This window comes from Callospermophilus lateralis, chromosome 6 (assembly GCF_048772815.1).
Source record: "Callospermophilus lateralis isolate mCalLat2 chromosome 6, mCalLat2.hap1, whole genome shotgun sequence".
Lineage (NCBI taxonomy): Eukaryota > Metazoa > Chordata > Mammalia > Rodentia > Sciuridae > Callospermophilus > Callospermophilus lateralis.
Window position 1 is genome coordinate 81,819,683 of NC_135310.1, and position 72,089 is coordinate 81,891,771.

General features: G+C 36.0%; 1 protein-coding gene across 4 annotated transcripts; it reads left to right on the forward strand.

Moving 5' to 3' along the window:
- Nucleotides 1–2,944: 2,944 nt before the first annotated feature.
- Hmgn3 (high mobility group nucleosomal binding domain 3) lies at nucleotides 2,945–34,309 on the forward strand. 4 transcript variants are annotated; one of them, XM_076858476.2, is made up of 7 exons: nucleotides 2,945–3,129; nucleotides 22,750–22,800; nucleotides 29,472–29,501; nucleotides 32,000–32,050; nucleotides 33,192–33,305; nucleotides 33,423–33,522; nucleotides 33,833–34,309. In XM_076858476.2, exons 1-7 carry the CDS (start codon nucleotides 3,115–3,117, stop codon nucleotides 33,844–33,846), a joined length of 375 nt encoding a protein of 124 aa, XP_076714591.1. In that variant the 5' UTR covers nucleotides 2,945–3,114; the 3' UTR covers nucleotides 33,847–34,309. The 4 variants fall into 4 exon arrangements, with proteins under 4 accessions (XP_076714591.1, XP_076714590.1, XP_076714592.1 ...); XM_076858475.2 differs by having other exon boundaries at nucleotides 33,423–33,509; XM_076858477.2 differs by lacking the exon at nucleotides 33,423–33,522.
- Nucleotides 34,310–72,089: the final 37,780 nt, after the last annotated feature.

The following is a 72,089-nucleotide window of genomic DNA, read 5'->3' on the forward strand; positions in this document are numbered from 1 at the left end:
TCTCTCTCTCCATTTCCTTGGTAATAATCATGACACTGTAAATAGTTTTGCTGTCTTGTTTGAAAAATGCTGAGATAGGTGTAGAATTCCAACAGTTCTAAGGAGGAAAGACGGAAAAAGGAAGTTGTATAACAAAGTTCATTCACTTACTTTGCCTCTTTCATTCTTACGCAGTAACTCCCTTAATTTACCTGTTGCCTATCTTAGCTAATGTAGCGTCTGTATCCTATAAAGATGCTTTTACTATTTTAGAGTTTTATACTTTGAAAACAACAGAAATGCTCAGTGAAATTTAATAAAAAACAAACGAGTCTTTACTTCTTACCAGGGTGTCCTCTGCACTATCTTGCACATGGTGTGCTCATTTCTGCCCAGGTGTCTTTATCTCTTAAACTGGAATTCTAGCTACCTACTGATCATTCTTTTTGCCTATTCTTCTAACTTCCAGTGTTGCCAGTGGAGATCAGGGTTGATTTTCCCAGATATTGAAGGCTACTAAAGGAACAAGAGAGAACACTCCCTCCTCCAGTCCCACTCAATCAGGTGCAATCCACATCAAAGGACAGATAACCATTTGTATTTTTCAACCAAAGTTGTTAGTTTCAGTATTTGTAAATGAGCTAAAAGGCTCAAATGACTTAAGGTTCTTCCGTAATCAACTTTCTTTTTCCAGCTAGCAAGCTTCAATTTCATTACAATCATTTTATTAGGTGCATTTAAAATAATCACAATTTTGTTTGCTGTTGTTAACTGAGCATTTGGCCTTGCAAGATATCAACTAAAGAAACCAATTTTGTGATTCTTAGCCCCAAAGACTAAAGCTTTCTTCTGACAACTTTAAATTTTCATAAAGAAAAACAATTCAACCCAGATCTCAAGTGCTACCCAGCATCTTTCCCATACATCATATTAAAATTATCTTTCCAGGTCAGTGTGCATGCCTATAATCCCAGTAGCTGGAGAGGATAAGGCTGGAGTAACCCCAGTAGCTGGAGAGGCTAAGGCTGAAGGATTGCAAATTTAAGGCCAGCCTCAAGCTTCAGTAACTTAGTAAAACCCTAAGTGACTTAGTGAGACACTGTCTCAAAATAAAAATATAAAAATAAAAAGGGCTGGGGATGTTGCTCAGTGGTTAAGCACCTTTCGGATGTGTGTGTGTGTGTGTGTGTGTGTGTGCATTCCCTGACTTTTTTTGAACTATCAGGCTGTTGGCAAATTAACTTTATCATAAGACATGTTCATTATATTATTTTAATATAGTAAATTTATTAATCTCTACATTTTTATGAAGCTCTAAAGCAATGAATTGGTTTTATCTTTGTTCTTTCAAGTATATTGTCTTCCACTGAATGCCAAAGAGCAAGGAATCTACCAAAGACAATCGGTGTCAGGACAAAATGATAAAGGCACTAATTTGAAAAGACTTATTGACCATAAATAAGTCAATAGGAGCAATTAAAAATAATAATAATGATAGCAGTAGATTGAAGCATGCCAAATAATAATAGCAAAAGGCTGAAACACATGAATTTATAAAGATATTCCAAAAAGAAAGTCATCAATCCATTCTAAGAATATCAATTCATTTATTCTGAAAATTAAGAAATAAAATTAAGGTATTAAAATGTATTGCTTGATTGCATTGTTTAATACATATTTACAGTCTCCATGTGACCAAAATGGATTTGGTCATATTTGTAGTTTAAGACTTCAATACATTTTCCTATGATGTGAACTTTGCCTTCTAAGATGATTCTGAAACTAAACTTGCCTAATTTTGTTTTTCAATAATTTTGTATGAATGAAATCATTCAGTATGGTCTTCTGTATTTGGCTTCTATCACCTAGCACTTTTTGTTGTTTATCCATGTAGGACCGTTTGTTTCTTTTTATTGCTCAGTAGTATTCTGTTGTATATGTTTATCACAATTTGCTTAACCATTCATTGGTACTTTTACTGCATTTGTTGAAATGATCATATTTTTCTTTTATTGCATTATTATGGTGAACTACATTGATTGATCTTAAATTTGTATCCTCAGGCTAAATATTGGTCACATATTATTCTTCAATTGTTGAGTTTGATTTATTAAAATTTTGTTCACTACTATGTTTACAAAGCATATTGGTCTAGAACTTTCTTTTGAGTTTTTTCACTGGTTTTGTTACCAGGGTAAAATTACTCTTATAAAATAAAGTCATAAGTATTTTTGAAATGCCTGTTCAATGCACTGCAGAACTTCAAGAAACATTAAACTATACACAAAATATGACATGATAGGTGTCATTTAAACATGTATTTCAAATATTTCTAAACTTGTTCATTTTCGCCCTGGTTGTTATTTCCATAGAAAACATGAACCTAGCTTGAGGTTGGCTGAATTAGTGGGTTACTTGTAATCATGGACTTTAGAAAATATTAGTGGTTAACCTGTAATCATGGACTTCAGAAAATAAGAGCTAAGCAAGTTTAGGGATTCCTGTTCCTAGATTCGTAGAGGGGGAAACTGAGATCCTCAAAGATTGCAAGACACTTCTAGAAGTGAGCACCTTCTAACCTTTACTAGTCTCCATCTTTTCAACATTCATTACAAGCTTTTTTGGGTAAGAAATAAGTAAACTACCTGCTGGGTATATATTTACATTTTCAGGTTAATGCGTCCATCCATACATTTTTTTTTTTCTATGAAGATGCACACAGTTCTAATTGATACAATCCAAAGAAGCAGTAAAACAATAAAACTCCAGGATTGTGTGGCCCGAAGGCCACTAGTTGAACTGGGCATGCTCAGTCGCCAGGCAGATTTTTTCAGTGAAGTGGAAACTACAACAGCGCGTACAGTGCGCGCAGGAGGTGGGCGTGCCCTCGTGGAATTTAGAACGTTGCCTCAGCCAATGGGGCCTCGCGGCCGGCTGGGGGAATCTCTCATTGGAGGAACGGGAAGCGAGAGAGTGGAGGGTCTCGGGAGGGAGCCGCTGAGGTGCAGGTCGGAGAGGCCGGGCTACGTTGTGCCCTGCGCGTGAACAGCTGCAGCGGCAGAGGCAGCATCCAACCGCGGTGCCAGCAGACCCAGCCCGTTGCTTTACTTTTTTTGCTGCACCAATATAGTCATTATGCCGAAGAGAAAGGTAAGTCTTACCTAAAAAGATTTTCATAGGCCTTCAGTTGCGCTTACAGCAAATCCTGTCTTTGCCATGGACGCGCCGAATTCGCGCAGTAGTAACTCGGGAATTGGGGATCTCTTTACTGCTCCACACTTGTTTTCAGATGCCTGTTGCAGGCATTACTCTCTCTCTTCTTCTCTCCCTCCTTCTGTCCCCATCGATCTCTGAATGTTACTTTCTCTCCAGCGACGCGGCTTCCCCTCTTTATGAACTCATTCTCACTAGAATCGTTTGCACTTCCAGTAAGCAGCAAAAGAGATTTCTATTTCCCCTTGTAGGAGGAGAGTTTTCCTCTTTACAAACTCCAGGTTGTGACTAGTGTGAAAGAGAAATCAACGAGACGAGGAAAAAACTACGAGCCTTGGGAAATCGAAAATAAATAAATAAAATCGGGCAGATGTTGAGATTGTCCCCGTATGGGCCGTGCGCACTGTGCCGCGGTGGCTCTGAGGCTAAGAGGGAAAGCCATGTTTAAAATAGCGCCCACCCCCTGCTCTCCTCAGCTGCAGACCCGTATGTACCAACTCTGGTGTCAATCTGGGCTGGGGACTGCGCAGGCGGGGCCTGGGCGGCCTGGACCTACTAGTAGTTCGCTGTGAGAGCGGCGGAGTTGGCAGCGTGAAAGATCTAAACGCGCCGCGGACGCCTGGCGTGGCTGGTCCAAGGTCAGGGGCCACCGGGTTGTCTCTGAACTCACACTGGTGCGTTCTAGCGCTCGTGGGTGCACTGAAGGAAGCGGGGTCATTGAGACTTCCCAGGCTTCTTGAGGACTGTGTGCCCTCACGCACTGTGTTCTTTTCCGCTCAGGCCTCATACACCAAGTACCACGCGTGGGGGCACATATTTCCTTCGGGGTCGGGATGCGACTTGACATTGTTCCAGTAAGGGAAAGGAAATCTTTCCCCCTTCCTGGAGAAGCTGGTGTGTGACCCGATGTTACTAAGAAAATGCTTTGCACCTTCCAACCAAAGTGCCCCAGGGTTTCCAACAAATCAATAGTGTGACTATTAAACTTGAAGTAAAATTACAAATAATAAACTACCTTATTAATTAAAGACTGTGGACTGGGTGTGGGGGAGGGAAGGAGGGAGGGAGGGGGAAAGAGAGGGGCGGGGGAGAGAGAGAATGAACTATTTTAAAATACTAGACCTTTTAAAATTCAGAATCTTTTACATTCTTATTTGTTATCACTGAGAATTTGGAGTAAACATGTATCCTACTCCTCTTTTTTAAAAAAAATTATAATTAAAACAGTTTTTTAAAAAATTCGTAAAGAGTTCCCTGTGAACATACTCTGTGCCTCATGCTTTTGACTTGCATTATCTCATTGAATCTCAGAACTCTTTGAGCAGGTATTAACCTCATTGAATCGTACTTAAGACATAAATTACCCAACCTCTCACCAACCCATAGGTAATAGCAAAGATCGAATCATATGCTGTAAATCCCACAGTCCTTACGCCCGACCATTATTTACTCTTCATTTAGTGATGGGTAGGACAAGAGGAATTTAGGAAATCTAAAGTGACTTCTAGCTTAAGAAGATGGATGGTATTTTAAGAATATTAGTATTTAGGACTCATTATTTAAATTTAATTTTTATGAAAGTATTTATTTTTTAGTGCTACTGTACTAAAACGAGTATATTAAACTGATGTTACCATTTTCAGCATTTATCTGAGGGTTAATTATGGGTTTGGACTTTTAGTGGAACCCAGTGAAATAATCAAGAAATGAATTATAAAATAAATTGGAACCATCTTGTTCCCTGGGAATTATAACAAATGTTTAGATAAACAGCAGGTTAGATGTGCATCTTTATGTACAATAAACCCAAACTTTGGAACTTTACCTTGTTCAAGAACCAGAACTGTTAAAACCATCACCCTGACTTTATGTCATGCCCACCTCTCTCAAGGAGACAGAAGGGAGCAAAAGAAGAGCAGTAGAACAACTGGCTTTGGAAGGCAAGAAAGAACTCCTATGAATGAGCTAACCAACAGTTATATATCTAGGGGCAAATCTGTATACAGGCACCTATATGTGGTTCTTTAGGACATCTGAAAGTTTTTTAGAGATGGAAAACTCTCCTTTATTAATGGGAAGGGTTTTTTATTTATAACTAGAGCTCAAAAACCTGGGTTGGTACCTGGGCTGAGGTAACCACAGATTAAACTTGGCTGTCAGGGCCATCCCATCTCTATCAGTCAAACCTTAGAGCTGTCCCATGGAATCCTGGAGTTCATGGAACTTACATTGGCAACCACTGTCAATAGGTAAAGCCTACCTCCATATAAGGGGAAAAAAAGAAGAAGAAGGAGAACTGGAGATGATCCATGCGTAGCTCTTGGAGATCTGTACAGTTGATAACTGCCAAAGCATTTACATACTACTTCACAATATTTTCTTTGCCTGAACAACTGCCGATTCTACATTATAATCAGCTTCCAAAGTGCCCCCATGGCAATACATTTTTGCCATCTTCCTTATATCTCTTTACCTTGAAATCAAGAAATATTATTTAATGAACTTCTTTCTAAGCTGTCCTGCAGAACAAGAAGTGGTACTAGTAAAGTCAATGAAAAGATCTGGAGTCCTAGTACTATTTTAATGTTGTTAAGGACATGCAGTTTGCTCTCTTGGAGCTTATGTTTAATTTAATGAAGGAATAAGACTAGCAGGCACAAAACTGTTCAACAACATTTAGTCCATACATATGTTGTAGAATGTTTAGTAAGATTTCAAAGGCTCTACCATAGATAAGAAAACAAAACTGAATTTGGACTGGTCTTGAAAATGTGGATAGGACTCAAATACACAAAGACAAAATCAGAGTCCTTTCCTGTTATCAGGCATTCGAATGCCCCTTCTGATTGTATCTTTATATGACTAGGTCTCAGTTACACAACTTCTAGGCCATAATATCATCCGCATGTAATATAAAATGGTCTTATTAAATATAAGTTTTATGTATATATTTGTGGATAATAGTCACAGCAACATTAATCCAAAAAAAAAAAAATTATGACCACTGTGTTATTTTTTTAAGCAAGATAGCACTTAACAATGTGACCTGTGTCTGAGTTTGTAAGATTTAAGTTGAGTTTCCTGTTTTACTTAATGAGTGATGAATGAGTGAAAGAACAGGGGAAATATAACATTCATGGACTTCGGGGGACTGGCGGTGGAACAGTGAGTAACTGAGTTCTAGGCTATTCTGATCAAACATCCACAAATGCTTGCCGTGGTCATGTCATTAAGTGATGATCTGATGTTCTAAAAAGAGGCATGAGCTAGCAAGGCCTAGAATCACAGTTCTGGCATGATTAGCAAGAGCAAACACATTTTCACATCCTTTTTATTTTTCTAGTTCCTCATCCCTACAACTTTTGTGTCTAGTATTCAACATTGTAAATTCTCTACTGAAGCAATTTATGAATTTGTCAGGCAAGCAGTGGTCTCTTTCCATTTAAGGGCTAAAGGAAGAAAAGTCTGTTGACACCTGACTTTGAAATTTTAAGTTGGATTTTTATCTTTTTTTCCAAATGTAGAGGCCCATTAGCATTGCGGTTGGCATAGGGGATGCTTAATTAACAATGCTCAAGATTTCTGATAATCTTTCAATAGAATATCATTTGTTATAATAGCAAAGACAGAAACCATAAATGAAAATATACATATATATGTGTATATATATATGTGTGTATATATATATATGTGTGTGTGTGTGTATATATACATATGTGTATACACACACACACACACACACACACATTTAGCTAGATAAAAATAAATAGTTCAATATAGAAAAAAACCCAAAGTTTTAAATTTTATGAAAAGATGGGAAAAGTATTTGTACCGGATATCACTGAAAACGTTTTGCTATTTTAAGAAGGTAAGAGTTTTATATGTCTTTATGGAAAAGATGGATATCCTTATTGGAAAAATAATACCCAAGTAGATGAAAATGTTTAGTTTTACTAGAAGTCAAAATATGTACATTATTAATAATGATGAGATTTAAAAAAAAATCTGGTTAAAAAAGATTGAAAGTATCACAGTCCAGTGCACTCTCAAGGAATGTGGATGAGAGTTAAATTTCCTTTAAAAAAATAAATAAATAAAAAGAACTTATTGAAGATGACCTGCTTACTATAAAATCCATTCATCCATTGAAAATGTACAATTTGGTGATTTTTAGTAAATTAGAGAGTTGTTCAACCATTCCCTTTATCCGGTTCAATAGCTTTTCCATAACCTCAGAAAAGTTCCTCATATTGTTTGCATCCAATCTCTATTTCCATCTCAGCCCTGCACAGTCACTGATATACTTTTTTTCTCTCTAGATTTGCCTTCTCTGGGAATTTTATATAAAAGGAATCATACTACACTATGTAGTCTTTTGTTTCTGATTTCTTTCACTCTGCATATTGGTTTTGATGTTCATATATGTGGTAGCAGGTATCGATGCTTCATTCTTTTTATTGTCTAATAATATTCCATCTATGGATGTACTACTTTTTGTTTATCTTTTTACAAGTTGATGGACATTGGATTGTTTCAACTTCCAGTTATTATAAATAATTCTGTGATGAATATTTGTGTTTAATTCCATGGATATATATTTTCATTGAAGATTCTGAAAAGTAGAACTGGTAGGTGATGTGAAAAATCTATGTTTAACATTTCAAGAAACTTCCAGACTGTTTTCCAAAGGGCATGAGGATTTCAATTTCTCCACCTCCTTGTTTATACCGGGTATAGTCAGGTGTTTTTTGCTCATAGACATTCTAATAAATTCTATTTAAATTCTGTAATAATTAATGATAATGAGCACCTTTTCATATGTTAACTAGCATTATATGTATTTTCTAAATAAATGTCCGTTCACATAATTTTTTGCTCACTTTTAATCTGGGTTGTTTATCTTATTAAAGAATTGTAAGTGTTCTTTATATATTTTATATGTAAGTTCTTTATCATATGTACGATTTGTAGATTATTTTCTTTCAATTTTTGCCTTTCAGTTTTTTTATTGGTGCCTTTTGAGAACAAAAGTCTTAAATTTTTATGTAGTTTATTTAGTGTCATATGTAATAAATTTTTACTTCTATAAAAACAGAAGCTTTATAGATCTAAATGTTATATTTAGCTGTATTATACATTTTGGCTAATTTTACATATGAGATAAGAATGTAAATTCTGCTTTTTTTTTTCCTTTTCTTTTTTCTTTATTTTCACATGTAGATGCAAGTTATTTCAGTACCATTATTGAAAAGATTATCCTTTCTGCATTGAATTGCCTAGGCACTTTTGTCAAAACTTAGTGCATTGTAAATGTAAAGCTTTATTTCTGGGCTCTCAATTATGTTCCATTACCTTAATTCTGTCCTTACACAAAAACTTGTTTTCTATGATTTTGTAACAAGATTTTAAATCTGATAGTGCCAGCCCTCCACTTTTAAAAATTAGGTTCTTTGTGTTTCCATATAAAATTTAAAGTCAGTTTTTAAGTTTCTACACAAAAACTCACCATAATTTTGATAGAGATAGATTTGAATCTATAAAGTGGCAGGTCTCCCAATCTGAATATGAATGGGCCTGCCATCCATAAATTCTTTCTGAGTTCAGTGTAGTTAAATATTGATTTGAAACCTATATTTGAGTAAAGGCTCAAAAATGTCAGGGCTGTACATTTTATTCATTCAATCCACTCCATGTTAAACATACATTCATTGAGCATCACCTTTTATGCAAGGTACACCACCTTGGGAAATTAAGTGAAGAAGTATTGTTTTTTTCAACCCTTTTAAGAGTGAATGAGTTAAAGTCCTTGTCATTAAGGATCTTTCAGTCTCACAGGGTAGGTAAAACAGACATACATATAAATATTTTCAATTCATGGCAAAAAGTGATAATTAGCCATGAGGAAAATTATGAGCTTTGAGCATCCAAAGATTTGGCCAAACTGAATGTCCAGAGAAGAAATATTAACAAAGAATTGTTTAATTAAAGGGTTGAAGGTTGTGGCTTTTAAAATTTTTTTAGCAGTGCCCAGAATCTATTTTGATGTTTTTATACAAGCATGGAATATATATTATTTTAATTAGGATCCCCATCCTTGTGGATGTACGTTATATTGAGATTAGACAAAGAGGATTGAAGGGAAAGGAGGAAGATAGGAATAGGAAAGACAGTGGAATGAATCTGACACAACTTTCCTATGTTCATGTATGAATACACCACAATAAATCTCAACCTCTGATTTTTAAAGGTTGTTGTCTGGCACCATGTTTCTAAATCAGCACAAGTTATTTGATCAATTACCTATTTCTGAATGAATCTGTATTGTAATCCTCCTAATTTGACTTGACCATGAAGTCTTTATTGGTTCTGATCTTTCTTTTATTCCCTGTAACACCTACCAGAGGTGCTGTATTCATTGAGTGAGTAGATCAAAGAATTGTTTTCAAGGGGAGAAAGTAGTTAAGTAGAGAGTAGTTAAATATTTCATATGCTTTTTGGAAAAAAAAAAAGTTCAGTGTGGTTCTAGCAGTCACCATTTAGCAGCTATATGATTTGGGGCAGCTTACTTGGCCTTTCCTTAAACTCCTGTGATCCTAATTCTCTAGGACTCAGTTTCTCAGGGTAATAATATGTTCTACCTCATTGAGTTGTTGTAGGAGCTAAATGAGATGGTGAATATAAAGTACTTAGCACCATGGCTGACAAGGGTAAAACAGTCAATGAATACTCATTATTGTGATGATGATATTTTTAATTAGTAAGAGAACCACAGTGAAATAATAAGCTTGTAATAAACCTCAAGCTTCGTTTTATAGGAGGACACATGACACATACAGTGGATGGGGAACAAGTAGACCTCATCCTGGATGTCTAATTAACTGCAGTTATGGAAGTAGATATTCAAGGGCCAAATAACAAATATAGTGCTTTTGAAAGAACATAAGCTTTAATCTTGTGCATTTTTACTTGGTTGACTTTTCTCACAGAAAAAAAAAATGTTTAAAAATATCTCCATATAACATTAAGATTCCCTTGGCAAATCAGTTAAGTAATCCTCTTTTCCTATATTTTCCCCCTAAAACGCTGCTTTTGTTTACACCAAAGTTAAATATATTCCACTTTTCTGCAGGGTACAATTTGGAAATGGTGACTGAAATAAATACCATTTAAGCTGTCTGCTTTCACAGTACCTAGTATGTTGAAATATGATGTTAGTCTCCTGAGTAATTTAAAAATCGGAGTTGAAGATAAACCAAATCAAAATGTTGAATTTCTTTTTCACTGACTGCTTATTTATTGTACATTTCACTGTCTTATTGAAGAATTCAGTCATATCACCTACTGGTTGTTGATTGAGATAGGTATTGAGTCCAGTAGACTTATATCTTGTGGGCATGTCCAAAAACAGAGCCAGTTAGATGTGCCCAAGGCAAATGCATGTTCAGTCACACAAAACAAACAGTAAGCATTTTCAGAAGTAGGGAAACAGAGATTGATTTTAAATTTCAAAGTTGGTTTCAAATTTTAATATGTTAAAAGGAATTTGTATCAGTAATCAACAGAAATGTATTTATTATTTTAAAATTTAAAATAGCTACCATCATTGAATGTCTGTTTTAACAGTTCTGAGCTATGTGCTTTATATTCATTAAGCACCTTGGTTCAATGACATTATGTGAAATTATTAGAAATAAGCTTGTACAGGAAGTATTATAGTATAATTTTGCAATGTTCTCACAACAGTTCTGTGAGGCTGTCCTCATCTCACAGAGAAGCCTTATTTATTATGACTATCTAGTATTCAGGGGACTTTCTATGAGTCAGGCACTGTTTTTCACACTGTATTAGTAAGCAGTCCCCCAACCACTCAGTAAGATGTGGACTCTCTGTTCTTAGCTCCATTTTACAAATGAGGAAGTTGAGACACCTAGACACTAACACATTTCCCCAAGGCCCTATAGAGCTGGAATTTCACTTCCAGAAGTCTAGTTTGGAGCCCTTGGTCTTTTTTAAGGAAAAAATAAATAAAATTGATTCTTTTTAGTTATACATGACAGAGGAATCCATTTTGTTATAATTATACAAGCATAGGATGTATCTTATTCTATTTAGAGTCCCATTCTTATGGATGTACATGGTGATGGGATTCACTATGTTGTTTTCATGTATATACATGGGAAAATTATGTCAGACAGATCCTTTGATCTTAACCAGTGAGCCCTTCAGCCCTTCTCACACACAGGAGAGAATACTGGGATTTAGTGAGATTAGGAAGTTTCCTTGGGCCACACAGTTTGGGGGTAAAGCAAAGCAGCATTCTGATTCAAGCATATTTTACTCAAGAATTTGTTTTTAATCATAATAGCATAATACTTCCCATACATGTTTATTTCTAATAGCTTTATATATTTTTATTTAAACTAAGATTCCTAAAGAATGAAAGAAGGAAGAATCAAGAGTGATATAAATATTGCATCATTTGTTTAAAAATGTTACCCTTTACTAAGACATAGGCTGATGCCATTCCTTCCAGGCCCCAGTTATAGGACGTTACCCAACAAGTCATCAACATCTGTAGCCTTATCTGAAGGCTGGCCTCAGTCTAGGCCTGTGCTTGATAGGAAGGCACATTAAGTCTCCCAGAATTTCAGTAACTAATGGTCTCTGGGGTTATATACAAGATAATGTACACACACACACACACACACACACACACATACACACACATTTCTTCACTCAGCTACTGATTTTTTTGAATATTAAAAATCTAAAACTCTTTATGTTTTCTTTACATTTCAACCTGAACTGGTGGCTTTATTCTTTCCAATAAACCATGTCTTACTTGTTTGCTGTATATAATAATAAGGGTATTTCCTCTATAACCAGAAACATGTAAATGCACTTGCATATTATACATTCTAGTCAGAGATTGTAATGAACGTATTCAGCCATTACTTACTGAGGTATTGGATTTTAAAAATGAGCAAGCGCTTTTGTTTTCAGAACTCAGCAAATAAGAATAAAAGCTTAATAGCTATGAAAGTCTGTTATAGGGCTGGGGATGTGGCTCAAGTGGTAGAGCGCTCGCCAGGCATGCTTGCTGCCCGGGTTCGATCCTCAGCACCACATACAAACAAAGATGTTGTGTCCGCCGAAAACTAAAAAATAGATATTAAAATTCTCTCTCTCTGTCTCTTTCTCTCTCTCTTTTAAAAAAAAAGAAAGAAAGAAAGTCTGTTATACATAGAATTACATAAATTTTTATTCCAGTGTTCTGGATTACCAATTGATTAATTATAGACATAATTTTTTAAAGTGTATATTTTAAAGTATATATTATGTGCTCCTTGGACAAGGGTACAGATTAAGGTATTTCCCAAAGTGGAAATTCTTGCTATTTAGCATCCCAAATCTGAGGCCAGTTTTGAAATTGGTAGTGCCAACACAAGTCACTTTGAGTGGTGTACTATTAAAGGTATGAACTTTGAGGCAGCCTGCCTTAGTCTGAATCATCCTCTTCTACTCACCAGCAATGTTACCGAGTCATCTTCATAGGACTATGGTAAGAATTAAATCACTTGATCGTTGCCTTACATCTAAGTCCAATATTTATATATGTTTAATACTGTTGTTCTTCAGCACTCCTTCCCTGGACTTTTCCCAAGATCCCACTGTCTGACATTCCCAGAATACACTGTACACTTCTGTTGTGTTGTAAATACAAGCATGTAAGCAGTTACAATGAATGAGTGAGATCTTCAGGTCCTCCCTTTCAAATTTTACTGGCGAAGAAACTCAGGCCCACTGAAGTCAATTGTTAGCCAGACTGGAATTCAGTTTTCTGATCCAGCTGGGTGCTTTCTCCATGATCTCACCCATTAAAAAAAGTAACACATGGAAAAGATACCTTAGGTGAAGGAGTCACCTCAGACTAAAGAGATGTAGATTATTTTAAAATTTTTCTTTCATACTACAGGTATTCCTCCACTATTGAATTATGTATACTTACACTAGTAAAATTGTATTGAACATACTTGAACATGACTTTATTTTTAGTTACCTTTTATATTTGATTATAAGTGAAATATTTTCCAAATATCCCTCATTACAGTTCATCCAAAGCTTGCTCAGTTATTTTTATCTTGAAAAACAAAATATTTATGGAAGATATAGTAGCCTTCAGTGACCTTGTTTTTAATGCAGTATAGTTTAATAGAAGTTACCTGTGAAATTGATTAGCCAAACCAGGGAGGAAATAGCAAAGGAAATTTTATACAGGTCTGATCATTAATACGGTTAAAGTGACCTCTCAATTCCAACTATTGGTTATTTAAAGATTATTTTAAAAAGCAATGCTCATCAAGGGATTCCAAACATAGAGCTGTAGGATGAATGAAAACCAGTCATACCAACGTTTAACGTATGATCCTTGTGGCTTTGAGTAAAATTTCCAGTGTTACATATGTCATAGGATATTTTAATTTAAGGGAACCTGTTATTTGAAAAAACCTCATGAGATTTTCATGGGTAATACCCCACTTGTGGGGAAATAACCTTGGATTAATCAATTAGTTTGTGTTAATATTAAATGAAGAGTGACAGAGTTAGGGATAGGCATATTTTCAGTCTATTTCATGGTGGATTATTTTAATTTTTTGGCCCCAGAATGGTTAGCTTCTGCTAATAAGCTTACTAGTGGGCTGCCTTTTTTTCTTTTCCTTCTTTTAAACTCCCACCTCTGATTTATAACAGAATATGCAAATTAATTTTTAAAAGAACTTTTAAATAATAGAATAAAGATTTTTAAATATTGGTCAGCAACTTGAAAATCATCTCAATGTAATACATGTTCAAGGTTAAAGGAAGTGATCATTGTTTTGTTTATACTGTTCCATCCCAGCTTTAACACATTGGTATGTATAACCCAGAGTTGAAACTAAATTTATTCTATGACTGCTGATATGTGGTTACTTGAGTTTCATGAGTTCTCTTGGCTTTCGCCTTGAAGTTATAAGCAATAGCCCCAGTCAACGAAACTCTTAGAAGTAGAACTCTAAGAGCCTACACTTAACTATAAAGACTTATTGGCACTTTAATATGAGAAAGGTCCAGCACTCCCACAGAGAATCCTGAGCCCCCTTCTTCTCACAAGTGTCTGAGGACCATGGGCACACTAGCCTTATTCTCCCCAGCTTCCTGCTGTACCCTCAGGATCTCTCTCTGCAGGGCAGATCCTCAGGCTGATGCCATCTAGGACAGTTCCCAAGCAACTGGTGTTTCATCTTCTCTGAAACCTTCCTGGGTTTGGAGGGAGAAAATGGGGCTCTGTGGGGGGGTCACCTCTGTTACTGCAAGAGAAACCCAACACTTGCTGTGCATTCCTAATGAATGGCCTGTAGAATAAAAATTCCAAGTTTCTCTTCTGGATTGCTGGAGAGGCATAAGGAAATTATAGTTGTGTTCCCTTCAGGACACTTGAGCATCTTAAAGATGCACGACGCAGCACCTTTGTGTAAATTGGGAATGCAGATAGCATAATTGATCAGCTGCTGAAATCATCTGCATACTTTCTGCCAGCTCCTCCCATGCTGGCTAAAAAGAGAAGTTTTGTGTCCAGTTTCTTCATATCACACAAGCGAAGCAATTATGTGTCTTAAACAAGAAAGAAGGCAGTGTATGAACCAAATTCATAAGACATTATTGATATATATAGAAGATGCTGAGTGATTTGTAATTTGTGTCAAGGAATAGACATGGCACTATTAAGCTGGACTTAAAATATGAAAAAAGTTTGTTGCTAGTCTGTTTTTGTTGTCTCAGTATGGATAATATTTTTATTTGGAAAAAAATTTAAAGCAGAAAATTCCAGGAAATGATATAACATACCTATTAACCAGCTGAGAAGATTTCACAGATTTTAATCTTTTTATTATATTTGCTTTGTGTCTTTTAAAAAAATAAATTGTTACAAAGTTTCCTTCGAAACACCTCCCTGGTTCCTTTTCCTTGAGTCCCTCCTTATAGATAACTGTTATCATAAAATTGGTGTATGTTCTCCCTTTTCATGGTTTTTACTTTAATGATATTTACATATGTACATCCATAATATTAACATGTACATGTTTTATAACTTTCAAAGTGGAATCATGTATCTGTATTGCTCTGTGAACCTCCCTCACTTGACATAATGAATGGGTATACTTTGTTTTGATATATAGTGATTACTGACATATTTGAACTTTTTCTGATGACTTATTGTATTTTCTATATATCACATTTTTCTTTTCTTCCCTTTTATTTGTAAAATTTTGCTTCATCCACCCCTCCTGATTAGGAAGGTTAAATATCCTATTTCTGTTCTTTAATTTTTTAATGGTAATCTTTTAATTTTATTTTTAAAAAGTCTAAACTATTCTATATCTGTCATCCTTGAGCAAAACTGGAACTGTGGCCTGCTTTCCTTTCTTATCTGTTCACCTACTCTCATCTCCTGTGGTTGTTACTGATTAGAGCTCTGCTGTCCATCCTGCATGACAGCCACCAGCTGCATGAGGTTATTAAGTACTTACAAAGAATGAGGGCCTGAAGTTTCAATTTTATTTAATTTTAATCAACTTAAGTTTAAAAATTGTATAAGATTCCATTATTGGAAATTTTTAAATATATTTGAAACAATCTGGTTGAAACAAAAATAAATTTTTATGAATTCTAAGTACAGATATTCCCAATGAAAATCTAGTATTTGTATGGAGATCCGCTGTAAATGTGAAATACATACCATATTTTAAAGATTTAGTTTAAAACATTTCAAGTATCTAATTAATAATTTGTATGTGCTGGGCACCGTGGCACATGCCTATAATCCCAGCAGCTTGGGAGGCCAAGGCAACAGGATCACAAGTTCAAAGCCACCCTCAGCAAAAATGAGGCACTAAGCAACTCAGTGAGACCCTGTCTTTAAATAAAATATAAAATAGGGCTGAGGATGTGGCTCAGTGGTCAAATGACCCTGAGTTCAATCCCCGATATCCACCCCTAAGATAATAATAATTTGTATGTTATTACATGGTAAAAGGATAAAAAATTAGATTTATACCAGCTGAATAAATTATTGCAATTCATCTTACCCATTTCTTTTTGCTTTTTTAATATGGCTGTTTGAAAATTTAAAATTACATGATATTTCTAGAAAAACACAGCACTGGTCTAAGATTTCTATTAAAACTTCTTTTAAACACACAAACAAGAGGTAGTACTTTCTATAGGTAATAGTTGATTAGATTCACAATATATTTTTACTTGTATATGTGTGTGTTACTGGGGATTAATTCCAGGGTTTTACACTTGCTAGGCAAAGTAGTAGTGCTCCACCACTGAGCTACATTCCCAACCCTTTCTTATGTTTTAGACTTGAACTTTCCATCCCCTTGCCTCAGCCTCCTGGGTAGCTGGAACTACAAATGTCCCAACACACAGGCCATTTCTTTTCATATGCTTGCCTTTCATCTAGATTAATTTTTCTTATTGCTGAATTTCATCCTTTAATGGTAGATCCTTCCTGAAAGAAAGACTTGGTGATCTCTCTCGGGTTTGTATTGTGAAATGGCTTTATTTTGCCATCATTTGAATGATAGCTGGATGCAGAATTCTAGGTTAATAGTTTTCTTCAACTCCTTGAACAATACTCGGTATTTTCTTACATTCATTGTAGCTGGTGGAGATGTAATTCTTTATAAGTGACCCATCTTTTAACTCTGACAATTTTTAAAATTTTTCTTATTTTCCTTGATGTTCTGTAGTTTTATGACAGTATGTGTTGTATTGTTTTGTTTCCCGTTTATTCCTTGATGTGTGCATGACTCCAGTTTGGGAAAATTCTCAGCCATGTGATTTTGCCTCCATCCTCATACCTCTGCATTCTGCTTTTGAAATGTCGATTAGCTAGATGTGGAGCTTCTCAGTTAACTAGGTGTGCTCTAATCTCCTCCATACTGTTCTTGTCTATGGCTCTTTGCATTCTGTGTTAATTCCTAAGTATTCTGTGACAGTTCACCATTTCTTCTACTGTGCCTCTTCTCTAGTTTATCCTGCTTGAGTTTTTTATTTCAATGAGCTGTTTTTATTTTGATATTTTTTTAATTTCAAATTAACTAGTTTTTCTTTTATGATTATTTTGCTTCAGAACCTCTTATTTTTATAAAAGACATTTTAATATAAAATATATCATGTGCATACATAGTATCTACATATATTTGATTTAGATAAGAATAATACCATTTACCAATAACTTTGTTTATCCTAGTCAAATCACCCTCTCTACCCTTGCCCAAAGGTAACTTTAAGACAATTTTGTATTTATCTTTTTTATTTTTTGCTTTTTTAAATAGGCTTATCATGTACATTCACTTTTAAACTTTGTTTTAGAATCATGCAATTATTTTCTATTTTTTTCAACATTATATTTATAAGATTTATCCATGTTGATATGCATACCCATAGATCATTTGTTTTTAGTACTACATATTATTTATTCTGTTCCATAATGTATTTAGCTATCCTCCTGGTGGTGGATATCTGAGTTGCTTCTAGTTTTTAATAGATTTTAGTTTATTATATATTCTTGATATCCTTTTATTTTTATGCTCTTGTGTCCTTGAATTTTCTGTACCGTCCTTTGTATAATTGTTAGTTAGCTACATTCATATTATTCATTTTATTATTTTTAAATCTTGAGATCTGCTTGAACAAGCACCCCCACACTTATTTTCTCTTTGAGAAATGAGAGAAATGACAGAAAACAAAGCCTCTGGCACACACAAAGTGAGAGAACACACAGGAATATCCCTACCTAAGCAGCTGCCTAGAAAAACACAAGAAACAACAAAAAATTAAATCACTTTTGGAGAGAATGGGTATGAGGATCTTGCCTAAGATAGTCTTAGTACTGGGTGTGAGGAAAAATGACTCTCCAGTTAAGCCCTGATATGTGGCCACACTCCACACCACCTATGTGTCCTTGAAAACTAAGCCTGTGTTCTAAGAATGTAGAAAAATTGACCCTGATGCATCTTAAATACCACATCAGCTATCAGGGATGCCCTGTCTCTTTGGCTTAGAAATACAGTGTTCCCACTGAGTGGAAGACACTGGGTCTACTATGCCAGTACTCCCTAGACCCCTTAGAATCTGTTAGGACCTGGAACACATTTGTAAGCCTCCATCTGGAATTCACACAAACCCCTCTAAGACACAGCAGCCCACTCTGCTCTAGTGCCCATCAGATTTCTGATGAACATTCCACCAGCCCCTCCCAGACAGCACCTTGTCATGATGGGCAAAGGTGTGACTTATGCAGTTGAGGGGGAGAAATAAATAATGTCCATGCACTTCTGCCCTTTTCAATGCTTTATTCACTCAAATCCTCAATACAATTTTACTCTATAGGTTCTTAATCAAGAAAATGACAATCCTTAATGCTAGGCACTACAATAGACAGCAAATAATTCTAGGTTAATTCTAAGTACTGCAAACACACTTAATCATGACAGGCTCATGACAGATATTCCTTCTGCATGCTAAGCTGGAGTACCAGATCTAAAATCTCAAGCCTTAGGCTTTAAGTCCAGCAGACATACTCAGACCACAGTGATCAGGTCAGGAACCGATGGAGGCTTCTCCTGATATGGAGATGACAGCTGGCTGAGGAGAATTCACTGTTCTCACCAGGGTCAAAATGTGGCTGTAGAGTTTGAGAGCAATGAGAACAATACAGAGGATCAGGCAAATGATGAGAAGATTTGGGATGTCAGTCCAGGTCCTCATCAGGCTCTCCGGCATGTGGGCATCAGTGTTGTCTGGCTGAATGTCTGTTCATTTACTCCATCATTTATACTGAATTTTGAGGCTTCTGACCGCTCTTTCAATCCCTATCAACTGGTACCGGGATTCTCAGTGATGTCATTCTTCCTGAGGTTAAGGCATCTGAACTGGTGGTTCCCACCCTGATTTTCTCCACCTCTTGCCTTTATCAGGGCAAGGGCAACATGACAGAGACTTCATTCTGAGTTTTGTCTGGGTTGTGAAAAGTGATTTGCTATGTCAGGCTATGCCTGATGACTATATTAGAGGGTTCTGTAGGTGTGCCCAGTGAGACTGCAGGTTCAAACTGGAGTTTTAAAATGGAGTTGCTTAGGCTAAGGCCTAGGGCCATCTATACACACCTGATACATACTTACCTGATAATGACCAGTACCTATACCATTTAAACTTACCCTATAGAGAGTGATGCTTCCTCAGCTCTATTCTCATAGTGAAGTTTCCAGCTTATAGCCAACCAGAGTTACCTGCCCTTTGGTGATTGCTCTGGATCAGCCATGTTCACTTAAAATAATCCCTTCATGCCAAAGTTCAGGCCCTCTTTGCTGAATTCTGTCCTAATCCAGTCACCAGATGCTCAGTGGTCCACCTGCCTGCTGACTTGTCCTAAGGTCAATTCTTGATAGTGCCTAGACTCCCCAGAGCCCCCAGGGAGTGCCCTCCATCTGGTTGCCCTATGTATCCCCCACCTCCATGCTGGCCCAACTCTGCACCTGGGCCAGCTGAGGGAGTCTCAGACACTTGAGTAGACATTTTTGTTTGTCCATGGTTCTCACCCTATTGACTGTTCTTGGTTCAAACTGGATTAGTGTAAGCCTGCTGTGTCCTGGTAAATTGGGCAAAAACCCTTTGCCTTGGTATTCCCTGCAGCCCATTTAACTCACCTCATTCTTCATATCAGCCCATTAGAAGGTTGAGGTATATCAGAGATCCCCTGCATGCACTTCCTTTCCCACTTTCTTTGTCATTCCTTACAACTGATGGGGACAAAATGCACTGGGCTTTTGTTTCAATCTCTTCATACCATGGCCTCCTCCTTTCTCTACCCACATGACTAAGTGTAAAAAATGGTAGAGGAGGATAATTATAAATTTATGAAATCAACATCCTATAGTAGGGGATCTTTCCAAAATAGTATACCTGTGAGGTAACAGAAAACAGATGACCAATTTACATGGAATCTGGACTTAAGGAAATGTGATCAATATCTGAATATCTATTGAATATAATTTCATATGTTATAATTCAGAAGACAACTTAAGATCTTGTGTCTTTTCTGTTTCATAGCATCTGTGTAACAATTCAGTTTAATAGATGCTTTCTCTAATCTCTCATTTGATCATGAGCATGACCTTTTGAGTTAGATGTCATTATCATCTGTCATTCGTGGGTGAAGAGAATGAGCCTCTGTGATCAAGCCATCACCCCTAATCTTATACCTCCTAGGTAGAGAGACAAATTTCAAGCCAAGTGTCTTGATACTGATCCCAGTGTAAAGATAGGCTATTCTTAATTGTAATTTTTTATATTCTTATTCATAGAAAGCTCTTTTGGAGAGATTTTCATCTAGAGTTGTAACACATCACTTCTAGAGTCTTAACGTTTATTCATCCAAAGGCATTAACATTTTCAGTATACCTGCTTTTTTGATGCAGTTTTACCTACTTTCTTCTTTTTAAGTAATTTTCATCCAGTAAAAACATTATTGGATCAGTGTTTAGAGACTAATCTCTTGATCATATTGCTTGCCTCTAATATACTGCCTTGAAAATTTTAAAAATAATGTCATTAGCATATTTTTTCCTGATAATAGCTATGTGCTGCTTCCTTAACTTCCTAACTATTACAGGTAGAGGGTACCCCAGATTGAAATCTACTGAGTGACCTTATAGGTATGAATGAGAGCAGCATTCCCAGACAGTCAGAAGGTCTGGTGTGGGACCAGAAGCATTGAGTTTGTAACCATGGAAGTGAGCAAAGCTAAATGGCCCATGTAGGAATCATGTTCATATGCTCAGACTTGCTCAGGTTTCACAGTCTATCACTCAACTGACCAGTGCAACTCAAGGTCTGTGATGCAAACTTTCCTGTGTGAGAGTGGGGAGCAGAAAACAGGAAGCTGTTTCCCCTCAGAACACAAGAGGCTCCCTAGCAGAGGGGAAAACAATTGTTCCACTTGGAAAACAGGAGGTATCTTCATAGACATGAGAGGCTCTGAAAAGTTGTAGGTAACAGCTCCAGGGAGAAGAGAATGCTCCATGTATACTTTGCCTTGGAAGTTTCTGCTCTAAGATTTGTTTATTTACTTAGGACCATGTCTTGCTTACTAAATTTATGTAAGCTTTTAAATTTAGCATTATTTTATATACTTTCTGTATATTCAGATAGCCTATTTTAATCCCATTGCATTAATAGTTACATAGCTTAAGCAATTCTCTATTATTTATTGAATTTATTCTCCATATTAGAAAAAGTACAAATAAACCATATTTTAGTAGAGTTTCTTTTTTTGAATCTGGTCTGAAAATTGAAATTACTGAGTTGTCATCTGATTAGTCCTGTGTGTCTTTTTCATGATGCCAGGTTGTTCTTTGAAATGATTATATAATTTCATGTGACCAGCTCCACTGAACAGTGGGTTTTATGACCTTGTAAATTTTGTTCTCGTTTTATTAGATAAGGCATTGCCACATGGCTGTTTTATTTTGCTAAGCCAAACATTCTGCCAAATGTGGGTTCACTGTTTGTATCTTTTCTGATGCTCTGTTCATATCAGCTGCCCATTTATGCTGCAGGAGTATTTACCTTCCAGCATTATGTAGTTGTAAACTGTGTTAAATAGTTTAATTTTGTATTAACTTAATTGTCTTATTCACATATTTTAACTCTTAACCAATAGAAATATATTGGGATATATTCTTAAAAATCTCAAATACATTTCACTTTAATATATAAAGAAAATATAAGTTATATTTCCCCCATGGTTGTGCGCAAGTTTTGCTTCCTGTTAGGTTTGAACTGTCCCAAGATGGGCAGGTGCTGCCCCAGGGGATGCATCAAAATATGGAAACAAATCATCTGGGGGTGGCAAGGTGCTTTCCTGTCATGCTGAGACTGGGAATGTAGTGAAGATGCTGGAGCTTGATATAGAAAAATAGTAATTCAGGATAAATCTGTCAAGTCATATCTCAAAATGAGCTAGAAATCAAAGAAAGGAAGATATGGGATGAAAATATGCTTCTGTGGTTGACCTTGGTTTTACCAGCATCCTACCCTTATCTTCAAGGACAAAGTGTTAGAACAAGCAAGTGAAACAAGGGGGTGGATCCCAGGCACCCCTGCCACTGACTACTGAGTCCTTGCTCTTTGACTGTGATGGACTTATTGAAGATAAATGAAAATTTGCTTAGGGTATGCATGTACTGAGAACAAGGGCTCATATTTATTCTTTCCCATTCCTATTTTAAAAGTAGAACAATTATGCAGCTAAATGCTGTGTGTGTGTGTGTGTGTGTGTGTGTGTGTGTAAAAATAAATCCTTTCATAAATTTATTTTTCCTTGCAAAAAAAAAAACTCTGTTGGCTTATCTGATCCCAGGAATCAAAATAGCTTTGTATATTTTAATCATTAATATGTGATTTCCAATTTAAATACAATTCACTGAACTATTTTCTTTCTAGTCCCTAGAGAATACAGAGGGCAAAGATGGATCCAAAGTAACCAAACAGGAAGTAAGTGTATCTTTGACATCCTCTTTTTAATTCTTTATGTTGAAATGTTAATATGATTGTCTATATCTAAATGAACACTGTTGTAATAACATTGCTGAGCCGGGTGTGGTGGCACATGCCTCTCAAACCAGCAGCTCAGGAGGCTGAGGCAGGTGGATCAAAGCCAGCCTCAGCAACAGCGAGGCGCTAAGTAAGTCAGTGAGACCCTGTCTCTAAATAAAATATGAAATAGGGCTGGGAATGTGGCTCAGTGGTAGAGTGACCCTGAATTCAATGCCCATACCAAAAAAATAAAAATTGTCAATACTACATAAATCAGATAAGTGTGTGGGTGTCATCTTGTTTAGCCAAAATATATTTCATCTGGGTACACTGATTGAGATATTTTCCAATTACTATGTTGTTTATGTTTCTACCTGTTAGTTCTGCTGTCTATCAAAGCAGATACTGAAAGAATTCCTTTTGGGAAAAGAGTGAGATAAAAGGTAATTCATATAGGAGAACAAAGTCTTCCATTCATAGTAAGAAAATGAAAGACTGTTGATTTCATAAGTTTTCTGCTCCAGTGAATGAATTATCAATTACTCTTTAGATTCTAAATATTCACCTAGGAGGATTCTCCTCTAAGGTCAAAAACTATGGAAGGATATATAATATGTCAAAATAGTAAAGCTTTTTGTTTTTTAATTAAGAAAACTCTTAGGGTATTAGGATAACCAATTAGGCAATGAATCAAAGATATTTTGTATTAAAATACAGAAACCTTTAAAAGGCCAGAAACTTGAGAGAAATGCTTGTGTTTGAGCCTTGCTGATAATATTATGACCATTTGAAAGGAAATGGACTAAAAAGTAGGAAATGAGATGTATCTATGATGAAAGCCCTTCCCTTTTGCACAGAGCTTTACAGTGTGTGGAGAACTACTGCTCTTACCCTTGCACTTATAAACTTGAAAAAGACAGAAACAATATCCAGTTACAGATTCTTTAATTTGTGATTCACATCATAGTTCATAATTTAGAGAAGTCATAACGCCATCACAAGATTTGTACAAGGAAATTAGTTCTGCCAAATGGAAACTCTTTAGCAAAAACTATAAAGAAGTAATCTAAAAGCAAAGTAAACAAAAGTGCCTGTCTTTACCATCCCATGTACCTAGCTGGGCTTGGTGGCACACACCTGTAATCCCAGCTGCTCAAGAGGTCAGAGCAGGAAAATCCACAAGTTTGAGTCCAGCCTAAAGAACTTGTTGAATCCCCATCTCAAAATAAAATAAAAATGGTGGGGTGTAGCTCAATGATGGAGTGCTTGTCTAACATGAAAGAGTTCAATCCTTAGTACTGCGGAAAAAAAAAAAAAAACACGAAGAAAGCAATGGTGTCCATTATATAACTGGCATTCACTATCTTCCTGAGTTTGGCATAGTCATGAAGTTTGTGATTCAAAGTCAAGTCACCATACAAATACTAGAACCAACCCTAAATAATAAAAGCCAACCCTAAATACTTAGGAAATACTTTTTGGAATACTTCTCATGAATACTTCTCGGAAAATGGCAAAGTATGATTTTTAGGATAGTTCTTAAGTGTAATTAACCTTAATGTTTTTAGATTTAGTTACCAAAGAAAAGCGTTTGGGTTTCTCCTTGAAGACTGACATTTTAGTTGATCTGTCAATCAGAAAATCTAGAAATCATTATAGATCATTGATAACAGAAAGTCTTCCTAATCCCTCTATGCTACAAGCAAATCATGCTGTTTAGAATATATATAAAATATATATATTGCTTACATAGCTGTCATATATACATGCATATACATACATATTTATTTATACATACATGTTTAGCCCAAGGACTTTATTATTTTTTTATTTATTATTTATTTATATTATGCTTTTATTATTTTATTTTTTCTATTTTGTTTCTATTTATTTTGTGTATTTTTAATATTATTAGTAACAAAAATCTTTTCAAAACAAGACTCTTTACCTGTCATTTAAGCCAAGGCCAGATTAAAACTCATACTATGTCTACAAGATGTCAGCACAATTGCTGGAAAAGTGAAAAGGTCAGTCACTGAGCTGGTGACTTTTGGTAAAAACTGTCAGAGAATACACTGATTGATTTTTTTTTCTGTTGAATTGAAATTCAGCTCAGGCTGAATTTTCCAGTTATGTCATTGAGTATGCACAGCTTTGACTCTACTGAATAGAAAACAATTACAAAGGGGGATCCTCTTTTGAAAGTCTTCCACCACCGCTGTGGTATTTGAAGGGCATTGTGCAGAGTGTACAGTACTTCAGGAGACTTGGACAATAACTGAAACCATATATAATGATCATTATTTGAACAGTTTATAAACCTTTTCACATTCATTATTTTGTCTGATCCATACAATAGCCCCAAGATTCCTTCCTTCCTTTTCTTTCTTTCTTTCTTTTTTTTTTCTTCTTTCTTTCTTGTGCTAGAGATAAAACCCTGGGCCTTAAGCATTCTAGGCGCATGCTTTTCCACTGAGCTATACTCCTAGCCCCAGATTCATTTCTTAACAAAAATATATGAGCACCTAAAATATGCCAAGCACTATTTTAGGTCCCGTGGATCCCACAGGAAACAAAACCCGAAAATTCCAGACTTTGCAAAGCTTCCATTATGGTAGGGGTAAACAAAAATAATTGGATATTTGCTATAAAGAAAAATAAACCGAGGCCAGGGAATAGCAAATGTTGGAGAAGTGCTGTTTTGATAACAAGGAGATGTTATTATCCCTGTTTTAACTAGCACAAATAAGGTTGTCAGAGAGAGAACAATTTGCTCACTGGTTGTGGAACCAGTAAAGATAGCTGAATCTTCTGATCCAAAATCCTCTGTCCCATTTGCCTTTTTGGCATTCATGAAGATATAGTAAATCCAGTTTCCAGTCTTCTCCATTGCCCATCCAAGGCTCTATCTTTCCCTACTTCCCAGTTTTAAAAAGAAGGCAATTTCTATTTACCTTCTCACTTGTCTTTGAGAATTCAAAGCAACTTGACTTTTGGGTTTTGATTAGAAGTACATGGTCAGGCTTAGGAGCAAAAGAAATCTCATGAAAATAAGACTACTTCCAATAGAATGATCCATACGTTTGAAGCAATATTCAACAAATTCTAATGATTCTCCTTGAATCTAGCTATCTCTGGGAACTTTTGTTTTTGTGAGATTAGACTTGTTGCTATTTTTGCAACTGTGGAAGACTTCATGTATTTCAGGATACCCTTCACCAGAATTTTCTCCAACCTAGGGAATGATCAATTAATCAAATTATTACTGGATGATTCTAATGTGCCCAACACCAGAAACCACAGTAATAAACCATCAACGTTATTGTATTGATGTCTGTCAATCTCATGGTTCACGTTTTTTTTTTTTTAACTGAAGATTGAACCCAGGACTTTGACCATTCTATTTAAGCACTCTACAACTGGGCTACATCCCCATCCCCAGTCCTTCCCCCCCCCCCCCCCCCCCCCCCCCCCCGCGCTTTATTAGGCAGGATCTCAGTAGGTTGCCCAAGTAGGCTACCCTTCTGCTTCAGCCTCCCAAGTAGTTGGGATTACATGTGTGCACAATTACACTGGACCGGTGACTTGTCATTCTAAAAGCCTTCTTCTTCTCTGAGAGTCATTGTTTTGCCTGCTTTTCCTGAGGTTTCACATTTAATCAACAAATGAAGAGAAATTCTTAATATCTTCTTTTTTCCTAGTCCTACCCAACCAGCCTGAGTCTTAATTTAAGTACTTCAAATGCTAGTGTTTTAACAAGGAAAAAATAGCAGTCTAGTCTATTTCATATCCAATAAATATAGTTCAATCATTTATAGATTTTAAGGCTGTGAAAGCTGATGGAACTTTCCAGGAAGGCGTCCACACTTGCATGCATAATCAGTACTGCTGACTGAGTGAAAGGTTAGTCTCAGCCTTCACTGTTTGCATGAAAAAGAAAATCTCTTGTAGTGGTTGCTAGAAAGAAAATCATAAGAAAAGTCTTTTTTTTTTATAACATAGAAGAGCTGGTTAATTTTAGGCAGGAAGTCATAAAATGATTTTACAGTAAAAGATAATGCTTTTTAGAGACTGACTGGTTTAGACAGCTTATAGGGGGAAGCTTTGTTTTTGCATTAATTACTTAAGCTTTTTATTTTGGAACTTTTGTACTGAACTTGAACTAAGTCCTTTCAGGCCCTGCATAGCAGCCGCATTGGAATGTCCGCCTGGAAATACAAGGGCTTTCTGACACCACTCAACCTATTCAGTGTGTTCAGGTGTTCACATGGGGAAGAGAGGACAAGAGCAAGAGCATCACAGAAGGGGAATTTTTCACGACTTTGTCCCACTTCAGTGAGATTTTACACAGAACCAGGCAAACACGCTTGGCTCCTTGTCAGGCCCACATTAGAGAGTAAATTAGTAATATACTAATTTCTGGCCACTTCTTTTCATCTCAACATATATTGAGGGCCCCCTGCTAGACACTGGAACTACCAAAATATAAGAGAAAGATTTTTTTTTATTTTTTTTTTCAAAGAGAGAGAGAGAAGAGAGAATTTTAATATTTATTTTTTAGTTTTCGGCAGACACAACATCTTTGTTTGTATTGGTGCTGAGGATCGAACCCGGACTGCACGCATGCCAGGCGAGCGTGCTACCGCTTGAGCCACATCCCCAGCCCAAGAGAAGGATTGTCCTGTACAGTAGTGGTAGATGTGAAACAGAAGGGGTGAACAATGAGGTGCAGTCAACATGGTGCCATCTGCTGACAACCAGGCAGGGGGATTTACCTAAGGCCCATTCACTTCTCTTTAGCATAGAGGCTTCCACTTTTCTTCCTGGAGGGTAACATACTGCTTTCTGTACTTGTGAGATGATGACAGTAGTTCTTGAGGCAATACAGAAGCTTTGAAGCTGAGCTCTTTTTAGTAATGGTGTATCCTCCTTTGCTCCTTCATGCTCAGTATGTTGAAGAAACACAAGACACCCAGTATTGCCCAGTTAAAGGGAAAATGTTACCTCTTTTTCAGTGATAACCAAGTAATGTGATTGACTATCCTGAGAAAGACACTGAAGGATTTGGGTCTGATTCCCAGAGATTTGTGGGTGCATCATCAAAATGCATCTATGATAATCATAGCAAGCACTGTGGTATTTCCCATGGAGAATGTCATACACACCCTTCTCTCCTGGTAATCCCAGGGCAGTGATGGAGCTGTGTGCTAACCCCATACATCCTCCTGCTCTGAGCAGTGAATGTATCCCCATCAACCACTTAACCTGCACAGTCACCTATTCTCAGCACATTCTGCTAGCTGGCCTTAAGTCCAGCTCTGATCTTTCCTTGAGACTCCAAGGTTAAAATTATTCATGGAGGCTCTGGTTCTTCATTTCCTTCTGTAGTTTAAAGAAAGATGAATTTAGATTCTCTGGCTGTTTTCAGTAAGAAATGCGATGTGGAAGTGGCAAGAAATATTTCTTCCAGTTTGGTGTGAGCAGCTGACCTAGACTGACCTAAGCACAACTTCAAGAATTTCCATGATTCCTTGCAATCATGGCACAGGTTCCTATTTTCCACTTTTGCTACCCTCCTCAAGAAAAAGTATTGGAAACATTCAAGCTATCATAATGAGGCAAAGTCTTCATAAGGGAGTAAGAATTAGGAAAAAGCTTGAATTCATTTATTCAGCAAGTATTTTTGAGTATGTACTGTTTGTTGGGTAGTATACTATTCTTCTGGAAATGGAGCAGTGAATAAACAGACAAAATGTATGGAGTATGTATTTCTGAAATACTTGTAAAGAAGGGCAAATGTGGTTTTAGAATGTGAAATCCCCTGGGGAGCCAGCTTCTGCTGGATGGTAAGTAGAATATCAATTCTGTGTGTTATCACTGAAGCACCTAGGACAGTTCTGTTATTTTAAATTTTCTTTACAGTCTCATTTGCTATTAACTTGTACTATCCTTGAAGAAAATTTTTCTGAAAAAAAATTCCAGACTTTAAGTTCAATATCAGTATCTAATCTGTACAGTCCCTCTCTTGGTTTTCTAAACTTTGAAATTAAAAGATAAGTGAACTTTTTACTTTAGTTAAATCTTTGACATCTTTTTTAGTAGATAAGTGTATTTGTTTTGTTATAGGCACAAAGAAGTCTTTCTTTCTTTTTAGCTGTGAAGATTCTTAGTCATTCTCTCTCTTCCGACAGAGCAAAAAATGGGAGACTCCTGCTATTTTTGTTTCTTATTATATGTCTTTTTGTATTAATTTGTAAGCTTCAGTTCCATTTTTTAAAGAACAAGAATAAGACTAGAGACCATTTCTTAAACTTCAATTTTATCACAAAAGAAAAGATTATGGTTTAGGATGGAGTCAAAAGTCAACTTCCTTTCCCTTTTTTCTCACCATGCCCCTAATTGGTAGACGCCAATTATGTGAACATTGTGCCTACACCTCTTTAGGAACACTTTGTCTGGAGTTATTATGGTACTCAGGCAACTTGGGTGCGTTTCACCGGGAGAGGGTGATGGAAGTTATATATTACATTCTATCAACAAAGTAGGATATGTCAAGAATAATTTTTTCAAAGTCAACTTGGTTGTATGTAATTACAAAAATGTTTTTGTTTTTTCCATTCCTTTTGTAGCCCACGAGACGGTCTGCCAGATTGTCAGCAGTAAGTGCCTCAGAACCCCTTTGGTGTTTCTTCTTATGTGTGCATTTTCCCTTTGTCTAAAGCAAAGCAGCAAAAGGAAGATTAAGGTGGTATTTCCCTTGAGTTTCTTTATTTTATTTTTGAAAATTACTTAGGGTCACAATTTCTATCAAATCTGACCCATGTTTGCCAAGCAATTCACTTAATCAGATGTATCAGTGAAAATCAGTGACCAGTGCTATGACCAGGAAAATAAAGCCCAGGGTGTTGTTTGATATTGCTAGATCTCTGCAATGAAAGAAGTACCTTATGCAAAATCATTGTCTTTAAACTGTATGCCTGATATGCTGAAGTAGACAATATTTCTGATGTTTTGCCCACAACTCATACTTTAGAACATTTTATGCCAGCATCAGAATGCAGTCTGAATCCATACACTTTAGCCTCATTTCAGACCTGGAACATCTTTGGAAATGTAGTGATTTTACCTTGTTACTTGGAGTCTTCTGTGAGTGGGGATTAGAATTGAAACTGGAATGAGCAGGTATGGTGGAGCCTCAACCATAGCTGTGCTTCACTCTTCCTCGCCAGCCTTTGTGTACACCACACTGGCTCTTGTGCTCCACCGTGCTGCCCTCCTGATGTACTGATCCTCATTCTACCAGCAGACAGATCAGTCTGACTTTAGTGGAGGATTTTGGTCAGATTCCTGCAGCCCAAGCAGCTCATTAGGAAGTTGGGAGAAAGGGCTTGACCTGTTGGCTGATAGTGTTTATCCTGACACTAGATGTTATAAGAGCTGCAAGCTGGATTTTGTCCACAGTCCATACCTATACACAGAAGTGGGTATTAGGACTGGTCACAAGTTCAGAAGTGTAGCTGAGTTTGGTTTAAGTGAGCCAGTGTTTCACTTGAGTTCTTGTAAGGTAGAGGTATCAGAGCCAGCAGAAGGATTTAAGAACTACAGGTGCTGTTGTGAACCTCTAGTCAGTTAAAGGAATGGTCCTTGTATGTCAAAGGAAAACCAAAATTTAAAAGAAGACTTTCCCTGAATGCCAGGAACCAACTATATGAGCCCCTTCCACTGAGATCACTCTGTGTGCCAACACAACCTCCTCCAAGGCTAGCAGTATTATAGACTACACAACTTCCACTCTTGGTCCCATCAAAATCACTGACTGTTGAGGCAGGGTGAAAGGTCTGTCTCACAGAAAATATAAAAAGAAATTACTCATTGTAAATTGACAAAATGTGTCTATTAATATGTCAAAACTTAGAATAACAAGTGTTTTAGATTGTGAAAATTAGGATCAATGAAAGCTGCTTTATTTGGGGAACAGTCTGCAGATTTAGGGTGTAAAAAGATTGATAAAAACATTCCTTACTTTTCAAGCTCAGTTTTATTTTTGGTATTTGAAAAGTCATTTCTAACAGTCTGTCTTCTGGAGTTGCGTTGCTTATAGTTGCACTTTATGCCCTGGCTGAAAAGGGCCAGATTCAATATGACCCTTAACCTCTTGGAGACTTAGAGGAGTACATAAATTTTTTTCTCCATAGAAAGAAACCCTGGCCAGTGTTTTCTATTTAAAAACCATTCTTCTAGTGCTTGGAGAAAATGTACATTTTTTTCTAGCTCTATGAGAATATTTGCCTGAAAATATCTACAGAGAACCCATGGTTTAAACTGGTTATCTTTCCCCAGTGCCCACAAGTGCCTCTTGATCTCAGACCCTGTGGAGCTGGCTCTATGGAGGAAGAACCATGGCCAGAGGCCTTTAGGAACTGCTTATGAGAATAGGAGAGAAACCACATAAGACAGGAGAAAATAGTTCCTAGAGGGCTCTCTTGCTAATATTAGCTGCAAACTCTTAAACTTTAGGAGCCAACGGTGTACATGTTATTACTAATTGTGTTCTAATGAAAGCAGTAGTGACAAATGAGCTCAGTGTCTGAGTGGGCGAGAGATTGTCACCTTAAGCTAGCATGGGAAAAGATGAAAGTAAGAAGAAGCTTGGATAGAGAAGTTGAAATCTACATAAGAGCGGGAAGGATTTGGAAGTGATTTGAACTACTTCAGAGACAGTAGCCTTCATTACTAGATGGGCTTTGCCTGTGATTGTGCTGTGGTTTCTAGACTTTGGGGACAGCCAATGCGACTGAATTCATTGAGCCATTTGGCCAAGGGCCTGAGTCATTCCTCTTGCTGCTATGCTGTGATAAAAGGAATTACAGAGACATCAGTGATAGAAGCTTAACTCTGTTCCCAGAGAGTTATTCTGGACTGGGGAATAATGAGTCGGCTTTCAATCTCACCTGCCATTGGCTTGCAAACCCAGGATGAAAATAGTTAATGAAATGCCAAAGTCTTTATGCTATTCCCTGATGCTGAAAATAGGGTGCAATCGCCTTTGAATGAACAAAGTAGAACTCAAAATGGACAGTTGTCTTTGCAGTCCTTTTGAGTTCCTCTTAGTGCTAACAATTCTCCTTGTCGGCATTTGTATAATTTATCTTTGCAGAAACCTGCTCCACCAAAACCTGAACCTAAACCAAGAAAAGCATCTGCTAAGGTAAGAGGTGCTCCCTTCCTCCCACCTTTGGTTTTTTAAACAATGAATAAATTATAATTTCTTACCCAAAAATCATCCAAGGAAACTCCATGTTTAATGGTTCAGGCTAAAATGTTCTGACCAGAAAGTCATTCCACTATTATGGGTTTTCTTAAAAGGCATAAAGCACAGTTTTATGCTTTAGCTGAATGTGTTTTCCATTTGGTCAATGAGGCGCAGGAAGTCAGAGCAGGTTGCTCTGGGAAGCCTCATGTCCACGGGGGTGTTGGCAGCTGCCTCAGAACATGCAGTTCACACGGTTCCTGGATGGGCCTGCGGGGAGGGGCTTCTGACCTCACATAACTGCTGGTAGAAGGCCAGTCTCATAACTAATAATAACAAAATACTCATTAATGCCAGCAGATAATTGGTAAATAATTAGCTCATACTATGCCAGACACTGTTCTGATTGTTTGACCATATAACACTCACATCAATTCAGTTGAAGTAGATATAAATATCCTGTTTTGCAGGTGAGGAAACTGAAGTATATAATTATCAAGAATTTACCCTCCAAATTGCTTTTCTGTGCTCTGCCCTTCAGAGAACCATTCCTGTTGTGAATTACCTGAAACTGTATGGTGATATGAGTCGTTGATTTCAGAAACAGAACTCACTTAGGTAGCTTGGTCTTAAAATTAGGAAACTTTTCCTCATCTGAGCCTTTGTTTTCAAGTGCTTTCTCAGCTTTCAAGTCATGCAAGCCTATCTCCATATGAGATGTCTTGTTGGAAAGCAGCAGCAGAGTCACCACAGCCAGATTCTCCCCAGCTCTGTTTCCTATGTCACCAAGTCCTGCTGCTGCCTTCTCAATGGCAGAATCACTTCTCACTGTGGAGAGGTGGTCTACCCAACCAGTAAATGAGGGCTGCCATCTTGTTTTCCAAGGGAAGGGAAAGTCCAATGGGCTTTCAAAGCAGGCTATTAGATTTTCATGGAGACTCGGTGTAACTCAGTTAAAACTCAGAATAACTGGGTCTTCAGTTTCCTCTAAAAGACCACCATGGTGGGCATCATTGTATTTGGACAGAGGTTAATTGATGTTGGCTAACCACACTGTGTCTAACATACTGTGTTTCCTTGTGCTTTGATCTTCTGTTAGAAAGAACCTGGAACAAAGATTAGCAGAGGTGCTAAAGGAAAGAAGGAGGAAAAGCAGGAAGCTGGAAAGGAAGGTACTACACCATCTGAAAATGGTGAAACTAAAGCTGAAGAGGTACTTTCCATAAATACCTCCCACTGATTGAATCAGTGTCTTAAAAACTGCTCAATCCTTCAGCCGGTGATAGCATGTTCATAATGTCTCTTTTTATTGCCTGTAATGTTATTGCAGATCCACATCTCTCGCTCAACTGTTAATGTCTCAGCCTCCAGAAGTACCCCACCCAGCACACTGTCAGTAAAGGGGCAGATTGAAACAGTGAGAGTTAAGGGTACAGTAGAAAATTCTGCATGTTTGCAGTGACTAGAATCAGATAGTAGTGTGATGTTTTTTATTATGAGCAGTGGGGGTTTGCAGGTAAGGTTTCTGTGGCTGTTTGAAAAGCAGAGAGCAATAAACGCAGCAGAGTGTTGGCATCATGTGCTCCTGCCTTGTCTGTTCTCCACCCAGAGTTGAAGTAGGTTGTACAGTAGAGCTGCAAAAAAACATATGTTCAAAAGTGTGTGTGTTAGTGGGTGGACTTTTCCTTGGCTATCGTAGTTTAAGTGATAACTATATCCTTTTTTCTTTCTTTTTCACAGGCACAGAAAACTGAATCTGTAGATAACGAGAGAGAATGAATTATCATGAAAATTGGGGTTGATTTTATGTACCTCTTGAGACAACTTTTAAAAGCTATTTTTACCAAGTATTTTGTAAATGCTAATTTTTTAGGAGTCCACTAGTTGGCATACAAAATATATAAGGATGGACATTTTGCCCTCTCATAGTACTTTTTGGAAATCTCCATCATCCTCAAGCAAAATAAATATCAATTTAATATTGGAAGCTGTATGTAAAATTGACTCAGCATTCCATACATTTGCTTTAAAAAACTTGGTCCTGTGCATATGTGATATTTTTACTGTGCATATTTAAATTTTTCATGCAGTTTTTCTAGAGCAATAATCAGTGGTGCTTTTGTACCTAGGTTTTATGTGATTTTAATGAAACATGGATAGTTGTGGCCACCTGCTGACTATTTGTGGTTTAAAATAAAAGGTTTTCTTGTCTGCAAATTACCTGCCTCTTAGTATTTGTACTAAATTGAGGGATAGTTTCATTTTATTATTGCAAATGATGTAAGGAATTTCTAGTCTGTCCCATGACAATATCACTAAAAAGTCAAACAGGACTGTTTTTTAATTTTTTGACCTTTAATATTGGTATTATTTTAATAAAACATCTGTGACTTCTAGTGTAGAAGGATTACATCTAACTCACTTTATATCAGATGCAACTTCAATATATAATAAAAGCTTTAAAATACCAGTGTTTTTAAAGTCTTTAAAAACAAGATACAGTTCTGCCAAACCATAAAAAACCTAAATACATGCTCATCTTTGAAAATCTCCCACTTTCAAAATGACAGAGTCACATCTGTGCTAAAATGCTGACCTCTTCATCGAGGACTTCACAGCTCTAAAAGCTCTTCAGCCAGCACGACCAAACTGCAGCCTTGCATCAGTCTGAGAGGAGAGTTGGCATAGATATTATTAGAGTTCTTTTCTAGGCTAAGAAGTGGGAGTGTGGGGTGTGTGTGACATACTGGAAGGGGAAAATCCAGACTGTTCAACCTTTGACTTTTAAATAGTATCCTTCTGTCTACAGAAGGAACAGAGCAATGCCAGGAACAGAAGAGGTGCTCTGTAAATGTGTTGTTATTGTTGTGTTTCCTTCAGAAGCTTGGGAACTGTCAGCACCTCAGGAAAGCTGAATTGTCTGGATTCCACTTAACTGAAGACTAGCATCTTTTAAGATGTAGAGTAGTTTCTGCAAAAACACAGTTGACCCTCAGGACTTTAGAGGCTTGTGTGTTATATTGTGAACAAAACAAGGTCCCCCCTCTAGCGTGTATTTTGTTGGTAAGAACTTAAACTTGTGTCACTGTACAAGTCTGTCATTGTCATATTATGTACAAGATAATCTCATCTCTAGTTTCCTTGGTTTCTGTTCATTTGTACCTTAACTCCTGAGTTTTAGAGATTCCCAAAACAGTTTTCACTTCAAAGAAAAATATCTGGTATCCTGTGAACACTTTACAAAAAGTATATTTAAAATGCCATTAATAACACAATTGAAGTACATTGCTGGCTAGTTTCCAATTCAGAAGTGCACTTTAGATTTACTTTTTAAAAATTACAAAAGTGATACAGGTGATTTTTTTAAATATCAGACATTATAATAATACATAAAGCAAAAAGCAAACCATTAAACTCTTCCTTTCCCCCATTTCTACATCCCAGAGGTAAAAACTGCATACCATTTTGTCTATTTGTGTGTGTATATAAGTATATATGTGTGCATGCACATACACATACGTATGCACATAAATTTTTTAAAAGAATGAATCACACTATGTTTGAGTTTATTCAACCATAAAGTCCAGTTGACGATAAAGATTTTCTTTTTTCTATTTCTTGTTTATTTTTTATTTTTTTTCCAAATACTGGGGTTTGAATGCAAGGGCACTTTATCAATAAGCTGTATCCCCAGCTCTTTTAATTTTTTTGTTTTGAGACAGGTTCACTAAGTTACTGAGACTGACCTAAAACTTACAATCCTTCTGCCTCAGTTTCCTAAGTCACTGGGATAACAGGTGTGTACCTCCACACCTAGCACATTCCTATATTTCCAATATTTCAGTGTTACCAATGAAGCTACAACAAACATGTTTGTACACAAAGTTTTGTCTACTTATGTTTTTCTGCTAAGCTAAATTGTTTTCCTAGAAATGGAATGTCTAAATCAAAGGAAATGTACATTTGACATTTTGAGACTACCAAAATCGATGTACCAAACGCCACTCACACCAACAGCTTATGAATGCCATCTCTTCCACCTTTGCCAAACTCTAATTTTTACCAATCTAATAAGTGAGAAATATGCCAGTTATAATTTTCAATTTTTGTCTTACTGGTTAAATTGAACTTGTGTTTATTGACCATTTTAATTCAGTGAATTCTGATTTTTATTTTTCTATTGAGGAAGCAGAGTTTTAAATCATTGACTATTGATGCTATTACTTTTATTTCAAACACACAACAATCAAGAGTTCTGTGTGGAATACTGGTATATGTCTAAGTACATGGGTATTATTACCACATACTACAGTATGCCTGTGAATACTGTAGTACTGACAGCTCCCCCAGAACAACCAAGAACCTCAAATTGGTCCCCCAAACCTGAAGACCTGACTAATACAGTTCCAAAGCTAGGACAAGTTGCTTGCAATAAATTGTGCCCAATGGATTCTGTTGGAGTAAGAGGGGCTTCAAGAGGAATGTAGCCCACAAATTGCCAGTTCTGTGATAGGATAATGTGAACCAAAAGTCAAGTTACATTGTTCTAACAATATGTAAACCATCCCTTAAAATCCTGAATGTACATTGATATAATAAGTTTGAAACAAGGTATAAACAAAGATAGTCAAAATTAGGGGGCTTTTCTCTTGGCTAGAGGTGTAAGTACTACCCTTTAGGTTACCAGATGAGCAGGCTTAGGGAAGCCATCTCAATTCTCAGCCATCACATGTTAATGTGTCTTTTCTTCTAATGCTTTTTTCTTAGTCATGAATCCCAAGTTTTTATTATTTTCTATTATTTTATTCAGAACATTGATTTTTAAATCTCAGGATAATTATAATGATTAAGGTAATAATATCCAGAATTTATTTGGTGCCCTATAATAAGCACTTTATATAAATTATCAATTTAAGAGATAATTTATGAATTCTTTAATTTAATGTCATGTTCCTATCCCCTCATAAAAATATAAGCCCAATTTTCCACACTAAATAGTGGCTTTGGTTCACTTAAAACAGCAAAGAGAAATTTGTGATCATGCATCTCTCCCTTATGGCAGAAAAGAAAATCTTAAAGATGATTTTTACATTTTAACCTTCATGCCCTTGAACTGGGCAATGATTTCTTAAGCATGACACCAAAGGCACAAAAAAAACAAAAATTAGATGGTGTCAAAATTAAAAACTAAGAAAATAAATACAACACACAGATTTCTGGGAGAAAATATTCTCAAATCATATATCTGATAAGGGTCTCGAATCCAGGATATATAAATAACTTCTAAAAGACAATCCACTTTAGAATCTCCACATCATGTACAACCACAAGATTGGGATCCTAATTAGAATAAGATATACTCCATGTTTGTATAAATATGTCAAAATAGACTCTACTGTCATGTATATCTAAAAAGACCAAATAAAAAAATTTTTTGAAAAATACAATTTAAGAATGGGGAAAGGATTTGAATAGACATATCTTCAAAAACACAGCAATAGCCAATAAGTGCATGAAGGGATGGTCAACATAAGTCATTTGGGAAATGCCTTTCAAAACATAATGAGATTAGTTTACACCCACTGGGATGGCTGTAACAATAACAAAAGGAAATAACCAGGATTAGTGATAATATGAAGAAACTGGAGCTTTTATTCATTGCTGGTGGGAATGTAAAATGGTATAGCCTTTTTGGAAAACAGTTTGGTAACTCCTCAGAAAGTTAAACAGAGTTACCTTATCATCCAGCAATTCCAATATTAGGAATATATCCAAGGGAACTGAAAACATGTGCACACAAAAACTTGTATATGAGTATACTAAGAGTACTTTTTATAATAGCCCCAAAGTGAAAACAATCCAGATGGCCATCAACAAATAAGTAGATTAAAACAAAACAAAACAAAGCAGATGAACCTTGAAAACAATATACCAAGCACAATATACTAAGTAAGAGAAGGTAGGCATAAAAGGCCACATATTTTTTTTTGTTTCCATTTATATGAAATGTCTATAAAAGGCATAGAGACACAGTAGGAGCTATGGGAAAAAGAAATGAGAAATGACAGCTAATGAGGGCAGGGTGTATTTTGGGATGATGTTAAATGATGATGATGCTTGCATGACTTCAAATGTACTTACAACCACACACTTGTATTCTTTATTTTAAAAATGGCATTTATTATGTTACAGAAAACACTTAGAATCTGGAGACCTGGGTTTAGAATCTGGAGACCTGGATTTAAATACCAGTACTACTACTAAGAAACTATATGAACCTAGATAGGTCAACTTCCACCTCTCAATATTCTCATCTCTAAAATAGAGATAATATTTGCTTGATAAAGGCATTAGGGTTGAATGAGATGGTTACTGTGAAATCAGCACAGTACCTAATATGCTATAGGTTTTCCATATGCGTTAATTGAACTGGAATTGGATGAGTACCAATGGGTTTTGTAGGCACTCTCCGATGATTATATATCACATGCGTTTGTTGTCAGCAGTCAGTTTGGATGAGTGAGTCTCCCCTGAACAGCATGAAAGGAAGAATTGTGCTTTACTTCAAAGTACATTTTAAGCTTGTGAACTCTGAAGCCAGAGTGCCTGAGTTCAGTCCTGTCTCCATTTCTTACTGACGGTGTTACCATAGAGTGTTCACTCAGTCTCTCTTACCTTAGCATCCCCATCTACAAATGGGAACAAAAATCGCATTGACTGTACAGGGTATAACACAAGTAAGTGTTCGGGAAGTATTAATATTATCAGTCAAAACGAGGGGCTACCTGGATGTTAGCTCCTTGAGGGCAGACAGCATGGTTTCATTCTCCCTTGCTCCTTCAGTACTGGACACGTAGAGACCCACTAAGCAATGTTGAATTGACCGTGGTCTTCAATGGTCAGGGAAGAACCAGGCTTAGGGTTGTTACCACTGAAATCTATATTAATCTCCAAATTATGCTAAATGGATGGTATAGCCAAACCTATCCACTGCAATTCTGGCCAGTATTTCTTGGAATTAATGCAAAAAAATTAAACCATCTTTATCTCATTTAGCTTTTATTTAGCTAACACCTTTGAAAACACTAGTGCCATAATTTTAAGACCTTCTTTCTATTAGCTGTGGTACTATTCTTGTCACAATACTTGTTCGGCTCATGTACACACTTAACTTTTAATACAGGTCCAATTTCACTCTTGTAGAAAAATTGCATCATGCCCTATATAATACCTTTCTTTCCAGATCATAAAGTACTTAACAACTGAACAAAGGATATTCCCTTAGAGGTAAATATTCTTGGATCTAGGTTAATGGGGCTCATGAGTTCTTTGAAGCCAAAGCATAAACTCTAAAAAGATTGGAACAACACCTGAGGTCATCTACTCTCTCTCTTATGTGGCTTAGATTCCCCAGAGTTGCTCAGATGGATTGAACACCTTCAGTTTTTAAGAAGTTCTCACATCCAAACAGCTTTGAAAGTTAGAGAATGGTTTCTAATTGGTACAGCAAGAATTATCTCCCTGTCACTTCCAATTTTTTATCCCAGTTCTGCTAGGATTGGAAGCATATGAATTAGCTTGATTCTTCCCCAGCAGCTCTTCAAACATCTGAAGATGCCTTTCACATCCAATTTGAAACACCTCTTTTTTTTCTCATGCATCCTCATAGACTACTGTTGTAGGACATAGATTTCTTTTTAAAATGTGATGCATTTCAATGAAACTTTGAATTCAGAGTTGAGAAATGGGGGCAAACATTATTCAAAACAATTGTAATTAGGTGGAACTTAGGAAATGCCTATCTTCTTTTTTAGGTTTGTAGTAACAATGATTTCATTTCGCCCAACCTATACCTTTTCCCCAGTTATTTTACCCTTTGCAAATTTTATTAGTATATCTTCTGTGAGTTCATCCTGATGTTTAACAAATACGCTTTACTGGGCAAAGAGTGCTCCAAGATTGCATCAAATTCTTCTTTTAGGCTCACACATTCATCAAAAATATATTAAACATATAAATATCAGGTACTGGGATACAATGGTGTTGGTAGGTTTCCCTGCTCTTATGGAATATGGAATCTAGTAAGGAAGTCTACATTGATTACATAGTAACATAAATAAATGTATATTTACATGAGCCATTACAGATCCCTAACTTCTTCCACAGTAAACCTTTGATGTCATTTCTCTAATGGATTTCCTTTTCAGGACTATATCTCAATGACCCTAACAGATGTTAGCCATAAACAAAGCCACAATAAACTAAATAAGTTAAATTATTGAATAGCATTTTTTAAGTATTATTCATCTGGTTGCCATAGAGTGCCTGCCAAAAATGACAATTTGGGTTTGGCATAATTAACGTCTAGTTGTACTTCCAAGAAATAATTAGCCATGAGTACTTCTCATGGCTCTTCCACTGATATCTTTTTGGATCAGAAGTTTCCAGTCTGTCACACAAATGTCCAGTGGAATTTGAATGACCTAACAGGTAAAACAAGAGTTTTGGGAAAATAAACGATGAGAGGAAGGTGGTCTCAGAGTTGGAAATCACAGAATCTGATTGACTTTAGTGATAATATGCTGTAGTTTTGTTCTTGGAGCTGTTTCCCTTGAATTTCAAAAGGACTGCTTTTTTTCTGAGAATTTTGTAAGATCTTCTAGTAGTGGTAACTAAATCAGAATAAGGTGATTTAAAAATAGGCTTTCAGTTTTTGATGGAATTCAATGGGAAAAATTGGTAATGAATGGTACTCTTTTTAAAAACGGGCTTACTCAGCATATACAAAGCACCAAGAACTGTTCAACAAGTAACTGTTATGCAGCCACTGTGTTCTGAGTCCTGTACCTACAGAGTAATCACAACTCCAAAAAGAGATGAAATTTTCCTCTTTGCCATTATGGGCAAGATAGGTCCTTAGCCAAATTCACTTCTCATTTTTTTTAATGCAGCAAATTTGAATACTATTTCATCAAACTAAGATGGAGTAAACCCCTCTGTCAATCAAGAAGTGTCTATTGCATGATCCATGATGGATAGAAACAAAGAAGAATTTTATCAATCATTTCTATCACAATGAGTTGCCTTTCCTATTGCCTGCTCACAGAACAGGACATTTCATTTCATTCACACTGTAGAACACAATCTATTTACACAAGTAGAATCTGAGTCTCTGGAAGCAGGGAGTCATCTTTTTGACCTCCAAAGCACCTAACTGATGCCTCGTACACAGTAATTAATCAATAAATGTTTACTAAATATTTACATGGACCAAATTAAAAGTCCAAGTTGTTCTCCCAACTCTTAAAATACTGAAACATATAAAAGAGGAGAAAAGATTTTCCAGTGCACAAAATTAAGTGTTGAATATGTACAGTTCAGACTAAAAGGGTTCTAAGGGACCAGAGAAGGGAATCTTGAACAGCTGGGAGACATAGTGGTGGAGGGAATGTAGATGCTCCTGATCCTATAAGGGATTGGAATGGATCATAGGGGAATGAGAGTAGTTTTTAAACATGGAAGCAACTTTTTCCAGAGGCGGAGGGCAATATACGGGGAGTAAAAAGTCCTTAGGTTAAGTTCTCTCAAAATCAAGCTTTGACTACCTGAGCAAATCCATTCACTATTTTGCACTTACATTTCTTCTGTAAAATGATCAGACTGGATTTGATTAAAGCCACTTTTAAAGCAACTGAATGTGAATAATTCTTTCACAGTGGTAGTAGGGGAGCTTCAGAGCAGGAAGGAACCCATCCTCCTGGCCATTGCCTCACCGGTGAGGTGGCCCCGAGAGTTCATTGGCTGGATCCCATCAGATACAATTTGAAGACTCCCAAACCAGGGAACTTCTAAAGGACTATGTCAGAGCTTAAGTAAGAAAGGAAGGAAGGACTCAAACCTCTGTGGTGACAGAATGACTCCTCCCAATAATGGTGGGCATAGTTTGTGCAGAAAAATATGGAGACGCCATAACTGGAGCACAGAGTTGCTGGTGGGAAGCAGTGGGAACTGAGATTGTGCACATAAAGCACCCCGCACCATGGCTGGCACAGAGTAAACACTCAGGAAATGTTATGTAAATGTATGTGGGAATGTAGGGGAAGTACGTGAGACTCACAATCATACAAAGCCTTGAATGGTGGCCACCAGTGTTTGGACTTGATTCAGCAAGAAATAAGAAGCCACCCTAGATTCTTCCACAGAGGAGAGGGAGAATGAGCATTTTTTTTTTTTTTTTTTTTTTTTTGGAAAGAGGAGTCTCCCTCAATTAACTCATATTTTTTCTTTAATTAGAATATAGTCTGGATATGGCATTTTAGGGAATTGTTATTAGTTTTCTAGATTGTGATAATGATATTGTGGTTATTCTTAAGATGTGTGCTGAAGTTTTTAGGGATGAATGGCTTTGATACCTGCAACTTATTTTCAAATGATACAACAAAAATTATATATTTATCTATCAATATATGTTCTTTATGCATACATTATACACAGTCATCTAAATAGATAAAATAAATATGGCATGATATTAATTGTTGGGTCTAGCAGTGGCTATACAGGTAGTTATGTAATATTCTTTTCTGTATGTCTGTACATTTTCATAATACAAAATGAAGAAATTGGAAAATATTTTGAGATCCTCTAATAAAAGAAATAAGATAATTAATAATAAAATAAGTACTTACTTAGGAGAGTACTTACTCTGTGCCAGGTTGTGTAATAAAGAGAGGTTTAGGTTTTGTTCATACCTGTTGGTTTATGCCACAAAGTGACTCATGGTAGCTCATGGGCCAGGTGGTATCAGCTTAACGTCAGTGAAGAGGAGGAAAACTAGAGACTTAGTTCAACCTCATAGACAATCAATCAATCAACCATGTCTATGTAATCAAGTCTCAATAAAAACTCCAGACACTGAAGCTCAAACAAGCATTCCAAGTTGATAATAACTCCATGCATACTACCTCCCATTGATACTTGAACAGCAGAACATCCTGAGAACAAGGAAAACTTAAAAGATTGAAACTCTCCTAGATTCTTGTATCATTTCACTGTAATAAATGGTAACAATGGTTTTCAGTGAGTTCTATGAATTCTTCCAGTGAATTATCAAAATTGGAAGTAGGCCAACAGAAGCTGTTGAAATTGAGGACTGTCTTGAGAACTGTGTTGTAAGACTTTGCAGTTTGGCTAATTCTAGGAATAAGCATTTTCCTTAGTGCTTTTGTATGGAAATTTAGCATGAAGGGGTTATTATAAACCCTACTTACTATTTTGCCTCTTTTACAGATGAGGAAACTTAGTAACAGAATTAAATTGCCTAATATCATATAGTGAATGAATTGTGGAATTAAAATTTAATCCCTGATAGACTGCTCCAGAGCCTGTCTATCTTGTTGATAAAGAAACAACTTATATCAGAGATAAAAGTGAAAAGAATTCCAGAGTATGTAGGCCAGGGAGAAACATAAGTTCAGTCCTGTCTCCTCTCTTCTCCAACTACAGTTCTGTATTATAATAATAATGCACTTACAGAATGAGAACACTGAGGCATAGCAACACCTTGTTCTCTGAAAGAAATATTCAGTGATGTTTAATATTACACACTTTGTTTTCTAAGGCCATTAAGGGTACTAATTAATTTTACAAAGAAGTCCAAGAGTTTTAAGAGAATGGGCTTCCTCATTAACTCTTCCCTTATCCAAGTAATCAGTTCTCCACATTCTCTGACCATTCCAGTTAATAGCAAGTTTGCTGTAAAGTTTCAATGGCATGGAAAAAAACTTAAAGGGGAGAGCAGTCCCATACCTCTCTCCACTAATTGGTAGTTGACAATAATCCAAATCTAAATGGCAGGGACTTCAGAATTCCAAAATAGTGGTGGTAAAAATTTCAGTACCCTAAATAAATTAGATGAGGCGAGAACTATCTAACAAACACAGCTTTTGTCCACTTTTGTGAAATGCAAAATACTCCAATAGGAAAGTTCTAATTTCATAGACCACAAGTTTTAAGACTTTGCAAGCACTTTGATAATTTTTAAATCAACTAGCTGAATATGCATTAAATTTTAATCAAATCATCACAAAAGGTTGCAGATAAATGGTACTACATAGGTGCAAGCAAAAAGTGTGAATGACCCACTGCAGTAGTCACTATGGTTGGACATTTGCTCTTTGAATTTGTGCTCTGATGTGTGAACAATGCCCTTACACAGGTTGTGAGGATGCCATTCTTCTCTTGGCATCCCAAAAAAAGCCTGGAGGTAAGCAATTCACTAGTGGGGGGAAAATTAGGCAATGCCAAGAGCACATAAAAACAAGAGAAATCAAGAGATTAAAACCTCTGGTGTTGATTTATTCTGGTAAATTGAGACTAATGGCCAAATGAATCTCTAAAAAGTTTTCATTTATGCCCTGCTCTAAAATTTTTTTAAGTAGCTGATATTTCACCTAAAACAAAAACCCCACAACTGCAAATACTGTGTTTTGAAATTGTACTTTACTCTATCTCTACTATAGTCATTTTATGATTTTTCAATCATTAAATAAAATTTGGTACTCAGACAAAATTACATATTGTCCTAAAACTGTATGTAAGGGGAAAAAACAAAACAAAGAAAGAAAAACACCACTAAAGGAAAATTAAAACAGTGTTTATGTATTTCTTCAACAGCAAATTAAGAATAATTTTTAAAGTGTGTAATAAAACAAGCACATGGGTAAAAAAGTAAATGAACATCAGAAAACCTGTTCTCTCTTTCTTACAAGTCCTTAGGGACCAGGAGGCTATTCTGGAGGAAGAGGGGATGGAGGTAGAGTGGAAGAACTGTGTTTCCAGCAAGTCCTAGCTAAGTGTGTTACCCCTTGGTTTATTTTCATTATATGAGTTTTTGATTCCCGCATACTTTGAAGTTTGCCTCAAGGGAACAAGTTGAATTGGGACTCTTTGTGACTAGAATCTTTGGCCTGGAAGGTTGGCACTTTCAGCTGTTTCTCATGCCAAGCTTTTGAGATTCTGTTCCTGTTCCAAAAGCTGACAGGAGCTTCCTTGCAAGTTCCTCTGAAAGAAATGAATGAGACTAAACTCCAACAGATTTCTGCCTTAATAGACCCTTAACTAGCCTAATTAGCTTGGTGAATTAGCAGTGCAAAGGGAAAAATGCAGAGTGCAGCAGGCCCCAGCTCACAGGGCCCCACAAATCACACATGAAGCAGGACCAGCCCTGAAACTGGGATGCTCAGGAAAGGCTGCTATGAAAAGACAGCAGAAAGGCTGCTGCTATCCTTTGGCTGGTTCCACATGAAATGTGGATTTTGAACTTTGAGCCATGTAAAATTATACTTATACTCAGAAACGGTTTTACAATGCCAAACTTATTCGACATAAGATATGACATCATCGACACCTTTGGACCTAAAAAAAAAAAAAAAAGAAAGAAAGAAAGAAAGAAAAAGAAAAAAATTTAAGGTGGTTCTGAGTAGCTATTTTCCAGCTAATTTCTAGGGAGGTAGAAAATGACTGAAATCTGGAAACGATATTTAATAATGACAGGAAGAATCCAGCTCAACTTTAAAAAACTTTCAATTCTTATAATAGCTGTACTCAACCTTATTGGACCTACCCACTTACATGACAGACATTTAACACCCTCTTCACTGTTCTGGAATATATTGCTTACAGTCAATATATTCCACCTTAAGGAATAATTTCAATATACTGCTTTAACTATAAAATAAATATTGATTTTTAAGAAGTAATTTATTATAAACCACATACATAAATGCTTGGGCATAGCTTCACAGGAAGACATAGCATAGTAGCTAGATGCACAAAATATATTTCTATCTATAAAAAAATGATATAGTTAGTGGATTATCAGCATACTTCCTTTATATTTGCAACTCTGAAATGGGGAACATATGTACTTCTATGCATGCGTGAAATCACGACAGTGCGATGGCTACTGTTGTACTGGAGACTCAAATACTACAAATGGCTTTGTTGTTGACAATGATTTTTTTGTAATGGTACACAATACTTAAACTTCAAACTGATTGTGACATTTAAAACTCTGCAAAAAAATTTAGAATATTCACCATGGATATTTTATAACAAAATTAAATTCTAGGTTTAGATACTACAGGAATTTTTAAAATCTACATGAATGTCTGGTAGGATATGTAAAAGTCATGAAAAATTCAGGACAGCCCTCCTTTGGTGCACAGCTGTTTGCACATTGCAAGTTGGGATTTCTAGTATCCCTGGTTCCTGCCTAGAAAAGGTCACTAACCAGTTCCAGACTCTCCCTCAACAAACTCCTTGCAACTTGCCACTGGAACAACTAGTAAGAACTTAACAGAAGACCAAAACACCCTTTGAGGACATAGTACAGGCCTCATTAAAAACTTAGAACCTTGGTTACCTCTGATCATGAAGTCGGATTGGAATTTGGGGATGCAGTCAGGCCCAAGGAGTGGGGTATGTGCTTTTGTTTTGAAGTATGATGGAACAGAGGATCTGAGGTCACAAACACATTCCTTCAAGTTTTTCCATTTGTACTTTTTAATTTACTTTTACTTTTTTAAACCAAATGTTGTAAGAGTCAAGTAGCATATAATAACAATTGCCTGCTACACATTTCACCCCCATGCCCACACCCCAAATGTATACACTTTCAGGTATTTCCTCTGGTATTTTACTTCCATAATGTGTTTTTCTCCCCCTAAGACTTGATTTGTTTAAATCATGATAATTTTTAATAATTATATATTGTTATATATAATATATGGATTGAGCACACCTAATTGAAAAATCTAATATCTGAAAAGCTCCCAAATACAAAACTTTGAGTGCCAACATGAGGCCATAGAGGTAAACTCCATAAAATTATTTCATGCCCACAATTATTAAAAATATTGTGTAACCTGGGCGTGGTAGCACACACATGTAATCCCAGTGGATTGAAAGAAGGCTGAGGCAGTAGGATCATGAGTTCAAAGTCAGCCTCAGCAAAATCAAGGTAATAAGCAAGCCAGTGAGACCCTGTCTCTAAATTAAATACAAAATAGATCTGGGGATGTGGCTCAGTGGTTAAGTGCCCTTGAGTTCAATTCCCAGTACCCCCCAAAATTTATATAAAATTATCTTCAGCCTTTGTGTATAAAGTGTTCATGAAATATAACTAGATGTCATATTTAGACTTGGGTCCTATCCCCAAGATGTCTTTTATGTGCATACAAATATTCCAAAATTTAAAAAATATATATGAAACCTGAAACGCTTCTGGCCCCAAGCATTCCGGGTAAGGTGTACTCAACTTGTAACATAAAAATAATCTTTAACCACAAATATCCATTGGCTTCCAAAGAGGGACTATCAACTATCATACCATATTTGCAGAATAGATTGAAATTAAGCTATTTTCATATAATTTCTTAGAAGTAGGTTTTTACATGTGGGTTTACACATGCATCATTTCATGTGATCCTCACAGATATTTTAAGAGAAATGTTATTATATCACTTCCACTTAAAAGGTGGAAAATCAGACACAGATAAGTGATATACTCAAGATCATTTGTCTAGAAAACCCCAAAAAATGGTACCGGAGTTCAGAATGTCTGCCTTCACCATGTTGCTATTTTCATCCTTGTTTCGACAGCCTAAAATATTCAGAGAACTGTTCTGCTTACATAGGTTCTCTTCTGGAAAAACCCCCTTCAAAACCTGGTTCCAGTGCCACCTTCTTCCTGAAACTTCTGCTTACCTTCCCTGGATACATCTTTCCTGTGTTTCCATACAGCAGGTCCCTGCTTGTATCACAGTACTCATAACAATAGTAAGGTGTCCTTTTCTCACTGGAGGTTGGATTGTAAGTTCATCGAAGCCCAGGCAATTCCTTTTTCTGTCCCAGAGCCCAGAAGGCATCAGGCACGGGGAAGGTAGTCAGGCACTACAGGAACATACAGTGGCTTCTTGGTACAGGGACTTGCACTAAGTGCTGTGAGAACACGGACAATAAGAACAGAACACATTCCCTGGCTCTTCAGCCTCTGATTTAGTAAAAATGTGAATGCATGAACACTACTCTCTGAAGTGGGTAGGGGAATGACATGTAAAAGGTTGGCTACACCCTGACGAAAGTCCTCTCTGATTTGTTTTACTTTGTACCTTAAAAACCAAAAGATTAGCTAAAGCTGGATGAAAGGAAAGATGAAGTAGATTCATGATGTAATGAAAATCCTATGAGGGAAATGGAGTTAACAAAAAAGGAGACCAGTAAAGGTGTGTTCTTTTAAGAACAAAGATGGAAAATGATTTTGGGCAAATAGAAGTGATTTATAATTAAAGCCAACAGAGAAGTATCTATTAATCAAGATGGGAAACGAGAAACATAAGGTTTGACATTCTATCTGGAAGAATTCTGAATAGCTTTAATAATGGAGAAAATATCTTTGACTTTCCAGGTGGCCAAAGAGAGAAGGGGAGAAATACAATTTAAAGAGAGAAATCTTTCATGGCAACATGATAGAGAAGAGCAGGATTCACCAATAAACTGCTCATGGATGTGAAGTTGAAGAGAGTACATGAAGATATAAAATCAAGTGCTATGGGGAAATTATTAAGGAAAAGAAAGGAGACAAGTATTTTTGGAGAAAAAGAGGCAAGTCATTCTTCTACTGTCAGTTGAGTAAGAAGTGATGGCCAGGAACTCCTGGCAGAAATTACAATATATAAAATACTGGCTACATCCATACATGTCATCAAAAGGCATTTGAATTTCAGTCTTGAATTTCTTTTTTAAAATTTATTCTAATTTGTTATATATGACAGCAGAATGCATTATAATTCATATTACACATATAGAGCACAATTTTTCATATCTCTGATTGTACACAAAGTAGAGTCACACCGTTCGTGTCTTCATACATGTACTAAGGGTAATGATGTACCTCTCATTCCACCATCTTTCCTACATCCATGCCTCCTCCCTTCTCCTCCCTCACCTTTGCCCTATATAGAGTACATCTAATCCTTCCATGCTCCCGCAACCACATTATGAATCAGCATCCTTAAATCAGAGAAACCATTTGGCATTTTTTGGGGGGGAATGGCTAACTTTACTTGGCATTATATTCTCCAGTTCCATCCATTTACCTGCAAATGCCATGATTTTATTCTCTTTTAATGTTGAATAATATTCTATTGTGTATATATACCACATTGTCTTTATCCATTCATCTACTGAAGGGCATCTAGGTTGGCTCCATAGTTTAGCTATTGTGAATTGTGCTGCTATAAACATTGATGTGGCTGTGTCCCTGTAGTATGCTGATTTTAAGTCCTTTGGGTATAGACCAAGGAGAGGGACAGCTGGGTCAAATGTTGGTTCTATCCCAAGTTTTCCAAGGAATCTCCATACTACTTTCCATATTGGCGGTACCAATTTGCAGTCCCACCAGCAATGTATGAGTGTCTTTTCCCCCAACATCCTCACCAACACTTATTGATTTTTGTCTTCATAGTAACTGCCATAGTAACTGACTGGAGTGAGATGATATCTTAGAGTAATTTTGATTTGTATTTCTCTGATTGCTAGAGTTGATGAACATTTTTTCATATATTTGTTGATCATCTGAGAATTGTCTATTCAGTTCCTCAGCCCATTATTGATGGGGTTATTTGGATTTTTTTAGTGTTAAGATTTTTTAGTTCCTTATATATCCTAGATATTAGTGTTCTGCATGATGTGCATGTGGTAAAAATTTGTTCCCAAAATGTAGACTCTATTTACCTCATTGATTGTTTCTTTTGCTGAGAAGAAGCATTTGAGTTTGAACCCATCCCATTTATTGATTCTTGATTTTAATTCTTATGCTATAGGACTCTTATTAAGAAAATTGGGGCCTAATCTGACATGATGAAGATTTGGGCCTACTTTTTCTTGTAAGAAGTGCAGTGTCTCTGGTTTAATTCCTAGGTTCTTGATCCACTTTGAGTTGAGTTTTGTGCATGGTGAGAGATTTGTTTTTCAACGGAATTTGAATAAAATCATTCTCATTAACTATTGTAAATAACCTCAGTAACAATAAATATAAATACCTGTAAAAATATTATATATAATTATAACTACAGACAAAATAAGTAATTGTGAAAAGGATTCTGTGGGTTCCTGAATCCACAGAATAGGTTCTTGGTTCTTATAACTTGCCACACAGACCTCCCCATAGCCTATACAGACTAAAACCAGTGTCTCCTCCCAGTTTTTCCTCCTCATGAAGGGACTAGATTTGGTATCTGTTGTTTAATTAAAAGTTGGGAGGGGTGTAGAATCCATGTTTATTCTTAGACAACAGGATCATGTAAATAGAGCAACATACATACAACAAGAAAAGCAATTAAAATGGCTTTATTTTTTAAAAGTGAAGCAAGGTCTCAAATTATAGAGAGAGCATATATAAATCGATCAATTTCAGTATACTAGCAATAAACAATCCAAAATATTCTAAAACTAGGTTTTGGTAATGGTTGCATAACTCAGTAAATTTGCCAATAAAAAAAATCATTGAATTGTGCAATTAAAATGTGTAAAGTTTGTGATATAAAACGTATACTTATATAAAGTTTTGTTTTTAAATTAGGGGATTTCAAAAAAAAAAGATAAACAATATTTTTTTCCACAAAAGGATGATTTTACTCAGTATCTGTGCCCAATTTCTATGTTGTAATCTCTAGTGTCAAACACCCTGATCTTGATGGAGGCGTCTCAGTTAGGGTATTTCCAGACCATTTTTAGAAGTCAAATGCACATTGTTATAAGCCTCTGTGCTGACGCCAGTGGGCAGAACATTAATATTCACATTGGATCACATTTAACTGGAAGAATACTGAGGATCCTGGTTCAGCAAAACAGGCCGAGTGAAAGACAAGTCAGATAGTCAACTCTGACTGTGGAAGGTCAGGGTCCTTATTCCCTGGTACAGAGTGGGGCATACCCTAAAAGGACAAGTGGCACTGGTTGCTTACAAGGAAACCCATTCCTCAGCTTCCAAGACCCAGTCAGCCCCTTGAACCTGGACAGATATCCTGACTTTAATAACTCAAAACTTACAGAATACCCCAAACTCAGCACAACACTCTGAAATACAAACAATCTCAGCTTCTGTGCAGGCACAGATGAAAACAGTCCTGAGGATCTACAAATGATCATTGCAGAAAATGTCAGTGGCACAATCTCCACCAAGAGCCTTTTGTCTTTGGCTTGTTAATGCTCTTTGCTTATAATTCAATCACATTTGTAAACATAAAACATTCTCGGGAACAACTATAAAAATACTTAATATTTTTATGAATAGTTCATATTTCATGTCTAGATATAGTATAAGATTGCCAGTAGAATAAGTTTATAATCTAGGCACAGAAGCAAAGATTTTAGACATAATCTCTCAGGCTCTGGTGACTGAAATAAACAGGTAGTCATATAGAAAGATAAATTACTTTTTGTCTCTGGCCATACCATCCTGATTGTGCAACAATAGAATGTGCAACAATAGAATTTATGATTCTATGGCATTTATGCCTGTGGCATTTTAATTTAAGATTTGTTTTATTTTTTAATCTATTATTTTTTTAACATCTAGTGACTTACAAAAATGGGTAATACTTTATAAATCTAACATATTTTAGGAGTATTCTGTTAACCAAATATTCTAGTTTAAAGAGAGTTGACTGTGAGAATAATCAAAATAGGAACAATAATTACTACATATATGCATTAGGTCTTGACACAAACTATTAATAATATTCTGTAAAAAGTTTTATGAGACAACTAAAGAAACATACTAGTGGTCATAGGTACCCCTAGTATCTGCTAGGTACTGTGTGAAGCATTTTATGTACATTATGACCAATACTCTCCATAAAAAAATCTAAGAAGAACCTATCATTATTCTTTTTAAATTTTTTTTTTTTTTGGCCATGGGCACTAAACCCAGGGCCTTGCACATGCTAGACAAGAGATCTACAACTGAGCTACAACCTCAGCCCTACCTAACAAATTTTTTTATGTACCATACACTTGCATGATCACACCCACCAAGATCAAGATCAACAGGCATGGTAGCACATTCCTGTAATCCCAGTGGCTTGGGAGGCTGAGAGAGGAGAATCTTTTTTTTAATATTTATTTTTTTTTATTTGGTTTGTTTCTCCATGATTAGATTTCCCCCCGCCCTCTGGCTTTACTGAGGTACTTCCCATTGTTGGTTTTGGTTATTGGTTTTCATTTCTTCCTCTTGTAGTGTTTTGCTCAAGATGCTTTGCAATGCTGGTTTTCTGGCTGCAAATTCTTTTAACTTTTGTTTATTATGAAATATTTTTATTTCGTTGTCTTACCTGAAGCTTAATTTTGCTGGATACAAAATTCTTGGTTGGCATCCATTGTCTTTCAGTGTTTGAAATACATTGTTCCAGGATCTTCTCGCTTTCAGCATCTGTGATGAAAAATCCATTGTTAACCTTATTGGTTTACCCCTGAATGTAATCTGTCTCCTTTCTCTTGTAGCTTTTAATATTTTCTTTTTGTTCTGTATATTGGATATCTTCATAACAATGCGTCTTGGCGTTGGTCTACTGTGATTCTGTATGCTTGGTGTCCTGTATGCATCTACAATTTGTACATCCATTTCCTTTTTTATTTCTGGAAAGTTTTCTTTTTTTTTTTTTTTTTTAAATATTTTTTTTTATTGGTTGTTCAAAACATTACAAAGCTCATGGCATATCATCTTCCATACGTTTGATTCAAATGGGTTATCAGCTCCCATTTTTACCCCAATTACAAGTTGCAGAATGACATCGGTTACACATCCACATTTTTCCATAATACCATATTAATGACTGTTGTATTCTGCTACCTTTCTGGAAAGTTTTCTATAATTATTTCATTCAGCAGGATGCTCATTCCCTTGGTTTGAACCTCTATACCTTCCTCTATCCCGATGACTCTTAAGTTTGTTTTTTTTTTATGTTATTCCATATCTCTTGGATGTTTTTCTCGTGATTTTTTACCAGCCTTTCTGAGTTGGCTAGACTCTTTTCAAGTTGATATATTTTGTCTTCATTATCTGATGTTCTGGCTTCTACTTGCTCCACTCTGTTAGTGATACTCTCATTTGAGTTTTTAATTTGGTTTATAGTTTCTTTCATTTCTAGAATTATTGTTTGATTTTTTTTATAATCTCTATCTCCTGATAAAGATGCTTATTTGCTTCTTTTATCTGTTTATGTAATTCATTTTCAATGTGTTCTTTCATTGTTTGAATTTGCTGTCTCATATCCTCTTTAAGATTCCATTCCATCTGTCTAAGGTATTCCTTGAGTTCTTTATTTGACCATTTTTCTGATGCCTCTAGGTCCTCGTGAGTATTTAGTCTGTCCTGCATTGTTTGTACTCCTTTTCTTCCTTGCTTTTTCATGCTGCTCATGTTACTTCTTGTTCTGTTTGACTACTGAGTTACTGTTTACTCCTATAAATTTATTTGGTTTTGTGTGTCTCTGGGGTCTCTCATTTGTGATGGGAGACTATGACTAGAGATGATGAGTTTTATTGCACTTTCATGCAGATTCATTCGTTTCCTAAACTGTTTACAGATGCTGATGGCATATAGCAGTCTGAAGTTTGGTCTTGGGACTTATATTTAGGTCGAATGATGTGATGGTATTGAGGTTGGTATCTCTTGGTAACCTTGGAGGGTTGCTCTACTGATGAGGGATATTAACAGGAGAATGGTCTGGAGTATTTAGGGGTAGCTAGGGACTTGGTAGTACTATATAACGCCTCGGAACATTGACCTATACATATTTAGTAAATTACACATAAACAGCGTCGTGATGCTTGGGAGGAAAGGTATTAGAAGGGAAGGGAAGAAGTCATTAAAGAGAATGAGAGTAAACAGGTAGAATTCAAGGAGTTATAGGTAGAGTCTCATAAGAGTCTACCTCTCTTCTTACCTCTCTTCTATGTGGCATCCAACAAGTTTTCTTTGACAATGCAAATCAAGTTATTCAAGAGTTTCAACTTGAAAAAAATATATATCATTATTTTTTTAAAAAAACTAGCTCTACTCTCTTTTGTTAAAAAAAAGTCATCATCAGCAGCAATAATCTGCCAATCTCCTCCCAAAATGACTCAAATTTCATTAATGATATTTCGTTGAAAATTCCTCATGCATAGTATGTTAATGGTCGCTTTAATTTAAAAAAATGGATGCAACAGGAGGAACAGTAAAGGAACAATTCTGTGGTTTCAATGCAAAGAATGGGTTGAAAAGATAATTTATTTTTTAAAAAAGGCACAATGAATGGATTTCAGGATGAAATAATGAGTGTTAAATCAGGCTTTTTTATACCCTGAATAAAGGAAGTTTCATAGAGTGACCAAATACAATTTTGTTTCAAAGTCTCATCTTTTATATTAGCATTTACTTTAGAATAGTCAGTTGTTTATCATTAGTGGGCTTCTGAAATTAAATAGAGTGATATAAAAAGAGAGGGTTTTAATAAGATACCTCTGTTGTTGGTGCATTTGTGTCTTCATCGACAATGTCCTCATAAAGTCGAAAAGATAAATAATAATTTGGGGTTGTATCCTTTTAGAACCAGGTGAAATGGCAATTATCAAAGTACCTGGGTCAGCAGAGGGCCAAACAGCTTTTCCTGAATTAGCATGTGAAAAGGAATGTGGGCAAATTAACTGGGTATGACTCAAACTCCACTTATTTGCTGCTGGGAACACATATTTCTAGAGCCAAATTCATATTTTAAAATGGAACTCTTTAGGGGATCCTATAAAAATTCATTTCACATTCTTAGTCATTAGTGTATATAATAATAAACCTCACATATATTTGGCACTTACTACATACCTAGTTCTAGTGCTTTACATATATTATTTCTTTCTCACAGCAACCATATGAGAAATTGATTTCCTTAGGATTCACTGCAGGAAAAAAAAAAAAAAAGGAACCTCTGAAATATTTTTTGCAAGTTGGGTAGTACAGTGAATTGATTTTATGAAATAGCTGCAAGGTTGAAGGAATAGGTTCTAGTCTGGGTCTCCATAAGTAATTCCCAGAGTAATACAGAACTAGCCCACTACCAAAGCCACTATTTCCGAGGTCACTAGAGCTAGTCAATTCAAGAACATGTCCTACCACCAGAATCCAGATTCAAGAAGCTGCTGCACATGCCACTACTAACACTTGCCTTAGACATTCAGGAAGCTGGAAAAAAGGACACTGGAACCCTGCTAACGATTAAACCTCTCCTCTCCAGAATCTTTCTTGCCAGCAGCAAAATAGGCAAGATAATGGCCTCTTTATATCCAACTTCCAAATTTCTAATAAATTTATCAAAATGACAGAATCAAAACCATAACCAGTTCCTACCTGCCAAAAGTTTTGAGAAATGCAGATTTTAACTTTTCAACTTCTGCTGAAGAGGAAAGACCCTTAGAAGGAGGTAGAATGTAAGGTAAGCAAGGCAATTCGTAGTATACCAGGTAGGAACCAACATATTCACCCTGGAGCCACCTCCAACACTTGATAGATAAGGAAACTGAGGCATAGAGAATTAGGTAAATGGCCCCAAGTCACTCTCAGACAGTCTGACCTAGAACCTGTGCTCTTGACCACTAGGCTTACCTGCCTCCAAATTGTCAGGTATGGTCCTTTGTATACATAAGTTAAATGAAAATTCTAGCAGCATTGCTTGCCAAAGGTAAAGTTTTTCAAATGATAAAAAAATTCCAACAAGGTTAATTAAGAAAGAACCAAAGCTCTACTATGCTACTGGACTGTTGCTGACCTTTATAATGTCAAACAAAATCCATTTTCTCAGAAAGATCCAGCATAACTCTTGAATTTTATTTTCTCTGAATCTCTACTATTAATTCAGGTACTGTTAAATACCGTTGAGGTGATGCTTTGGCATGGAAAACCAGAAATATTCAGGGACCCAACCCCAGATGAATACCCATTAATTACTTAATTCAAACCCAAATCTCAAACTTTACCACTAAAATGTGACATGCAACCCTTTCCGAAGACAGTGTAATCAAACATCCAGAGAGCATAAGAAAAATATTTCTTATCTCTTAGTTCAGAGAACATGTAACAGAGACACTTCCAAGTTTTTACTAAGCTCATTTATGCTCATTTATGTTCCTTCTGAGCTTTCCTTCATAGTTAGGCACAGGTCTTATATGTTTCGGCTGAAGGAAGTTGAGGGACAGTGATGTACATTACTTACCCAGCAAGCCACTATTTCTATGATGTCCAGGCTATGTGTTGAAAATGGTGGTGTCAAATCGTGGAAGGCCTGGCCTCTTCTGAATGACTGCCAATCCTATTGGACTATGATGTGAAAGCAATTAGTGTTTTACCAATTTCAGCCACTGCAGTCTGGGGCTGTTTGTTAAAACTCACTGAATCTTTGTGGACCTTCACCTACTGATTTTTTTTTTTTTTTTTTTTTTTTTAAGCAAAGGCAAAGTCGGATCAAGAAGACCTAGCCTGGGGCAGAGGCAGGCCAAGATGGATTCATAGGGAAGCATGAAATTGGGCATCACCCTCTGAATAGCCTCCATGTCATGGCATTTTACTACCTTCTCATCGACATTATCTAATTTTTCAAAATGTTACTCAAAAGTTAGCATTCCTCTTGTTTTGCTTTTGTTTCTCAGGTTAGGGTATCGAACCTATACTGTGTTGGAGGAAAGGGGGAGAAAAAAGAAAGAAAACTGAAATGAAATTTTGAAAAGGGACGCTACCCATAATTGCTAGACCTGTGGAAGAAGATACCTCTTCCGTGTGCTGAAATCAGATCGTTAGAATCAGTTCTCTTTCTCCTAGGGTGGGAAAGAGCAGCACAAAGGACAACAGGGAGAGAGCAAACTGATGCTCACTCTCTTGGGATGGTTGGTGAACACTGGGACAGAATGCCATGATGAAGTTCCCCTTCTGTGCACTGAAGCACAAGAGCAGGCTAAACCAGATTTCACCTCCCTCAGAAGAAAACACTAAAGCTTCTTAAAAGCACCATTTACATACCATAGCAAATATGTTCATTGTAGATCACTTTTAGCTGTTCATTAAGCCAAATCCCCTGGGGACATTTTATGCCAATGCTTTGGAAATTAGTCTTTGTTACTTTATGTAATAGAAAACAATAAAGCTCAGTGCCTGGTATACTTTTCTGTAATTTGAAAGCGGGACTCCCAACCTCAGGTCCTATCTCCAGGCCTCTCAATGGCCTCAGAGGTAATGATGGGAAACTGCACTATTTTCATTTTATCAGAAAGCCTTATAGAAATGGGACATTTAACTTAAATCTGTATGAACCAACTAAAGTGCCAAGTTTCTGGGTTTTGACTGAAATTACATCGGTTCAGCACAGTAGTTGATTGTCTCAAAGGATAATTGATTATTTCATGCTATTTAGAAACTCTGAATAATGGTCATTTAATGTCCTTGATTAGTTTAAATGGGATAAATTAATCACCCAATAAGACTTTCATAAAGAAGGACCTTTAAGAAATAGGCTCCATATAGGAAAAATTATTAACAACAGGTTAAGAATCTAACCAAAAAGTAGAAATAACCCCACATGTCTATCAACTGACAAATAGATAAATAAAATGTAGTAGTACATATAATGGAATACATTTCAGCCATAAAAAGGAATTAAAAATGATACATTTTATAATATGGATGAACCTCAAAATGCATTAGGCTTAGTGAAAGAAGCAAGTCACAAAATGCCATATATTATAGGATTCCATTTATATGAGTGTCTATCAGAAGCAAGTCTGTAGGATAGAAAGTAGATTAGTGGCTGCCTAGAACTGGGATAGAAGAAAATGGGAAATGTCTGTTAATAGGTATGAGATTGATAAAAAATTAGATTATGGTGTTTGTTTAGCCAGCTTTTTTCCTACTGTGACTAAAGGACCCAACTAGAACAATTGTAAAAGAGGAAAGGTTTATTTGAGGGCCCATCATTTCAGAGGTCTTAGTCCATAGAAGGCTGGTTCCATTCTTCAGGGCTCAGGGTAAGGTAGAACCTCATGGTGGAAGAGTGTGACAACGGGACACAGCTCACATGATGATCAGAAAGCAGAGAGACAGTGAGAGTCTCTACTTGCCATATACAAATATATGTCCCAAAACTACACCCCAATACCCACCTCCTCCAGCCACCCCACACCTGCCTTCAGTTACCACTCAGTTAATCCCATTAGGGATTAATTCACTGATTAGTTTAAGGCTCTTGCAACCTAATCATTTCCCCTCTGAATCCTCTTGCATTGTCTCACACATGAGTTTTGGGAGACACCACATCTAACCCCTAATAGTAATTGTTATACAACTCTGTAAATACTAAAAATTATTGAATTGTATACTTAAACAGGTAAATCTTATGATGTATAAATTATATGTCTATAGGGCTGTTAATAATTTCCAAAATCATTCATTGAATTCCATATTATCTTTTTAACTTTGCCCCAACTTTGCCTGAATTAATGAAATCTAAGAACCTGGAAATAAACTTAGGATCTCGGAAATTGACAACAAAAGCAAATAGCAATGGTATATTTCCCTCAAGAGAAATTGCTTGAACTTTAGCCCTCTCTCCCCTGATATACTCTGTTCCTTACTTATCACTAGACACTGAGATCAGACGGTGGCTCAGGAGAAGCTGTTCCTCCCAGCGCTCAGCACGCATGATGGACTCAGAGACTTCACAAATCTTCACTTCCTTGGAAACAATAAGTCCTGTGATCCTTCAGCCACCCCAGGCCAACACCATCCTCTTGGGGATTTTCTCTTTCTGTCTGAAGTCAGTCTTACCCTGTACTAGATCTATACCTTTGATATCTTTACTTTTTTTTTTCCCTTTGAGTCACTTAGTTAATTTCTATGAAAGTCATCAAAAGACACAAAATCATTCTCCTAATTGTTAAGTTATAGGTCAACTGTGAAAATTTCAGAAAATATATAAAAGAAATAAGAGGAAAATACAATCACCTAGTGATAATCTTTGTTAACATTTTGAATCTTTATTTGTAAGTTTGTGTGTGTGTGTGTGTGTGTGTGTGTGTGTGTGCATATTTCTTTCTAAGGTCTTTTTATACCTATATATGTAAACATGTATTTTATCTAGTTGATATCATACTATAAATTCATTTTTGTAAATTATAAAAATCATGTAACTAGTCTCCTGTTGGCAATGGCTGCTAAAAGCCTAGAATCAAAAGCACAAAACCTTACAGCATTCACATTGTGAACAAAACACTACTAGTTAAATTTTGCTTTTCTATTCAAATTTATTCTGTCCTACTTTCCATGTTCTCTTATTTCTATATTTAATTCAATTTTGTTATATGTATTTCTATAAAACACTCTAAAGGGTTTCTAAAATAAACAAAATTTTTCCATCATAACTACTGTAGTTTGAATCTTGAATGTCCCCCAAAGGCTTGGTGTTGAAAGACTAGTCCTTACTGCTGTGGTGCTATTGGGAGGCAGTGGAACTTTTAAAAGGTGGAGCCTAGTGCAAGGAAGTTAGGTCACCAGGAGTGTGCCATCTAAGGAGATTTGAGGGATGTTTAACTCCTTCCTTTCTCTGTATTTCCTAGTCACCATGAAGTAAACAGTCCTTCTCTGATACACACTCTGGCCATGACGTATTATGCCAACACAGGCCCAAGGCAAGAGAGCCAAGTGACCATGGCCTGAAACCTCTGAAACCATGAGAACTTTCCTCCTTTTAAGTTGATTATCTCAAGCATTTTGTCATAGTAACAGAAAGTTAGCCAACAACTTTTGAAGTTCATAGTTCAGTAATGTTGAGTATATTTACATTGTTGCAAAACAGATCTCCAAAACTTTTTCATCTTTGAAAAAATGGAAACATGGTCATGTGACCTTCTCTTCTGTCTAATGCCTCTTTGTTTTACTCTTATAAGGACCTGTGTCTTTCAATTTAGGGCCTCTATGAACAATTTAGGATGATTTCCTCAACTCAAAATCCTTAATCTTTGCAATTAAATTTACAAAGAAGTTCTTTAAAAAAAAAAAAAAAAAGCAACCTTTACAGGCTCTGGGGACTAGGATGTGGACCTATCTTTTGAAGGTCCACCATTTATCCCACTACACTTGAGTTCCAAAATCTTGTCTCCAGCGACTGTGATAGGGACTTTATTATTCCCTGTTCATGAGTGAATGAATAAGTATTGGCAAAGACTCCTGAAGCACCCTGAGGTTCCCTGATGCCTGTGGACAATGTTGGCAGGCTCTGTGCTGATCTGTCTGTGCGGTATTAATTAGCCTCAGACAATAGTATTCTCCTTGTGTACCCACCAATCTTAACCTAAAAGAAATAAAATCTTCTTTGCTAAAGGAGCACTCAATGTAACATAACAAGTAATACTGTCGAGTGATTAGATGTACTTTTTCACAATCAATTCCAAATAGGTATCAACATAACCTAAATCTAGATAGCATGCAATGTTTTCAAAGTGACTTTTTTCCATTTTCTTATCCCTTGAAAAAAAAGACACATTTCTTTAATTTAGTTCAGTTCATTCTCAAAACACTTGTTGAGTATCTACTTCCATTTTGATATCATATTCCCTAATGTTCTTTTTCCCAGAGTAAGGATACATTCAAGCTTACACAGAAATAAGGCATAAAAATATTCTGGCATTCTCTACTTCTTAGATAATTTTAAAATCTAATGTATTAAATATTATTTTTTTTATTTTGCTTTTTTCCTTTGCTTAAGATTGTTAGGTTAGGTAGCATTAAGATTTCATATAACTGTTATTTCTAAAAAAACAATTTCTTAAAATAAAGCTATTTTTACAATTCAGATTTAGGAACAGTTGGCAATAGGGTTCAAGTAAACATTCAGTCAAGCCTATCAAAGCTGTTGTAAAACAAAATAATACCATGCTGCCTTCCAAAGGGAGTCTCTCTTCTGAGGATGGGCTTCTGATATATCTTATGTAGTCAAAAAGGTTGATAGTTTAGAATCACAGCACCTTTTAAGGAAGGGATAGATATCTTGATAATATTGTGTGCTTAAGGAAATAATATATTTAATGAACTCATACAGAAAAATAGCATCTGTTATCACTGATGAGGGATATTTAGTGGAAATGCAAAAATTGGAATGACATTAATTTGGTCACACCGGAAAAGATCAGCAAAAGAGACTCATGTTTAGATGCTTTAAAATGTAAATAGTGCCCATCAGGGGACATAGCCTCACTTCATATGTATTTTCAAATGAACAAGTAAGGGAAATTTGCACTAATTCTATAGGGGCATAATTAAAAATAATTAGATAAAAAAATCCCACATATTTTATAAAATAACTTCAAGAAAACAGAGAGATGAATTTTACATTTTCAGAAAATGGTGATTGTGCAGCACAGGGTTGGGGATCTGAAGTCCCCAATGATGTAAACTTCCTTCCTTGTGTATACCTGCCAATTTATTTAAAAAAAAAAAAAGAAGAAGAAGAAGAACTTACAAAAGGCTCTCTCCAGGGAAGAGACTCAGTCCTTGGCAACCATTAAAAAAAAAAGTATGCTAGTTAAAGGCAACCAAAGAGTGTAATTATATATATATATATATATATATATATATATATATATATATATATATATATGCTGTATGTAATTACAAAGAGTGTAATTATATATATATATATATATATGCTGCAAGCATGGGAAATATTAATGTTGATAGAGAGATACCTTATGGTAAAACAGGTAGAATGGTGATCACCTGGCTTTTTCTACAGTAGGAAATCTCAAAGCAACCACAAATGTTGTTTCTTAGTTACATGTAGGCTGTAGGTTGACTAGGCTGGTGCTGATCTTGCTTGGGGTCAGTGTCTTCTCCTCTGGGATCCAGATGGAAGCAGCAGCCAGTATTTGGGATATGTAATGCTCATAGTAGAGCCCAAACACACAAGGGCATTGAAATTTTCTGCTGGGACATAGCATACTCCTCCAAACTCACATTTCACTGACAAAGACCTTCCAGAGTCAATAGGGCAAGGGAGTACGTTGAATTACAAGTAAACATAGTAAAGATGGAGAGAATTAAAAAGTGGTGAACAAAGAAAATAGTCTATCTTTCTATGATAGAAAAAACAGTGAGATTAAATGACTGAATTTATATTTTTAAAGAAAACAATATGATTCTAAACACTTAGGCAATTCAGACAGAAAACTCCAGCCAGTAACAGGTGGACACGTTTTATGGAATCTGAAATAGGCAATTTTTATTTTTATTCTCTTTAGGAAAATATGATCAAATAACATTTATACAAAATCAGGGTCCTGAAATTGAATTAACCTTAAGCTCAATTAGCTTTAAGGTTAATTCAATTTTGCTTTCATTAGTTTGTAAAAAAAAAAGTCTAACTCCATTGATCCATAAAACTGTGGCAAAAATATTTATCCCATTTCGAAACTTGGATTAGAACTGTTTCCTGAAAATAAAATAATTTTTAATAAGAATCATTAATTCATTAGGACCAAAGAAAATAATAATATAATTTTCTGGCCCCTTAAGATTACCAAAGTCACAACTAAAAGGGACAAGGAAATTTCTGGGGTTCCTTCTCTGAAGAAACCCAAATTTTTGTATTTTTATATCTTCAAAGATTCTAAATTGACTGTTATGGTTAAATAGTTGATGACCTACTTCATGGTGCTGTTGTAACAAACTACATAAAGGATTTCTTAAAGTACAATCTTCGTGATGCTATTGTAATGAGCATATTTAATTTTGAAAAAGATATTTGGACTCCTAAGCCAGAAGACAACTGATGTACAGATACAATATTTTTACTAAGAATTAACATGCATTTTTTTTCAGTTAACATAAAAATAATTTATGACTTATAAAATTTCCACACTTTAAGATATTATAATTAAGAACAATGGGGGAGTGCCGCAGTCTGGCTGGGCACAAATCATGAGCCACTCAAGCAGGAACAAACTTTATTTCTGAACTCCACCAGCACACTCCACACACGCTCCCCGGGAACTCTCCCAGGCGGCTCCTCCTGGCACACAACACCAACCGGAACTCCCTCCCCCAGAACTTCACCAACCAACTCGAACTCCCCAGGAATTCCCACGAGAACTCCAAAGTAGTGGGCGCCCAAGGCGGACAGTAAAGGTCTAATATACAATTGAATCAATCCAGCATCATTTTAATGGCTCCCTCTCAACCATTACTTCTGGCAAAATGCCAGGGGCCATTCTGACTTGGCTGTGGTTCTCAACAGGGGGAGGGGTTGGGGTTGTAGCTCAGTGGTAGGGCACTTGCCTCACATGTGTGAGGCCCTGGGTTTGATCTTCAGCGCCACATAAAAATAAATAAATAAATAAATAAATAGACTGTGTCCTGTACAACTAAAATTAAAAAAAGAAGAAGAAGAAAAAAAGAATGATGATGATAGAAATTATAGATGGTGTGGTTTTCAAACCAGGTGAGCTGAAAATAAACAGTAAGACCAGAATAGGATTAGGATATGTTGGGGTACATAATGGTAGGCCCCGATCCAGTCAGTACATTAAAATACAAGGAAAAGATGAAAGGTGGATGAAAGAGCAGCCTGTACCCAAAGTCTCTAGCCTTCTACTCTTTACTTGGAGTGACTGCCAGGATAATAGTTTTTCCCAAAACTCTCACTCATCCTAATCTCCAGGACCTATGAATATGTTCCTTATATGGCAAAGGGATTTTATAGATAAGATTAAGTTTATGCACCTTGAGATGAGAAATGCTGGAATATTCAGGTGAGCCTAATCTAATCATATAAATCCCTCAAAACAGACCTTTTCCCAGCTGTGTTCAAAAAAAAAAAAAAAAAAAAAAAAAAAAAAAAGACACATTATGGCAGAAGGGTCAGGAAGACTGGATCTGGAGAGCTGGCCTCCAGAAAAGAACACAGCCCTGTCAACAAACAGATTTTAATTTGGTAAAATTCTTACTGAATTTTTGAAACTTATGATAATAAATTTCTGTTGTCTCAAGCTCCTAAATTTATGGTTATTTGTTACTGTAGCATTAGAAATCTAACATGCTTAGTGAAGCAGGGAAATGAGTGACCCAATGATATGTGCCAATTGTTCTTAACTTTCTGGTGCAAATGCTCCAGGAAGATCCAAGTTCCCTCAAACTTCAGCACCAAGTGGTCATCGTTGACTTTCACCCAAGTTTCTGAGGCTATCCCAGGTACATGCATTGCCACTGTGCCATGGCCCACCAAGCGTTTTTTTTTTTTTTTTCAATCCAGAAATCTCTTTTAGTTTATCTCTTCCAGTTTCCTCAATCTCTGTTTGTGAAGTGACATTTCAGATCCTCTTAGTTTGATTATTCTGCATGAGGTAAAGTGGCAGCCCCATGGGACACATTCTGCAGTATGATCAGGCTGTTTGAAGTGAATTGGGGAAACAATTTTGGAAGTATGTTTATTTTCTACCGGTACAGTGACACTTTGACTTTTTCATATTGCTGAATAGCATATAATGTTAATTTCTGTGGTCTTTGAAATATGGACATAAACTGTTAAATTGCATTCTGATTAAATCCACTAAAACCTTGTTGCAATGCATGGCTATAGTTTTGTTCTTGGCTGGACAGACTGCTGTGCAAAACAAGTATTTGTCTAGCTCCAAAGGGGATACTCAGGAAGAAACCATACAAAGAGCCTTTAATTAAAAACAAAAGCAAAAGTGAGTCATTTGGGAGAAGTTAGAAAAAAAGATATAGAATGTATGCAAACGAAAGGAATGAATTGATTCCAAAACATTGTTTAAAATAATTTGAATGGAAATGGTCACTGACTATTGAGAAACAAACCATCACATAAACTATTTTGAATGGTTTTAATTGAACATAAAATAGGGCAGAAAATGGATTCAAACAGCAATGAAGGTGTGAAAAATAAATGGAGTAAATCTTCTGAGGAGGAGCAAAAAGTCCTCCCAGAAAAAGACACTGTGGAAGAATAAAGCTTTTTGCCAAATAATGAGTGAGAATGATCATCTTTGTATTCATTGACATTATAAAATTATTATATAATATTTTAATATGCTTTAATTCATATTCTTTTTTCAACATCAGAGGATTTAATAATGTTGAGAAGAGTGTTTAGCAGCTTCCTCACAGAGTTTAATCTCTGGATTCTAGCCGTGCATCGCTGAACAAACAGGATATTTTACTAATGCAGCATTACTTTGCCCCAAATATTGACTATTTGTAATACACAGTCATTAAAAGGAAACACCAGTTTATTGACACAATTTACATACCAGAGATTAGCAAAATAGAAGGCTGTGTACCCAAACTAGAGATATTTATCCATGTCCACTTTCTTTCCACAATAACCTAAGTAAGAAGCAAAAAGAATGCATTATACATTTTCCTTTGAGAATAGTTAAATGTAACAGAGAATACTGGACTTGGTGCCAGAACACCTGGGTTCCAGTCCCCATTTCTCTGCTTTTGGCAATGGGAGCACCAGGAGACCTCCCAGAGCCCTGTTTCCTACCTGAAAAACAGAGATAATGTTACCTATTTTTTTTGTCTGATTCAAAAATGAGGTAACATGATACACTGCAACATAAAAGTGCTTTTGTGAATTTTTTAAAGATCTATATATTAGAGTTCTTACATTAGGCTTTAAAAGAATAGGTTGTGTGTGTGTGTGTGTGTGTGTGTGTTATAATGAAAAGATCAGTTCAGCTTAAGTGTGTATTTTTATAACTTTTGGTGGAATTTTAGTTAAACTTAACATCATGGTAGTTTGTGATCTAGTTTTTGTCATCAACTTGCACATGAATATTTGGAAAATAAATCTTGCCTTCTCTACTGTTTTGCACGGAGCCAGCTGAGGTGACCTTGCTTATTGTTCCTCAGTTCCTTCAAATTTCTTGTTGACAGTCAAATCATGTCTTCACTGAGGTGCCGGAACAAATATCAAATTCACTGATTTAGGGATTAGCAAATATTAATTACTTATGTGCATGCTACTATATGAGGTACTTATTCAGTACACTCAACAAAATGAGCAGTTTGATTTTGTTTTTCCTCTTCTAAACTGACTAGCTCTTTGTCTGAATTAATCAAATCAACCAGTAGGTTTTGGCTTCCTGTAGACACAGCTTAAATGTCACTTTCTATCTTCAAGTTGCTATTCTGAGAAATGGTGATGTGTAGGTGGAAAACACTTTACTATTTAGGAATAGAGTACTATACAGTAAGGCTTATTAAACAGCTATTTTCATTTTGTAGGTTTATTTCATTTAGCTCTTTATTATGGAAAATTTTAAACATGAGCTAAACATAATTAATAGTATAATGAATCTCTACATGTAACACAGCTTCCACATTTAACAATTCACGACCAGTCTTGCTTTGTTTGTGCTCCTACCCATCCCTGCCCTACCACATATTATTTTGGAGTAAATATCATGTAACCTACAATTTGATCCTTACATGCTTCAATATATATCTCTAAAATATAAATATTTCTTAAAATAACCACAATAGCATTATCCCATTCAAAACAAGATTAACAATTTCTTAATTGGTATCATGTCATTGTTAAAATTATCAAAGATTTAGTTTGTTAAAATTTCTAACAGTTTTGTAATTATATGATTTATTTGTAGTTTGTTTAAATCAGTGTCTAAACAAGTTCTACAAGCTATGATCTGTTGGTATGCCTCTTCATCTCCAACTTTTTCTTTGATTTTTCTATGCCCTGGATTTTACTAAGTGCATCCTATCATAGAGTTTATATTTTTCAGTCTTGTGTGTTTCCTGAACATTAGTAGTCAGATCTAAAGCTATGCTGTCCAATAAGATATCCGTGTGTAGCTTTGCTTTTAAAATAAACTCTTTATGAACAGTTTTAGATTTATAGAAAAAATGTGAAGATCATATACAATGGTCACACCCAGTTGTCCCTACTATTTATAGTTTAGTTTGGCACATTCGTTATAACTAATAAACAGATATTGACACATTTTATTAACTAAAATACATATTTTATTCAGGTGTCCTGAATAAAGTATAGTTCTTACCTAATATTTTTTCTTTTTTCTCTTTCAAGATCCCACCCAGGATACCACATTGCATTTAATAGCTGTCTTCTTAGACTTCTCTTGACTATGCCAATTTCTTAGACCTTCCTTTTTTTTTTTTTTTTTTTTTTTTTTGATGACCTTGACAATTTTGAGGAGTACTGGTGAGGTATTTTGGAGAATGTACCTAAACTGAGATTTGTCTGATATTTTTCTCATGATCAGACTAGGGTATGAGCTTGGAGGAGGAAAACCACGGAAGTCAAGTGTCATTTTCATCAAATCATATCAAAGGTACATACTTATCATTGTTGATATTAACCATGGTCACCCAGCAGGGGAGTGTTTGCCAGGCTTTTCCTTTAAAGCTATTCTGTTTCCCTCTTTCCACACAGTGCCCTTCTGAAGGAAGGCACCATATGAAGCCCACAATTAAGGAGCAGAGAGTTGTGCTCCACCTCTTTTAGGTCAAATGTTTACATAAATTGTTAGAAATTCTGCAGGAGGCATTTATTTCTTCTTTTCCATTTATTTATGTATTAGTCATTTATTTATATTGGTGAGGACTTGTGGCTGTTTATTTTATACTTCAGAGTATAAGCAAGTAAGTTTTATATATATATATATATATATATATATATATATATATATATATAAATATAGGCAATATATATGTAATATATACATATGTATACAATATACAATATATTTTATATATAAATATAGTATCCCTATACCTTATTATTAAGTCCAATGTCTGAAAATTTGAATTTTTCTACAATGTGCAAACTTAATCACTTCAAGTGGCTATTTGATCAAGTGATGCTAAGTGTCTATGACCTTTGACTGTTTTTAAAAAATTTTAGTCAATAGATTCAATATTTTGATATCATGTAATCATAACCTAAAGAAAGTGGATTAAATGGCAAATATAATAAAGAATGATTATGTTTGGTCCTGTGGAAATCATACAGTAAAATGCATTAAGACAAATCCTTCTAACATGGACTTTCTGAATATCTAGGTAAACCAGTAGCTAAATTTTTTATTATACAATTCATGAAGTGCTTGTTAAAAAATGAAGGGAAAATTTATGTAATACTATAAAAATTTAAAAAACATTTTCAAATATTGTCATTTCTACATAAAATATGCTGATTATATTCTTTTTGTGTATTGATTAAAGGTATCTTTATACACTTTTAATTTTCATGGATGTGTTTTATGAAAGTTATACATTATGTTCCATAGTCAGGTAAACTTAGCAAAATAACCTATTGAGTATTTCACTTTGGGCAAGTTGTGAATCTTTCCATGTTGCTCCTCCTCTGTAAAAGAGGTTAAGATAAATTGACTCATATAGGTAAAGCAGCTAACGTATATATATAATATACATATGTGTGTGTATAAAAAATACATTAATCTCTACAAAATATGTACAGCCTACCCCTTCCAAATGCTCAATAACATGTATCCCTTTATTATCTTTAACATTTTTTCTACATATTTTAATATTTTTAGTAATGGTTAAGAAATTAAAAATTTTACTAATTCAGGGTGACTTTACCGTTCAGTGCAAATTGGCGAAATTTTGCAGTAGTTAATATGTTTTCCAAATTAATGCTGTAATGGGAATATTTTGTTATAAGTTAATAAGCTTTTCCCTTTTACATTTCTTCACTCATTCCACCCTAATCTAGGATTATATTTTAGCTAGAATACAAAAAATAAAGAGAATTTTTAATATTCAGCTTTTAATATCCAAAGCAGGCATTTAAAATCAGGGCATGGGGACCAAGCATTGTTGAAAAACTCAACAATTTTCTAAAATCTTTAGTTCCATGTTGACTTTGTTCATGGAAGTTACCAAATGACAGATATATACAGAATTCAGGATAAGATCCAAAAGAAGAACTTATAACTTACGAAGAACAGTGAGGAGAATCTCTTCCAGCCTAGGAGAGATTCACAACAAAGACAAGAGCAACAAAAATAAGGAATAAGCCCCATTCCCAACCATCCCTGCTCAGCAGAAGCTTTGCCAGATGGGTGGTACATAATATACACTGGAGAACATTGAAAACAGAAAGCCTTTGCTTTGCTCCTTCTGTGGAATTCTGGGAGGAGACATGGAGTGAGTAGCCCAACAATGTCACTTGGAAAGAATTGTGTAAACCAAAGAAATGCCTGTGCATCCTGGTGGGGAAAGGGGATATCCAGAAATGCCCAGTAGACTGACAGTATCTACTGAGGCACTCAGGCAAGTAGACCAGTGGTTGATGCAAACTGGCCACCAGCAATCAACAGTTACAAACCCAGGCACCTGACTAGCCACTCAACTTCAGAGCCCAGTGAGGTCTTGCCCAAGATTACCATCTCACCACCACTCTTCTGATTCCCTGACATGGCATCACGAAAGTGTCTTAGAATTGAGTCAGGGAAAGAGAAAATCTTAGACAATTAGCATTTACCTAAAATAAATTGAGGGTCCGTAAGAGAAACTGTTTAAAACACACACACACACACACACACACACACACACACACATACACACACACACACATACACACACACAGTTACCATGAGGCCTTAAATTTAAAACACATTATGGGTAGATGATAAAGAGAACTTCAGTTGTGAGAGACAAAAGTTGCTAAATTTACAACCCCACTAGAAATATGAAAGGATTTGAAGATGATGGATGCCTTCCTTTCCCTGGCTGCTGTGAGGATCAGATGGAACAGTTAATGGGAAGCAACACTGAAAAGTAAAAGTGCTCACTGCAGTTAATGATGATGGCAGCCACATGCCCTGCCCTGAGCATGCTGGGTCAGAACCAAACAAACAGCAGGCTTATAAGCTCCAGGCCAGAAGATGAGGGGACAGACAGGAAGCCAACTCCCGGCCAATTACGAGGTGAGGTGTCGAGTAGAGGAAACTAGGAGCCAAGAGCAGCAGATTCAAATAATCTGTGGAAGGGAAGCCAAGTGACAGCAGAGGACCAGGTCTGAGCATGGTCTCCCCATGTGGGGAGGCACCCTGGGGGCACATTCTCCAGGAATAACAGGGCCTAGCACCATCTGATGTTTTCCTTAATTAAATGTATGACTGGAAAGACTGAATGTCTAAAAACTGATTCACTGAGATATGCAACAGAGTGAGCCTTATAAGTCCCATGGAGGGAGACTTGAATTAAAGTTTTAAGTATCACTTCCTCAGGATAGAAACATAGGAGAAGTCTCCATCGTGAAACCAAAAGAGATCAGAATAATTAACTTATGGAAATTTTTTTCCTCAAAGTTTCAATTTAGAAAAGATTTTCTACAAGAATGTAGAAAAAATAGATTCTGATGGTCTGTATGTGAATTCATTCATATTTATAGTACCCAATACCTACCAGGTTCTTTGATAAATAATAAAGAGATCCTTGCTAACAATCTAGTAGGAAAACCCGATACACGGACAAATCTTTAAAGTAAGCACAATAATAGGGGAGGGAGCAGATAAAGAGGAAAAAATGGCTAAGTGGATGTGAATGCCGAAAGGGCTGCTAATAATAGTAACATCTAAGTTGAGCTAAAGAAGGAATGGATAGTGACTAGGGAAGAAGGAGAAGGTGCTCCAGGCTGAGAGAACAACAAAAATAAAGGCTGGAAACCAAAGACACGTGGCTTTGTAGGAACTGAGTCTGATTCAAAGGTACCTGAGAACAGGCGCAAGAGTGATGGGGGTAAGTAGGAGAGATGAGCAGAGGCCACCTGAAGCAGACAAAGGAGACAGAAGGAAGAGAATGGATGCAAGAGCTATTTGGCAGGTAGAAGTGACAAAACTTAAAGATATAAATGAGCTTCAGGGGAGATAAAGAAAAGTCTGGAACTGGCCCAGCTTTCTGACTTGAGCAGCTGGTAGTGCACTTCACCTGTCCAGGCTACCCTGGTGACACAGTGAGCAGTTGCTTGGGATGAAGGGAGGTAGAGTCAGCTGGAACATGCTGAATTTGACATTCCCACAAGAACTCCATGAGGAGCCCTGGAGAAGCAGTTGGCTGTTTGAGTCTGGGGTTCTAAAAAGAGATCTGGCCAGAGATGCAAATTTGAAGTTGTCAGCATAACTCAAGATGCCTGATTATTGAAAAATACGGACCATGTTTTTCACTTTGCCTAAGTATAGCTGTGCAAAATGATCTTTATTTTACAAATCTCATTACCCTTTAAAAAAAAAGTTTAAAAATAGGTTTGAGGTATGAATCAGGAACATAAATTCAGATATTAGTGGGTACACAGTAATTAAAAAAAGAAATCAGTTTACTGATTTTAAATGTTGGAGTTTTTTGAATGAATGACGTATTTTGTTACAAAATTATAAGATTTTTTTTTTAGCTTAAATAACAGAAATTTAATTTTTCAAAGTCTGGAAGTTAGAAGTCCAAGACAGAAGAATTGGTAGGTTTGGTGTTTTCCAAGGCCTCTCTCAGTGACTTGCAAATGATCACCGTCTTGTTGTGTCCTCACATGGCAGTACCTCTGTCTTTGTGTCTGTGTCCAAATTTTCTCTTTTTTTTAAGGACAATGGCCAAATTAAGATGTAGTCTTATTTTAACTTTACATGTATTGTTCTTTTACAATTAAGATCCTTGAATTTCTCTAATTTATTATTATTAAAACTTAGTTTCATTTTTTAAAAGCCTCAGATTAAATTTTAATCATTTCTGCCAGAATTCAATTCACTTTAAGATTGCTTATTTACTGTGTGTCTTCATCCAAGCACACATGACCACTATTTATTGACAAACTTTCATTGTCAATAAATTATTTTAAAAAAA

Bases quoted from the DNA above. Each gene is read 5' to 3' on its own strand.
- Hmgn3 (XM_076858474.2), top strand. The intron at 22,801-29,471 runs GTAAGTGTATCT...TTCCTTTTGTAG, and splicing joins CCAAAGTAACCAAACAGGAA to CCCACGAGACGGTCTGCCAG. The intron at 29,502-31,999 runs GTAAGTGCCTCA...TTATCTTTGCAG, and splicing joins GGTCTGCCAGATTGTCAGCA to AAACCTGCTCCACCAAAACC.